The 72,089-nt window shown below is 45.3% G+C and overlaps 2 protein-coding genes across 2 annotated transcripts in view; both read right to left on the reverse strand.

Annotated features, from left to right (window-relative positions):
- Positions 1-11,411: 11,411 nt before the first annotated feature.
- LOC8053309 (ornithine decarboxylase) lies at positions 11,412-49,862 on the reverse strand. Its single transcript, XM_029992549.4, has 9 exons — positions 49,767-49,862; positions 49,517-49,613; positions 49,264-49,340; positions 24,740-24,906; positions 22,143-22,277; positions 18,879-19,044; positions 15,475-15,628; positions 12,434-12,537; positions 11,412-11,771 (listed from the first exon to the last, which is right to left on the reverse strand). The coding sequence occupies exons 1-9, from the start codon at positions 49,860-49,862 to the stop codon at positions 11,412-11,414; spliced, it is 1,356 nt and encodes a 451-aa protein (XP_029848409.2).
- Positions 49,863-68,408: 18,546 nt separating this feature from the next.
- The window catches only part of LOC8031476 (ornithine decarboxylase), a 21,164-nt gene continuing 17,483 nt past the window's right edge, over positions 68,409-72,089 (reverse strand). Inside the window, exons 6-9 of the mRNA XM_029992545.4 lie at positions 71,672-71,837; positions 70,751-70,904; positions 69,391-69,494; positions 68,409-68,771 (exon numbers count right to left, since the gene is read on the reverse strand). Of these exons, the coding sequence (XP_029848405.3) occupies positions 68,409-68,771; positions 69,391-69,494; positions 70,751-70,904; positions 71,672-71,837 (787 nt within the window). The remainder of the gene's footprint in view (positions 68,772-69,390; positions 69,495-70,750; positions 70,905-71,671; positions 71,838-72,089) is intronic.

The raw sequence follows: 72,089 nt of genomic DNA on the forward strand, positions 1-72,089 counted from the left end.
TATGGTATCGTGCAGATATATTGAAATACCTGGTAAAGGCCAAGGTTTCGTCGGTTGTGTCACGAACGAACAGGTCCCGTGTCCGGTTTGGCAAACTCTAGTTTTCTGCGCACTGGAAAAATTGGAATGAAACCGCACTTGTTAAAAAAAACGAAACCAAATTGCGAAAAAAAAAAAATGGAAAAAAAAGGTCATTCCAAAGCAGTTTTAAAACCAAGTTAGTTCATGCATATATCCTACATATGGTCTTGATAAGAAACATGTTTGAGGCTAATGTTCGATCAAAATCCAAATGTAGCTCTTGAACAAACAAACAAAATGGCGAGGAATTATTTTCTCGTGGAAATCGAGCGTGCTGGTTAATTTACGGTATTTGTGGAGAATAACACCGAGGACGAAAACCGGACGACACGCAACGTGTCGTCCGGTTTTTGTCCTCTGTGTTATTCTCCACAAACACCGTAATTATTCTTTATGTTTGATTTTTAGGACGATTTGAAGTTCGTTTACTGTTTTTTTACACGTGTTCAGTTTTCAGACCGGATGTCATTTTCTGACAAACATCAATGGTTGCTTTTCAGCCGGAAACATTCTATATCATCAGTTAAAACAACCTAATAGAAAAAAAAAGGGGGGGGGGGGCTGTCGGAAACACGTGTGCGCGTCTGCGCACATTTTTTGTTCGTCGTTTACAGATTCATGGGTGTTTATAAAAGAAAAATACGTCTCTCGTTTGTATTCACATATGTTTTTAGTTCGATCAACGTATAGATACGTGAAGACGTACCATACCGCATTTACTCGAGTAATAGCTGCACTATTAATGAGCAAGACCATTGCGTCTACTTTCCTGCAGAACACACACGTAGTCAATCACCGCGTTCTGCACGAAAGCCGTAGCGAATAACGAGGTCTAGAACGTGATTCTCCGCAGAAATGCAACATGGGCGGATAGCATTTCCGAGTACGGGCATCGTCGCTGTCCCGTAAATCGCTGGCAGCATTTTGCAGATTGCGGTGATTGGGTGTGATTGGCTATCTGCGTGCTCAGCACGAAAGCGAACCCAATGCTTATATTCATAAAGTGGTATTCACACGGGGCATGTTTTTCGGGAGGGACGACTCAGGCCAGAGCCTCTTACGGAGCACGCACCAACAGGAAGTGGCCGGGCAGGCCACTGATTTTCGTGTGGTGACGCTAGTGATCAGTATTGCGTAGATTAACTGTATAGGCTCTGCTTGCAAAGCCAGAGTATCGCGTTCCTTTTCCTTGCGCCGCCAACGCGGTATTGGCGAAGAAGCGGCCACGTACGCCGAACTGGATCCAACTTTCTTGGGGAAAAGCGACCCTGCAGGCGCCGAGTTTTAGGTGGAGCACGCTTCTCACTTTGCGTTTGCGAAAGATACATCTTACACTAAACTCGAACGAACTGGAAGGTTTCTTGATCCTTGAACATTACGTGTAGCCTATGTGTATAGTATAATCGCGTTGGTTTATAACGGGAGCGATCTCTTAAAACATGTTTCCAAAGGTCTAAGAAGCAGACGACACGGAGGACGATCGCGTTGCTGGCGTCTGCGGAGCTCGTGGAGTGATACACGACCGTCACATCCGCGCACTTCGGTCCAGACATCAACGCGCACCTACGGCTTTCAAAGGGACGACATTTTCGTCGGCTACTGTGTTCCGCATTCCGCATTTTCGCAACCCCGGAATGGAATGGGAAAGGAATGCCGGCAGCGCTGGCAGGAATAGAATGTGAATGGAAATGGATACCTTTTGCCCGGAATGCGAGCTGTGTCGGTTATCATCTAGGGCCCACGGGCTGATGGCGCAATTCGCTATCGCATGGTAAGTGGCACTTGAAACAGCATCATTGCGCTTGATTTGACTCACGGCTTGGTTGTTCTACTGGCGTATGCTCCTTCAAGGATGAAAAGGGCACGCCCTCAGTGAAGCAACCACAACTGAATCGTTGAAGACAGCCAAGGTATCGTTACTAGCACCGCAAGACGCGACAAAGAGGCCGTATTAATTAGGCGCGATTGGCACGTATCTTCTAAAAAATGTGTCGAACCGAACGTGAACCGAAAGCCGGAACAAAACCGTTGTTTTTAACTGAATTTGAACAAAACTGTAATCCATATCAAACATTTAATATTGAACCCGAACCGGAATGGTACCGTAATTTCATGCGGCGGGTACCACCTCATTGGAAACGGTTTGGTGTTATAGGATGTGAGCCGCGCTTTCTTGCGAGTGGCGACGCCAGGCCAATTAAATATTCACGACGGTGGCGCCAGCAGTTCAGTTTTGACTAATCAAACGGCAGCGGCGACATGGAGGCAGCTCAGAAACACGCCCAAGACACTTAAAACTGCTTACATGTGGGAATGCGAAAGCATTATAGTCCCGCGGATGAAATGTTTTCGAGCAATGTTTCTACACGTATTAAATTTGTTTCTGTCGGTATTGTATTTGGTGTGCCGCCGTAGATGTACACGCTCGTGCCGATGTCGAAGCCGTAGGTGTGGACGCAGTCGCCTCACAGTCCACCGCACGAAGCACACAACGAGCATAGATGAAGTTTGAAGCTCTACTGACGCGCCGGAGGCAGAGCACCAAGTATTTCTTTTGCACACGGCGCTCCGGCGGTGGCATTACAGTCCTTGACATATTAAAGAAGGCAGGGTGTGTCAAGTACCCAAAATCTCAATGATCGTTCCGTTACGAGTGACATTGCGGCATTAGTCGGCGAGGACGCAGAAGAACCAATCTCAGAATAACAAGACCGGCGTTTCAATCAGCTATCCGCAACTATGGTGCATCTATTCGGAATTTTCCCGCCAACAACTCGAAGGCCAATTGCTGCAGTCCACGCAGGGAGCTCGTCGAATGGCAAGACAGAAACTGTATGTTCGTCCTAAAAAATAAAAGGCGTTTACGAATCTCTGTACTGCGAAATTAGAGCGCAGCTCTCGAGGTATTTTGATTTTGCGATATACCATGCTAAAGAATTTGAGAAAGAAACATATACAAATGTGGCAGCCGGTGACGTTTCTAGGAGGAGGGGAGGGTATGGAGGAGGAGGAGGGGAGGGAACGGAGGAGGGGGAGTTGAGGGTACGGAGGAGTAGGAAGGGAGGATACGGAGAGGGAGGGCCCCACTGTACCCTCCTCATCCGAATCCTCCCCTCCTCCCCTCCTCCTCCATACCCTTCCCTCCTCCTCATCTATACTCACCGCTCATCCTCCTCCCCTTCTCCTCCTTCTCCGTACCCTCCCCTCCTCCTCCTCCGTACCCTCTTCTCCTTTTCGGTTACGCCGACGGCGACGCCAACCAACACCTCCTAGAAGACAAGGCCGTAGCGCTCTTCTCGTGACGTCGCAAAGGAAGGCCATCGGGGGCGCGCGTCGAAGCGAATGCAACGCGCGTAGATCGACCGTCGTAACGCGTTTTTAGTCACATACGCGTGTCATATTAGCTAAAATGAAAGCTGCACATAGCAACGGGTCTAGAAAACATTTTATTACACGAGCAAAATATTACACCGCTAAATGATCGGTACGAAATGGCACGAGGTATGCGTACAAGACGTCTATAGAAAAATGTGATTGTTTTAAGTCGAAAACATTGAGTCATGCAATTATTGTTGTAGGAATGCATTTTATACAGAAATACTTCGACAAAATGGCGAGACACGCAGTTATTTGGAAACAGCAAAACAGAACAGTTAATTAAAGTAGAATTTTGGGCTAGTTGGTATTTCATGACTAAAGATTAAAACAGCGCAAGGACACGGACAAGTCCAAGAAGGTAGACAAACAAGGCGCTGGCGCCTTGTTTGTCAGCGCTTTGTTTGTCTACCTTCTTGTCTTGTCCGTGTCCTTGCGCGGTTTTAATCTTTAATCAAGAACAGTTAAAAATCAGTAGACGTAGTCAACGCGGACAAGGCAAGACAAGTGTTTCTCACGATCATGTAAGCGACGTTATCGCGTGCAGTTACTGAATTCTTGCATCATAACCCCGGCCACATGGCAAAATTAATGCAATTTCGATCGAATGACATTATGGGGTCGACAAATCCGCTTGCGGCGCTCGTATAAGCACTCAAGACCGCGAGCTGATTAAAACCTATATCACTGAATGAAAATATATTAACTTTTTCGTGTGGCAGGGGTACTAAACTTACTACTTAGTCTACTAATTTACTTCTCCCTATGGGGGCTCGAGCTGCCTTAGAACAAAACATAACATATTTTGTATATAATAATATTATTACCTTAACACAGTTAAGATTCTAGTATAAACGCGGAAAAGGCAATAAAATAACTTTAGTATAAATAAACACAGAACCACGAACAACGCACTTTCAATAATCACACAAACTTGTTTTTCACCTTCCAGTGAAAACTAGATTAGCGCGCATATTTACAAATGTCGACGCAACTGCACACGAATCATGACAAAAAACAAAATTGCAATCTATCATGCGATTAAAAAAAAACGATTGCAGCATCTTACTTGCGTCCTACATGACTAAGAAAGCCCGTAAATAAGTTGTTTCTCACCTGTCGATTGTATCCATACGTCCCACAATATCCGTGACGTACACATTTGAACACGAACTCCAAGAAGCCTCTCTCTGTCGAGAGAGGTCTATCGATTAATCGACCAGTCTTCGTTGGCTACTTGTCACACATGTCACTCAAACCGAAGCAGGACTTGTTTCACGAATCCACGTAAATGCCGTAGTATCAAGCAAACACAAAAAAAAAACTACCCGAGACTACGGTGATGACAGAAATACGACGGGAAACAAGTCTCAAAAGTACCACACACGAGAGCAGCGGCGACGAAAGGCTTGACGTTGTCGACCGATCTCTTGCTCGTGTGCGCTCCCTGCGACAATGACTGGATTTCTTTTCGGTTTCCTTCCCTTCTGAGATGTCTCAGTGTTCCTTTTCAGGCAGTCAGCAGCTCACACACAACGTAAATGGACCTTTTCCGAGAAGCGTTCTGCGCATGCGCGAGCGCCCGATGCCAAGCGGTAGAAGTCGGCACGAAAAAATCGAGGAAATTCGGAATGAGGCTGTAGATCGACGAGTAGAACACGTAATTGCAGCATATATATAATTGTGTTACACAAAAAAAGAAAGTGGACGGAAAGAAAAACACGACGTTTGGGTGGACGCTACGGATTTCCTTCTTTAAAGTCGCGCTAGGCCTACCTCGTTGCGTTGGGCACGCGACGCTGCTCAGAGAGCGAAGCAACTGGTAACGTAGCTCCCATTATCGATGGTAGCGCAGGTAGGTCACTTCCTTGATTTTTAGTTCGTGCAGCCACCGCCTGGTGCCGTCGGTATTTGGAAAAGGTCCATTTACTAGAATCGGAGCCATGTGGCATCGGCAGCATCGCATCCGGTCCTTTTGAAAAGTGTGGGGTGCTGCGGAACTGCACGTAGTCCCGCGGTTACGGGGATACTCATAAATATAAATTTGGTACTCTCAACCTTGGTAACGCGTTGTATATTACGTTTATATTATATATATAATAAATTTTATAAGACTGCGCCTTTAAAACGTATATTAATGCCGGATAAACGCGCATGAACACCACCGCGCCAAGGTACATTTTTTTCACGTCGATAGCGTATTCTCACGTAGTTGCGCCATGGACCTCCTTCCTCCGCCATTGTGACGTAACCTCTCAGAGCGCTCTGGCCTTCTTCTCTAGGAGGTGTTGCGCCAACGCCGCAAAACACGGAAACGAACGCCCAAGAGCTGCGCTCTAAAGAATTACGTCTGCGATATGACACGACGTTTCATGTTCTCACGTCATCCTCAGTGGCACATCGCCAACAACGTCTGTACGTCTCTACTCCGTCTCATTCTACGATGGAGTAAAGGCCAATGGTTTGGTAGGCGGGTCCATTTACGAGTCTGTTAGAAACAACGTGCTATATTTGCTCTGTCGTACGTATCAGTGCGCCAAGAATCGTCATGCGGAGGCGACTTTTTTGTCTGCTTCTCGACCCCTCGCGGCAACTTCGTCTGCTTGCTACCACTGAAGACTACTGAAGAGATAAATACCGTCTGGAAGCAATGGGGCGAAGAGAACCCGCAATCAAAACTAGTGAAGATGAAGATGAGTCGTATAGTGTTCGACACGGAAGCGTATGTGCGCACCGCGTGCGGAAGGGAAATGCGGGTCCGGGTACGTTTTACGTATACAAAAGTTGGATTGGACTGGATTGTTATGGCTAAGGCTTGGATTTGGATTTAGTGGCGTCCCCTTTGTAACGGGTGGCCGCTCGCCGGAAAATCCGGCGATGGCCTGCCAAAAAATGGCTTGCTCAGCCTGGTTTCCAGCCAAGCATAGCCGAGTTCTTGTTCTGTTGGAACTTCGGTCGGGTCTACGGTGTGGGGCAGGTCGATTTGGGTGGGGCAGGTCAAGGAGGTTAGAAGTACTAGGAGGGGGCACGTTGCAGTATTGGTGAAGCCTAGTCATAAAAAGTTTAAACGATTTTGTGCCCAGCGTGAACGCAGATCTCTCTGGCGATTGGTGCGCGTGACATGTCACGGATGGTTGATTGTAGAAGGACTCCTTGCAGGCTTGCGCGCGCTCCGTCCGGTAGGTTTTATCAGGTCGAAGTCTAGACTGTGGTGTATTCTAGTACCCCACAGCAAGACGAAGTCTAGCTACGGTCACGTGATGTGGTCACGTTGGCATGGTAAGTGAGGAGAGTAAGGAGGAAAATGAGAAAGAGGCGAGGCGTCAAGGGAGCATGGCTTGTGGAGGCTACGCGGCCGACGTCATGCCCTCTCCTACCCTTCTATTCTCCATGGGGCAGGTCGAGTTGGGCGAAACCACTTTATACCAGTGTTGCCTGCTCTCCATCCAACTTCTCCAAACAGTTGACATGTTTACGAAATATGGCAAGAATGTTTATGAAACTAAATACCGCGTACCTTTATTTCACAAATATAAAATAGCGCGCTACCTTAACAGACAACCATATGCGTTAAATTAGTGCTCTTCGTGCTCTGCGTATCGGAATTTCTCTCGCGCACTCTTTCGCAGTGCGCATGCAAGTTTTTCTGAGAGAGTGCACCGCCCGCCAGCCTTCGGCTCCATCGTAGGGTGACACGGACTATAGGGGTATATCTTCGGCACGGCTCCCCTCTGTACATCGCAATGATTGGTTCCCCGAGCGCTATGCGGGAAGGTCGACGTACCGGCATTTATCCAATGCCCAACGCGAACCTGTTCATCGTTTTGGAATGCAAGATCTCCCTTTCCCAACGCCGACATTGAGAAATCATTGTGCCACATTAAAAAACAAACAAAAAAAGCAACAAAAAAAAAACTGTAAGCCATTTTTGTTGGGTACGCGCGCGACGGAACGAGTGGGACTGTAATGTATAGTTCTAATTATTTGTTTTGTCTTAGGATAAGTTTTGACGGCGCCGCGGGATTCGCCGCATGTGAAAGGACAAAGCGCTTTGCTGTCAAAAATAAATTGCAACAGAAGAGGGCCGAAAGGCATGCATTTTTCACGCTCACAAATAACGTGTTTACCGATGGACAGGACACGGACATACAATTATGGAAGTGTTAACATTCCAACAATATATCGTACGTACCACACGATGAAGCGTTATCCGAAAAGAATTTATTTGAGAAAGATCTCAAATAACACAGTCACAGCCGACGACAGTCACATCTTGACAATCGGACGGAATCCGAGATGACTTCGTTTTGGGGCACGTTTTGGGGAGAGCTTCCTTTTTTCACAACCGCACCAAGGCAAAGAAACAAACGCAACTGACTCGTTTCTCACCCCAACCCGGACAACTATTTTTGGAGATGACTGAGGATTCTCCGCGGATTATCTCTGGGAGGGGGGAGAACAATCTTCGCAAAATCGCGTTGAGGGTCGTTCGACGTCATTCACCTCCTTCGTTTCCCGTGAATGTCGAGCAGAAAAGCTTGAATGGCAGGCACTTACCAGCATTATTTCTCACAATGGAAGATAACACAAAAAGGCTACGCAGCACGCATAAAAAAAATTAAGTGGAAACTTTCAAGTGGGGCGAGAAAACGTCGAATGCAAAACCGTAAAAAACGTAGGTAGAGAACCGGGCTGAGCGGGTCTTCACAGTCCCAGAGAGTGGCAGAACATTTCTAGCTGATAGAGGGCGCGAGAGTCGCACCAGCCGCATCAGCATCAGCAACATGGCGGCGGCCTAGGAGCGTTTTTTGGAAAGGTGTATAAGTAGAGGGAAAAATGTTTCTCTAATTTTAGCGGTGAATTTTTTTCCCTAAATTTAGCGGGGAAATTTTTCCGCTAAATTTAGCGGGGAAATGTTACAACTATATTTAGCGAACGTTTTCTTCTAAATGGGAGGGGAGGAGGAGGGCAGAACACGGAGGGGAAGGGGCATACCCTCTTCTCCGTACCCTTGCTACCTCCTCCTCAAGAGCTGCGCTCTAACTCGGCATTGCAGAGAATACTTGGGTTGCACGTGACGTCATTCAAAGAGCGGTCCGATCTCCACCAGAAAAGAGGGGAAGAGGGAGCTCCCCTCTTATCAGGATCCTCTTTTATGCCTCCCGGATTTGCACAGGCGTCCCTATTCTCCTCCTCTTACCTGGTGGTCAGAAATATGTAATGTGACGTCAGTGCAACCCATGTATTGTAAACGTCCTTCATTTTTTTTAAATTTTTTTAATGTAAAACATTTATAGGCTAAGTTTTCAGATGATGTTAAGCCACAAAATGAGGCCACATAGCTTCATGTCACGTGACCTATGTACACATTTAGTTTCCCCGCTACATTTAGCGGAAAGACTGACGTCACGTGACATGGTCGCGTGACCTATACGCAAATTCAGATTCACCGCTAGATTTAGCAGGAAAATCGATGTCACGTGAACTCAACAACAATTCAGTTTTCCCACTAAATTTATAGGGGAAAGTAACGTCACATGACTTCCTGACACCTGACCTATATACAAAATCAGCTTCCCCACTAAATTTAGCAGAAAAATTGACGTCACGTGACCTCATACCTAATGTTTAGTTTTCCCGCTAAAGTAAGTGGGGAAAATTATGTCACACGGCTTCATGACACGCGGGATTGACGTCACGGAGCACCGGTGGCGCTGCGATTGCGCCGGAGCTGGGTGGTGTGGGTGAAAGGGCGCACGTCTGGCGTAGGCGTCATAACATTTCAGCTTGCCTCAAAGCTGTGAAGCCATTTATTGCACCGAAAGATTAAGGGAAAGCAGCGGAGAGAGTTTCCACAAGTTCCCGGCTGGCTCTGCAAGGCGTAGAAGGTGGATAATATCCGTGTATGGAAAAGAATGGTCGCCTCGCGCGGACGACCGTTTGTGCAGCAAGTACTTTATTGAAGGCAAGTGTGGCTTCCATTTCGATCTCCGTGCCAATGCTTGCTTATGTTCAGGGAAACCGTGGTCTGATTGAGACCACCCAGATTTCGTTCCCACGTTGTTCGCGCACGAAGCACTGGCCAAGCGCTCGTCGGAGGCTCGCTACGCCCGTGCTATCAAGCGGAAGGAGATTGGCGACAGAACAGACAAGGCGTTACCGTCTGTCGTGCCTATTTGTGGTCATGAGGGTAAGAAAATTATCACACCTTGACTTGAAGAGTCTGTGTATATTAAATAAATTAATAAATACACTGCATCAGACTTACAGTTTGACGATTCCGCCGGCAGCGCGAAAACCGGCTCGAAGTAATCGTAAGCCTCCAGAGACTTGTACGCCTGCAGCGTGTCGGCCGTGAACTGACTTGGCGAAAGAAACTAAATAAACGACGACGTGAGCAGTCGACGTCGGCGGCAGCTTCACGTCGGAAGTCCAGCAGGTCTTGTTTACGGCGTGCGAATCGTCGAAGGCAACGCCGTCCACGCACAGTTTGTTTCCATACGGCTACCATTCAGGCTCGGGTAGTGAGCTCAAATAGCCGGGCATAACGTACGACATGCGTTGACTGGAAATACGACGCGCAAATAAAGCTAGAAGTGTTTCTACAACAGCAACAACGAGCGCACGCCACAGAACGTAATGGCGAACCAATGACGAAATCACGAAGATCCTGACCGCTTCTGCCCAAGTAGCTTCTGCGCATGCGCGGCCTTCCGGACGTGTTGGTAAACAGAGCCGCGCCGCGCGTCGGTCTATAAACAAATTCAATTTCCCTACTAAATTTAGCAAAAAAATTGACATCACGTGACACGGTTACGTGACCCATACGCAAGTGCAGTCTCCCCTATAGATTTTGCGGGAAAGTTGAAGTCACGGACGATGCCAATTCAGTTTTCCCGCAAATTTTAGCATGAAAAATGTCGTCACATGATTTCCTGTCACGTGACCTATACCCAAATTCAGTTTCTCCGCTAGGCTTAGCAAGAAAATTGACGTCGCGTGACCTCAACACCAATTCGGTTTCCCCGCTAAATTTAACGGGGAAACCGAATATGTGATATCATGTCACGTGAAATGATATCAGATGACATCATGTCACGTGACCTATACACAAATTCAATTTCCCGCAAAATTTAGCGGAAAGGTTTACGATGTTACGTGGCATATACGTAAATTCAGTTTCTCCACTAAATTTAACGGAAAAAATGACATCACGGGGCTTGATGTTACGTGACCTCCACACAAATTCAGTTTCCCCGCTAAATTTAGCGGGAGAGTTGACATGTGACCGGCCTCAGCCCGTCATTCCCCATCATCTGTGGACACAAGCCGACCCGACGAAAAAGTCAATAGGTCACTGAGCCAATGAGTCAATGTGGTGTGGAATATAATAGCGCTAAACCAAGAACGTTTCACGTAGCCCGGCCATCGAGGGGCCGTGTTCGTAGCAACACAATTGCAACAAAATTTGCGATACAGCTTTTTTTTTTTTTTTTTTTTTTTGTAAGTGCTCTTTTTTTATGTTTAGTGGAAAACGGGCGTAATCACCGATCGTTACGATTGGCGAAATCTACTTCTCATGCTTTAGTTACAGTGTCAGGAAACACAGGCAATGGCGTTTTGCTCGGTCACGAACTGTTTAACATTTCTGGAAAACGGAAAGCCATACTTCGTGATTTTAGGTAAAGCTTTAAATTACTGGCAACCATGATTTGAGGCACCAAGATGGCTGGCGCAGCGTTACTTTGAAGCGTAGCTTATTTGAAAGCTCTAGCAGACGCCATACGTTACAATTTCGATGATAGCTGCTTCAAGATTCATTTTATTTGAAGTGTTACAAGCCGGAATGTTAGCACCTGTGCCAGAGCCTTTATTTAAAAATGGGTGCACGAGCAAGAGGCTTCGCGTAATATCTTTCGAAGCCGACTTTAAAACCCGCCACGAGAGTCTATTTGCTACTCCGCACACAAGAACATGCCTGGCGCAGCCGACAAGCGTTTGAGATGCTGATTTTCTACGCGTCTGTGCTTCACTAGTTGCTCCATGTGGCCGTACCCACTCCGGACGCTCATCGACTTGAGGACCTGGCAGACCGCGGTGACCCCGGCGGCGGACGCGACGTAGTGGACGGGCGGGAAGCCGAATCCGTTGAAGCCCGAGGCTCCGACCAAAGTGTAGGCGCCCATGTTATCCATGAGTAGCCATTCGTTGACGAACACCTCGAAGAGCGGCTGTTTGTCCAAGATGCAGTCCAGGGGGTTGCAGGTGGCGCCCCACACCGTGCTCAGGAAGTTGCAGGGGCGCTCGTAAGGCGGCTGCGCATGCCCAGATGCTCGATTAGTGCTCGTGAGATTGTATATGCGGTAAAACTGTGATGGCGTGGGCGAGCTGGTGTAAATATACCATTTTATTGAACCCCATGAGACAAGGTGGTGAACGAGAAGAACTAAAAGTAAAAGATAAAATAACAGAGTCACACGAGGCGACGTCTCGAACTCAGCTGACTTGTTTATACAGTAGTTTTATACAGTAGCATTTTCATTGTATGTAACATTCTCAAGATCAACAACCAAACACCACTCACACAATAAGTTTTTGTGTGGCAACCTCCCCTCCCCCCCCCCCCCCCCTGCTTTAATTACCTGCATATACGCATACTTATGATCCTAGCTGCTTGAATATCCTTATTATTATATTATAAGATGAGATCCCTGAGGAATCCCACGAGAACTACGCGCACATGAAGACAGGACGGAAGGAGATGCCTCCCCTCTCAGTACTTCCTAAACAGTAACGATTACAAGCATTACATTTTGGCGTCGCGACCGAAGTATCAGGTTATGTTTTATATAGCAAAGCATGAACCAGACATTATTGTCTTTGACAGTCTCGCATTTCGTCTTTGGGTCAGTTTGTTTTTCTCCTTTTTTTTTCAAGGAAAATAATATGGACGGAAACCAATTCTCTACGCGCTTACGTTAAGGGGCCGCATTCCGATGTCCATGAATCGAAACAGGTCTCGGTTGATACAGTTGCAGAGGCTCTCGTTGATAAAGATGTCCTTGTGGTTGAGAAGTTTACCTGCGATGCAAGGTATGAAAAGTTGCTTGAGAAAAATAGGCCAAGTGCACCATTAGCAGCTGAAGGTCATTAGGTACAAAGCAACCACTTCACTGGTGCAATTAATGCAAGCATTCTTGTGGCTCGTGGCGTCACTAAAGGGGAGGGGAAGGGGAGTGTCGCGGCGGGCCACCGTGCCGTTGACCCTAGTGACGTCACGGTTTGTGACCTTCACTATTTGTTGGGTGAAATAAAAAATAGTCCTCAATCGGCTCACCGCAACGTTACTAGAACACTCAGTTGGGAAACTCGCCGTCGAAACCTGGGCCGCTAGCGTCCACCGAGACCGAGCTATATACAACAACAGTGCCACTCTTTATCATTTGCCTGTACTGTGGTCGCATTGAGCTTTTAGAAAGCATGTTTTTGCCTAAAAACAAGCGGAAAAGACTCTTTTTGTATGAAATTTGTTGGAGTTTAGTACAAAATGAAGAGCGCGTGTAATTTTTATCATCTTTAGTTTGCAAGGTTTTGCGGAACAATTCATATTGTTTTTATACAACCACGCCTCAGCGGTCCTTTCAGGTAGCGCGTCCCGACCTAGGTGCATTTTAACTTCAGTAGTAAGTCGCGGCGCGTCCACTGGGGAGTCGGGGGTGGCACCCCTGTAGCCTCTTCCGCTGTATCTGTTTCGGCACCAAAATAGCCGATGAAAGCCAAAACAGAAGTTACATGCAGTTCCTGGAGTGGCCGCTGCGGGAGAAATGGCGGCGTTGTGTTCGCCATTAGCTCGGTTCTGGTGGACAGATTGGGGCTACTTTTTCAGAGCAGTCTCTATGGGAGTTTCCCAACCGAGTGGTTCTAGTAACGTTGGCTCACCGTAAACAATGTTGATTCTGAGGACGGAGCACCCTATTTATCTGGCGTAAGATTAAGTCACCCAAACTTTGTTCTTATGCCATTTATCGGACAGACATTTTATTCTTCGGTATGTAACCTTCAATTATTGCACGGGCCTAATCACACCCAACCTCTTGGAGTGTTGCAGAGGTAAGGCCAATGTTTGATAAGAGCGTCTTCAGGGCTGGAATGTTTAGCGAAACGTAGTGTACACCTTTCTCGGCTTTTCCGGCAGATTTCATCCCTCTTTTTTTATACGAGAGCCTCCTTTGCGTGTAGAAAGCCACTTTTGTACACGTTACTGCAAAAAAAAAAAGTAATAGATTGCAATTACAATCACCCTTGCTTAAACAGTCTTAGATAAAGTAACTGGATTACTCGAGAAAAATGTAATTGCCCGTTACTTAAGAAAAAGTAGCCGCTACCTCTCTGATTACTTCAGCTTCTCAAAAGGAATAATATATCTGCTAGTAAAGACGGATTTTTCGTACTGTTCATTACTGCTAAGGATCACCGAGTTTTTTCGCAGGTAGTCAGCGAGTTTTTCGCCGGAGTTCTACGTTCGATTGTGTCCTTATGCTTTGCGCAACAAAGAAAAAAAACCACGGAAGTCCGCCATCATACGGTGATTCTTTGTGTTTACGTGGCTCGTCAGCCTCAGTCTAGAGAACGCTGGTGCTCAAAAATGGGATTTTTTTTCTTCTTTATTATGCGTCATATTATACTAATGTGAGTGCCCTCAGTAACACATCACGTCACAGGCATTTCTAGCAACCTGTGCTTTCTGTAAGAACACTTTAGGGTGGAATTGGTCGAAACCTGCATGGAAAACTGGTCGTAAAAGAACAGCACGCTCGTTGAGGGAAGTTTAGAGTATCACTAACACCTAGGAGCCCTGATAATGCCAAGAAACAGCGGGAAGACATTGAGAAGTTAATGGGCAGCGCCACCCTGTTTGTTCTGACATTCTTCGCTCCTCCCACCTTGTTCCGGCTCTGCTTGGGGCGCACTGGTGGGGATTTCCCAAAGGAGGAGGGACTAAAATGCAGGCTGCGTTAAAGGGGTACTCCGCCGATTTTCGAGCTACCTCAACTAACTATACTTTCTGACTCCCAGGCCTTTACCCTTTCTGGTATGCTATTTAGTATCGTGAAATTCATAATAGTTATTGCGAAATCGGCAAATGAAAATGTTGCAAAAACAGAAATTCAAATATACCCGCCCTTTTCTGGGCCGTGACGTCAGTGGAAGTTCAGCTTGCCAGTCGGGCGAGCAGTCTAAAAAATAGAATATGCCAATCATCTGTTCCGTGCTGGAGCGCGGGGACTGGAGCGAGCTTCCAAGGCATTCATTTGACACCATGAAACTGCTTCGAATCAGTTGGAAACAAATTCTACAGTCCAAAGAGTGAACCACTGCACTTCCAATGACGTCACTTTTTCATTGTTGCCAGTAGAGACTTTCAGTTTGAAAAACACGGTGAGGACCAAAATTGTAAATTCAATAACTTCGTGAAAAAAAATTATTTTGACCTAATATTTGGGATACTATTCTGGCGATGTTGTTTGGCGAGTTTAGCAAAATTTCAAGCAAATCGGGGACCATGAAGAAATCGGCGGAGTACCCCTTTAAAGGCTACCAAATTTATTGTATAGTGGAAGTACCTGCTGTCCTGGTTGTTCCTTTTTTTTTCACTCGAGAGTGTTGTAGTGCAAGCTGAAAGATCTTTTAAAGTTAGCTGCGGTACTTGGGATACTTGGCTGGAGGGGGACACCGGTGGAATGGAAGGCACATTTATTGAAATTGTCACTTTTTTACAATTATATCTTGTGTTTGGGCCCGGCTATTGGCTATGCAAAGTTAATGTCATAGGTGAAGGTATCTACAACAAAAAAAATTAATAGTCAGTGCCGCCTATGGGGATAATTAATTTTGTGCAAGCGAGAACCTCAGTGTCAAATGAATGGACAGCTTTAGTTGTTTATAACGTATTTCATTTCACTCCATTTACTGTCAAGTCAAAGTGAGAAATTGGTTACCTTGTCAGTTAAAACTCACCGCTGATTTCGATGTCTTTCCTCCTCTCGGCGACCACTCTCGTGACCAGCGTGTATGCTGAGGTGACAAAAAACTGTCCCGGTTCAGCGATCACACGGACTCCGCTCGAGGCCGGAAAGTACTCGTCGACGGCCAGCCGAATGGTTTCGCAAAGCTGCGATGAAACGAGTACCATGTTGACTGCTCTTGAGAACAAGGCTAACCTTCCTGAAATGCCCTCTTATTTTCGACAATTATTTACTCGTTTGATGGGAATTCTTTAGAGGTGCTTTCAGTCCGAAGACCTTTAAAGAATCGGGTAACCCGCGCATGCCGAGGGGCAGGCGCAACATCAGAATAGCAAGTTCATTCACCGATTCTATCAAGCAACGGTCTTCAGACTCAAGGCATTTAAAATTACCCTGAAAAAATTATATCAAACCGTTATGTTCAGCATCAGTACTTTCAATATACCGCGTAAAAAGTCGGAGAGAAAAAGCGTGGCTCGGTAGGGGAGGTAATGAAAGTTTAGTTTCTGCGGCTTGCTGTAAGAGGTGTTAAAAAGATACGCGGCGGCACTTTCCCTATAAATCGGGACATTTCTCAAGTGAACTGCAATCTCGTCACACGAAACGCGCACAGCCTACTTCTACAGAAGTCCACAGAGGCCTCTAACTTGTAAATTGACTGACTTTGTCTTTCAAATGCCAAAGCATATACGAATTCAGGAGAAAACTGCTACATTCGGCATATTCGCCTCGTGCTAGGCAAAATGCCTTTGAAGAAACAGTCTCGCTGTAGTTTCGTAGCGTCCACATGAAATTATCTAAAGCAGGGGTCTTCAAACATTTTGGCTAAGGGGTGGGATCGAGGATCTGTCGCCGTCTCAAGAGCCGGAATATAAGTAAATAGTAATTAAAGACAAATGCTCCTAAAAAAGCATTTAAATACAAAATTAAATGTTGGAACAAACATGAAAGAAAAATCTAAGATGAATGAATATGTATCTTTTATTTTGAAATTAAATATATAGAGAATTACGACATTACAGGAATATTGAGACCCAGAGAGCTCACAAGGCATAAGTCATAGTGAGTAGGAACTTCGGCATGTTCACACTAGACTGCACTAGACGGAAGACTAATAAGAATGAAAAAAACTGATACTGAGAATATGAAAAATATACGACACTGGACACTAAGCACCGCACACAGGGGAACGCAAAGGAATTTTAATGTACAAAGTTAAACAGGTACGAAACAGAGGACTAACAATGGTGATGCTGGTGTCGCCAATGTCCAATGAATAATACTACAACGAGTGGTGTCCCCTCGTCATATTTTGACAATACGCAGTTTTCTGTAGTTTTTTTGTTTTCCCGGTATCTTCGTTTACGTGGTTGGAGCGAGTTGCAGCGCCGTTTCTTCAAGCGTGCTAATCTTTGCGCCGGTAGCAGCGGCCCTGCTCGAAGCGGGCCGCGGGCAGGCTTCATTGGAAGGACCGCGGCCAACCACGGGCCGTCTGGAAGACCTCTGTGGGCCGGATTTGACCCGTGGGCAGGAGTTTGGGGACCCCTGAATCTGAAGCGCCGTTTCCCAGGGGGAAAGCGAGATATTTCTATCGACCAGGGTGGAGAATGAAAATCAATATGATTTAAATTGTAATTTAAATCATGATTCAAATCGAACGTTGTTTGAATAAAACCAGTCACAATGATGATTTACATCAAACGTTTTCTGGAAAATAATCTCGAAAGTATTTTGTATTCACCGTTTATCTATCGTTTGATGCTTTCTTTGTGCATTTTGTAAAAAAAATATATATTGAAGAATTATTGAGCAAATAAGATTTATAAAATGCTGAACGCGAGAAAAAAAAAAAGGAGAAGGAAAGTCTTCTGAACAAAGCGGAGTGTTGAGCTTGGTTTTCTGCCTTCCACTTTGTTCATCAACTACGCAACGTCCTATTGCAAAAAAAAAAAAAAAAAAAAAAAAGAAAGAAAGAAACGAAAATTAGAAAAGGAACGCCGTATCGGATTCGTCAGAACTCGCAAGAAAAATCAAATAAAGCTTTTCAGCTAACAAAAAAAGACATGCAGTTTTTGTTTTACATTTTTGAGTTTCTTGGACATCAACGCCTTGCGAATGTCCAACAATTGCTGAAAAACAACAAACGTCGAAGTGTTCCCCCGGAATGTTTTAGATGACAATCGCAAATTATCAATAAGTAGTAATTAATATCTTGCACGAGCATAGTTTTGATACAAGAACTCTACAGCTTCTTTGCATTGAATGCTATAGGCCACATTAACAAAATTATAAATTTCTGCTTCTATTGATAAAAGGCTGCAATATTCCCGAGGGCTGTAATGGGCATGGGTACCATAGAACGCAACTCAATAAGGATTTTGATATTTCTTTGAAAACTCTTTATTCCACGGAATGTCCGAGAAAGTGGGCCGTATATGGCAGGAGTTACGTCAATACAAAGTTGTTCATTAAATCGTACTTTATGTTTTCAGTAATGCATTCTTCCGGGTGGTTATTAGTGATCAGACAAATGTAATAACCTGTCTTCTAGATTGAAAAATACATCTAGTGTTAAAGAATAAATTATCTAGGTACAGTGATTTAAAACAAACTATTCTGTTTTAAATGAGATAAATCTGATTCAAATAAAGTAATTTGATTTAAATCCAACAAATCTAATTCATTTATAAAAAATATTAATCTTTATTACCTTCCTCTAGACCACTAGTTCTCAAACGGAGGTCCGCGAACCCTTTGGGGTCCGCGAAGGAATTCTAAGGGTCCGCGAAGCCCTGCGTCATCAGTAAGGCCCGGCAATAAAAGTTGTATTTTTTTCAGATCGAGAAGAAATGTTTCAGTTTCCTGGCGAGCTTTCTCGTATGTATGTCAATAAGAGAAATATACTTCACACTAACCCTTAGTCACACCCATTTATTAAATCATTATTATATTTAACCCATATCTTTCCCCTTCCTTCACCACGAACGGGGTCCTCCGTCATCTCCGCCCATCCACAAGGGGTCCGCGAAACATCGATGGTTGAGAACCACTGCTCTAGACTCTAAAGGGTCAAACTTAACAACAACCACAAAAAAAAAAAAAAAAAAAATATATATATATATATATATTTATGTCGCTCACATCACAAGGTAGGAAGAAATCGTAAAAGAAAGCTATTGAGTTTGGGATTCTCCTCAAGAAATCGTACAAAGTTTGTTTCAATGTAGAGTGCACCCCAAACTTAACGCCGCCACTGGGTTCATAAGTGTACCCTTGTGCCATTTTGTAAAATGTCGTTTTCTGGGGGGAAAAAAAAGAGAAAAAGGTACTGCTCTCGATTTTAGGAAATCAAATTGAACATACAGTATTAGGAATATGGCCTCGTCTCAATCGCACCTTCAACAGCTTGTCGTGTGACCGAAGACCACCGGTAAATCCGCCTCCGATGTCGAGCACGGTCATTGGGTGCCCGATCCGGATGCCTTCGTCGAAGACGCTTCTTGCCTCCGCGATCGACCGAGCGAAGATATCGGGACATCGGTAGGCCGCTCCGACGTGGAACCTGAAGACCTCAGACCAAACTAAATAAATCGAAACTTGAAAAACAAAATGACTGCTCCTTGATGTTATTTATAAAGAGCAAGGCTCCTAAATTACCCAGTTTCACCCAGCTTGGACGATAGTTTTGCTAGGGTGCCTGGAACGCGCCTGCAACTCCCGTGTTCACAACGTCCTAGAAAGTGGTCCCGCGATTTGCGCCTGATGACGTCACTCAAGTGTGAGGTTGCAGAGCCATATATTGGAAGAGTTTGGCTAACGGGCGGAGCAAACGCCACCGCCAGCGTCAAAAATTTCCCCTGCGGTTAGAGCGTAAACTAAAAGTGCCACACAATGTCGACCGAACGGCAGACCTCAGCGTCACAATATTAGAAATGACATATAAAGCGTTAAATAAAAGCGTTCAATCTCGCAGCAGCAATGATTGCTACTACGCCCTTTACAAAGGGCATAGCCAATATCATCCATCCATCCTTCTATGACGGCCCAGGGAACCTACGACTAGGGGTGTCGCGACCCGATCGAGGTTCGAGCTCTACCAAGTTTGACTCTTTCGAAGTTCTTGCGAAAAGTTCGACAAAGGTTCGACTCAGGTTCGACTGCTATGCCGCAGCGACAGGCTGGTCAGTTGGCTTCGAATTGAATGGTGATGGCTAAGGGATGAATTAAGGGCAGCACTAATTGGTTATTTCAGTTAATACAGCTCAAAAAGAAATAAGTTATGAACTTCTTCAGTGATTATAATTAGTTTATTTTAATTTAAACTCTTCACAAAATTAAAATAACACTTTGCATAAAAAAAAATTGTTAAACCTAGACATGCTTGTATCAAGGTCTGACCACACTGTCTACAAAGTCGAACCGGTTGAATCTGGTTAAAAGGTCGAAGGTTCGTCAACCCGGTTTGAACCAGTCGAATTTTGAAAGTACGACCTAAAAATCCGGTTCGACAGAAGTTCGCGACAGCCCTAGCTACGACTACTGATCTCTACTGTTGTAGGCTGGATCGCGGATCACGAGCCCGTCGGTGGCACCACCGGTGGCCACTACTTGACACCAGGCAATACACGCAAGTCCATGGGAGAAACACACAAAAGTAGGAATAGTGAAACTTGCACTCGGTGCTTGAAGGCAAGTATTTTATGATGTACTGCGATCATTATATCGGATGTTTGGAGGTCGAATTAGTATTTGTCAAGCCTTCGAACGCCGATTAAAAAAATCAAACGTACCGGAGCACCCACGGCTGGGCTGGTAATTTTGCTCTTGTCGCGCAGTAAACAAAGGAACTTTCCGTCAATAAGACAGTCCTCGGGGAAGCCTAGTACCCAAGCAGCACAGAGCTGGCCAAGCATTGGCCAATGGGTGGCAGTGGTCCTTTGGCCAGTGGCCAGACAGTGGGCAGAGATTGGCCGATGACTGGCCTTTCCCTGGCCATTGGCCAGTGTCCACTGGTTATCAGCCATTGGCCAAGCATTGGCCAATGAATGGCCACTCTTTGGCCACTGGCCACAAGACCATCCCCTGCCATTGGCCATTGCCTGGCCAAATTCCGTGCTGCTTGGGTAGTTAATGAATGTCGAAAAAGTTCCATGTTGACAGCGGCTTTCCGGGGGTGAGCGAATTCCGTGTTGCAAAGCCTCCTCCAAGCTTGTCGTCTGCTCAACCCATTTCATAGAAACCACCACCGACTCCGCGGTAACTCTAGGTAACTCTCGTCTCATTGAGCTGCATTACACATTTCGCCAGCGGAGTCTCTCTCCACCGCAAAACATTTATTTATGAGAACTGCGAGTGCTGCCAGTTTTAATGTTCGTGCACAAGCCATTCCGCAGGCTTCCCAAGAAGCAGCCAAAAAGTTTCAGTGTCGACCACAGCTTAAGAACGAAGGAAACGGTACTTTTTCTCGTTTCTCCCGTAGAGTCCCATGCATTAGCTGGTGTCAAGTGATGGCTCCCGGTGGTGCCACTAGACCTTAGCTAGTCAAGCCTCGATCCATTCTACTACAATAGAGATCAGTGTGTGTGCATAGCTTTATTTTTTGTTCTTCGCTCGTACTTTTTGACGGGACTTCTAGCATCAGCTGCGAGGATTTCAACATTCGACAGCATGACACGACGGCCCCTGTGACGTCATTTGTTGCCACTTCGGGACAACTTTTGATCTAAAGGGCAGGATACGATGAAAAAGACACCTGTTCAAAGCACGCGCGTTTCAAGCGCCTAGTTCTTTGCACGGACTTCGGGGGTCAGAATGAGGTGGGAGTGCTGCGGCCTCCAAAGTTTTGAAAACCACAATGCTAATGAAATTGTGTATTAAAGCCCCTTGATTGAGAGGAGAGGCATCGCGAAGGGGCCGTGGAGAACACTGGAGGAGTTTGCCGGACGCTCAGATCTTCGACGTAGACGATAGTTTACAAGGATTATATTCCGGTGAAAACAAAGATGGGGCACGAAAGGTTCAGGTGCGAACCTGCGTTGGTACTTCGAATATCTCCAGAATATTGAGAAACCTTTAGTCTAATGCTTTTTTTTTTCATTTTCCAAATTTTTATTTACATGCTATTATAAGCCGCTTTTATTTTCGGCGAGAGGTGTGTGAGGCTGAGGACAAATCTGCGGGTGATTGTGTAAATGGCCGCTGAATGCTCAGAAAAAGGAGAAACGGCAAATTATTTTTAACGTGCTTACCACGTGTTAGGGGAGATATCAAGCAGTTAAAGAATCGAGTAATTTTAGTATGATATAAAAGTATAAGCATATTCACTTTTTACGCATACGAGGGACTATGCAAAAAAGACCAGTATAGAACGCATTTTCGTGGCGGCCGCCATGTTGATTTCCCACGTAGCTGAGTTGGGGTAGAACAGCAAATCACTTTACTTGCCAAATGGAACGCGCTAAAATTAAAGGGGTTCGTGCCAATAGTTCTACTTTCTTCTTCTCTATAATTTGCTTATTTTAGTTATGCTTAAACTATTTACTTTATAGTTTTTTGTCGTCCAACCCCTCCATGTCATATTTCAAACTGGCAACCGTACCACAAAAACGGTCTACTGCACGGAAGTTATGAAACAGGTGGTTTAGAGTCAGGCACACGTACGCAATGCCAACGACCTTGAAGCCCATAAAGGAAGCGATCTGCAGCAGGTTTCCGGCGTCCTCGAGGCGACAGCCGAACTTGTTGTTCATCGTGATGCCGCTGCCGGTTTCGTTGGATGCAATGCGAAGCAATAATCTGAAGAAAGAAATTGCGTATATTAAACGGAGTTTAGCAAATGAAGTATTAAGTACCATCGGCAACAATATGAGGGAAAACAGTTCCTATTTCTTCTTTCCAGCCTCACGGTTCCCACAGGCTTCCGGTTAAATCTCAACCTGTTGAATAGTATGTAGTTCGTGATATACATTTTCCGTACTAGCCGTCGTCAGGACGATTACATGTTCCAAAATTTGTACATACGTCAAAAAAGCGAGAAAGTGTGTTCGCGTTCATGTTCTTGCTTACAGTGCACTACAGCTCCATCAGCAACATAATGAATGCACAGAAGAAGCACGATTAAACGCACAAAGCTAGAGTATAGAAGCTATGAAACCAAGTTACTCTTACCCCCTCAGCTGTGCAGGTATCTCAGAGAGAGTGGAGAATAGAGAACTACCGCAAACTATAACTTAACATAAATGTGGCCGAATTCAGAAAACGAGTTTCCGCAAGATAATATGGGGCTACATCTTTTTTTTTTACCCCTTTAGGACTTTTGTTGCTGCGATAGTATCTCTTTCTCATGAAGCACTGATTGTAACATGCTTATATTTAGGACGTCGACCGGAAAATAGAGGCCACTTTCGGAATCGCTCCAAGTAACACTGATCTCAACAAAAAGATCATAGATCACTGGATAGAAAGGGTATGTAAAAAAATAAACTCCCCTTAAAAAAAAAAAAAGACATCTACCGCAATATTCACGTCGAGAGACTAATTATTACTTAAAAAGAATTCTGGAATATCTATGTATTTCAAGACGTCAACCCCAAAATAGAAGCATCTCGTAGAAAAATGCCTTATACGTAGCTGTTCTAAGAATCGGGAAAATGAGGCCCTATATGGCTATATGTATAATATATGGCTATATATAGGGTGTCTGAAGTCACCAGGCTCGGTGTAAAATGTACCGTAAAAATCGGCGCCTGAACGAAGGAATCTAAACTTTTCGTCAAAGGTGTATTTCACAGGCCGATTTTTTCTCGTAAAATTACAAGGCGTTTCTTCCTTTCTGCAGAAAATAGGGCCAAAATACTTAACAGGGTCAACGGTGGATGATCACGCAGACTACCGAGTCGAGTTGGGGGCGTGCGTATCGATAGATAGCGTAGGGAGCAGTCGAAAGGTGCATCCGATCACCGAAAGAAAGCCGACGACGCACAGACGAAATCCGTCGGCAGCAAGACCGCCGCCGTCATGGAACCGCGTTTTTATTTTTTGTTTCCTCTAAGTTTTGCCTTTATTGTCTGCATTTATTTGTTATCCAAAGGAACATGATAAAAACATTGTGTTCATTTTAATAAACCACGGTGGTCGCGAGCAGTCGCGATAAGGAGGCAATGCTATCTATCAATACGAGCGCCAAACGCGCCCCACCACTCGGCTTGATCGTCTGCGCCGCCTCCCGCCGTTGACCCTTGCAAGTTTCTTGGCCCTTATTTTTACAGAAAGGGAGCTACGCTTTCTAATTTTGCAAGAAGAAACCGACCCGTGAAATACACCTTAAACGAAAAATGTAGATTGCTACGTGCAGGCGCCGATTTTTAAGGCCCAAATTAGGTCGAGCCGGGTGATTTCAGTCATCCTCTATATGACATTACCTGCCCGACTTTCAATATGCCCATGTATGGGAATTCTGCACGGGAAGTTTGGGAATTGCTGAATGTTGCGCTATATTTGTTTCCTTCGAGAAACTTTATTTTTGTGGCATACCATGGTCCTCTCTAAACACTCGAAGGAAAAGTTTTTTTTTTTAAGTTTAGTGTTTCTCTAAGTGCGGTGCATGGAACGTGTCTCCGACTATACTCGGCGACAACTTTTCTTGGCAATGCAGTGGAGGGTACACGCACGTGTTTTCTATCCAATTTTGAGCGCTGGATAAGGCTGTGCGTGGGCTGTCGTCAACTTCCTTGCATTGCCAAGAAAAGTTGTCGCCGAGTATAGTGTGTTTATCGCGTCAAATAAAACAAAATCTTTACATTTCTGTTTTATGACATCATTGAAGTGTCGCGCTGCCGCCGGTTGCGATCCAGACGGTGTCCCAGCAGCGGTGGTGGATGCGTCAGACACCTGTTGTGCTGCAAGTCGCTCTCCAGTTTGACAGTCCACGGATGCTTCGGCGGCCAGGGGTTGGGACGCCGCGACGACAGCGACACTCGCGTCCACTCGTGTTTTTCGCCGGAACTTCTACGACGACCGACCACTAGGATCCCGATATCGGGCAGCATGACACCCCGGCTTAAGTGACGCCATTTTTTGACTCTTCGAGACCACTCTCGATCTATGGACAGGATAAGACGCTTAACGCACCAGTCGGACACGTGTTCCAGGCACCAGACAGTAACTGCAGGATGAAAGGCTTCAATACCTTTCGTACACTTGTTGAAACAAAGCAAAAAAAAAAAAATAAATAAAGAACCTGACAATGATCTCAGTACCGGGCGTTCTTGTCACTGATCTTGCCGAGTTCCTCCATGCAGTCAAAGGTCATGAGTGTGACGCCGTACTCGCTGGCGAAGTCGAGGTGGGACGAAGACTTGATCGTGTTGGCGTACACGATGCGGTCGGGACTGACGCCCATCTCCAGAACCATCTTAATCTCGCTCTTAGAGAGAGAGAACAATAAAGAAGATTGTTAACAATTTATGTATTTTTGGCGCCAGAACAAAAAACTAATTCAGAGGGATAGTTGAGCGCATTTGAACATTATTTTATATATTAATCGCACAAAAACTCAATCAGCGCTGTTTTAATTTTTCATTTAGCTGGTCAGAAATAGACGCTCTCTTTATTCCTTACAAACGGATAGATGTTGGACGAGGTAACTTTTTGTTTTTCTAGCTTTTGATGTCAGCAATAGCATTTGTCTACTAATGTTTCAATAAAGGTCCCCTGTACATAACTCCGCCTAAATTAATTACTGATCACGAAAAGCTGAAACTTCGTGAGAATGTGATTTGAAACTTCGTGAGAACTTCGCGATTGTGAAAAAAAGCGAAAGTTTGAGCACATGACATTACCTGGATCAAAAAAGAAAAAAAAAAATACAAAGTATTCACGATGAGCCTGTCCACCAAAATTTAATATTCATCAAATTGAAATTTGTGATTGTGGGCGCGTGTAACAACAATGTCAGTGAAAGAAGACTTGTAGGAGAGAAAGAAAACAATATTGACTTTCTAAATGACGGGTCGTTTCACTCGCATAAATGCTGCAGGTGCACTGCCTACACTCTCAACTATCGGTATAAAGAAAATTAGGCTTAGGTGGACGTTGGATCATTGAGACTTTTTCTTTTTCTTTTATGTCTTTTGATCCAGGTAATGTCACGCGCTACCGCCACCACTACCGTTACACCCTCCCCGAGCTTGAGCTTTCTGCAAAGAGTAGTTTATTTACGCGATCTCCCCCCATATAGACGTGATGTATGTTTGACATGATGGTATTCTACAGGTGTATATACACGCTGCTGCTCCAGCGCCACTCTGGAGCAGACTTTCTAAATATAGCCGCAAAACAACGTGAAGCGTACCATGATTGTTCTTTCTTTCTGTATCGTGTTTTTTTAGAGTGGAAAATTGTGCCTCTAAGTGGGCGTCTGGAGTTCCCGCTGCGTGGGGGCAGTTTGTCCAGTACAGTACGAATTTAAAGATCGTCACTCAGTTGCGATTGCACGACCGCAGACTACTGCAAGGCACGTTCATATCATAAACGACAGGGGTAAGAACTAAACACCGGTGGTCAGCATGAACTCTATATTATACGCCGTCACGGCACAGAAGAATCTATTTGCATATGTTAATCTTTCCGAAGACCATGACACCGAAATCTTCGCGTGAATACGCTGAGCGCGCACATTTGTCGTCCTCTTATGTTTAGCGGGAGAGACATAGTAATGTTTAGCTACTTTTCAAATAAAACAGCTAGGAAGCACTGTCGTTAATTTCTTTCACTGTGAAATAGCAGACGACCACAATTTCAGCCTGCATCCGATATCACTTTGCCGGGGCACTCGGTTGGTTGCAAACGATTCACTTTTTTTTTTTTTGTCTGCAGTCGGATTACGTTGTTGACATGACTAATTTTTGTTTGCGAATAACGCTTCTAAGAAGACAGATCCCACTTTCGTTAGAAAATGAAGAGCCTGCGGACGATATCTCAGCTCGCTCCGCGAGAGACAAATTATAGATATCGCTCCGACAAGCGGTGACTAAAGTCGGGCCTCAGCAAAAACCGCCTAAGCAAGACCGAAAAAGAAAATAGTAAGCATAGGCGGACCGTATACGTTCCTTGTTCAACCTATTGCGATCTGTCGCTAATGAAGTCACTCGTTATGCTTCTTCGCTGCTTCAACAGCAAAAAACGACGGCAATAACCAATCGTCCGGGTGTAAGCAAATTGAAAAAGTTCGGGATGCTGTTCATCGAGATGGCCGAACATGGCTTACCGGAAGGGGAAATGGAAAGGCGTTTCGTGAATCTGCACTACGTCATTGCTTGACACTGGTAGCACAAACACTCGTTTTTTGGTGTGTGTGTTTTTTTATTTAAAAGGTCGTCATTGAAACTTCTTGCGTTGTGTGAACTGCTCGTTTAGAAAACCAATATAAGCGGTAAGATGCGGTGCTTTTCAATAGCCTGTCTGAGTACATTGCCAAAAACTGAAATGTTATGTTCGCGCTAGCTGTGTCGCAGCAGTGTACACAATTTGTGTAAACGTATCAACGACACGAGTACACACACACAGACCACACAAGGCAAAAAAAAAAAAACAAAAAAAAAACAACGCGCCAGTTAAAGCAGAGGAAACTACGCGGGGTAGGGGCCTTCGCGAACAAGACATATCAGTTGTTTGCAATTGATAGCACGTGCAGCTCCTACGGATTGCCTTGCCATGCAAGAAAAAAGAAATGTAGTGAAGATAAAAGAAGAATTTGCGGTGGGCACCTGATCAAACAAACAAGACAAGGTTTGTTACACACTATATGTCCATTGATTCTGTGGAACGTTGAAGGCCCGGGGGACGGAAAAGGGGAGAGGAAGGGGGGAATCCCTGAAGCGTTAGTACGTCTGCTTCGTAAGAATATTACTCGTAGTCAACTATAGAATAGGAACGTTTTGCACGTAGTTATTTCATGCATTGAACGAATTTTTTTTTTTTTACAAGATTTGGTGTCCAGAGATGTTTTTAGTTTGTAGAGTGTATACCTTTCGGTCAAATCGCGAATAGTTGACCTTAAATGCCCATATACGAGTTTCTTAACTAACTACATAACAAAGGAAAAATAACAGAGCGACGGAAGAAGCTAAACCTAATTCACTACGGTTTTTGAAATAAAACAAAAAATCGAGGATAGTAGTTATACCATTCGAAAGAGACAAATGCCCAACAGTGTAACACTGGTCGCTTTCATGTCAGTTGTATACTCCTTCCTAACGAACATTTTGTTTTAATGCTGAATTGCTAGCTTACTGAAGCTAACTCGAATTGGGCCTTGAAAAGTGAAGCGAGTCACGGAGGTCTCGAGAGTTGCACTCACAGCGCTCGTACACCATATACACGAAAGATATATATGGTGCAGACATGATGACAGACTTATCTGAGTACACGCGCCTCACGCGCGTTTGAAGCATGTTTGCGCATGACACGTACGTATGCTTCGCTCATCTCTGCAGACAGTTATTTGATGACCAATGTGACCGTCGTACGAGGAAGAAACACGCCTCAGATAGTAGAGAGTTTTAGGGAACGGTTTTGGCACGCGTGGTACGATGGGCCCTCAGGTAGGAATTGAGCATGCGCTACCACAGAAGACTCGCGCATGCGCAGTTGGTATCGGAGGGCCTACCGTACCGCATGCATCGGATAAGCAAAAACGGTTCCATAAACCTCTATAATGTTTCCAGACTGTCTCTTTTGAATGATCGATGAGTAGCAGTGCGCTGATGGCGGCCACGGTTGATGGGAGTTTGCCGGCCGCAAGCATGTTAGATACATGTTCCAGCTTGTTACAAGCCTAGTCATAAAAAAACAAAATTAAACATTTGTAATAGCCATATGTGACCATGTTACATGCTATGTCGCACGCGAGTCGAGTGGCTGTCTGTAGCAAAAGCAAATTGTTGTGTGTATGTTATTACAGTCGGAAGTTAGTCTGCCTCAGTGGGCGTCTTCTGTCTCAGCTGTAGAGGAGCAATTTAGCCAGTGAGGTACAACCGCTAGCCTGGGGTCTTTAACGTGCACCACGAAGTAGTGATACACGACCGCACGCCGGTACGATGCTCATCCAGATAGAAAAGGTCAGGGGTAAGGATTGTATCCGGGATCTCTGGGTTCTGCAGCGCGAGCTTTCGCTCCGCTTGCTCCGAGCTGGTGTGCGTTAGCCCACTCGGCTGCCGATCTCCCTGCTGCCTGTAGAATCTGCTCATAATGTTCCGCTATAGCTCTCGTTCGGTGGGATTTACGAGAGCCAAGCGAAGGCCGTGGACAGAGGACAAACCACGACGAGCAGACGATCTGAGCGACAGCTGAACGGTTTGAGAAAACGAAAGTGTGCGTGGCGTTGCGCGTTTCCGAGACCGAGGGGTGAGCCTTTGCAGTGTAAGTGGCTCCAGAAATCATACCTCGTTATCCGTCCGTCAGGGTTTCGTTTCACCGGCCTGAGCCTCATAGATTAAGCGAACCATATGTGACCTCGCATGTGAGCCTCATAGATCACGCGAACGTCGCAGTCACGCGAACTACAGTGCTCTTAATTTTACGAGGGCCACCAAGCTACGCATACCATTAAATTTCGGCCCTTGGCCGCGTACGTGGCAAGTTAAGGGCCGCTGCTGTGGACAGGACCACCCCAAATTGGAGTCTCGTGCGCTAGGAATTTAAGTTCTTCGCGACAGGAGCGTACCAGATTGCAGTGGCGTAGCCAAGAACTTGTATCGGTGGCTTCAAGTGCCTAGGATGTCCATGACTTGGGGTGTAGGGGAGGGGGGGGGGGGGGGCTCAAAGTAATGCATGTGTGTAGTATAATTTACAAGGTCGACTGAATTTAAGGGGGGGAGGGCGGGCAATTCTTCATAAGCTCCCCCTCTGGTTACGCCACCGCCCCCCATTCCAGGTAAAATTGAGTTGGTTCAACGTTTGTCACGATAAATGATAATAAAATAATCCCGTGAACGAATGAAAGAGCTGTGTCTACCTTTGGGAAACGCTAACGCTCACCCTTTCACTTCTTTTTTTTTTTTTTTGCCTTCCATTTTTTTATCTTTTTGACCTCGTTATGGGGTCAATGTTTGCGTTTTTCAAATGGGGACGTGTGTGGCGTTTCCCAAGGGTCATGCTAATGGATTCCCCAAAAATTCACCAATAGATCGTCTTGTATTTTTTATTCACCCCTTTCTTTGTACTCTGCCTTTCAGAGTACGTCGACGCCCTTTAGATACGGTCATTTATACCACTCGCGGAAGGAACCGCATCTATATCACTCGTGGAGTGAACTGCATTCCTTGTTTTAACTATGCACACACATCACAGCCCACTCACCGCTACTATAGAAACCCAGAACGAAGAACAACCAGCGACAACGGAGCAGCAACTGAGCACGCCCGCATTCTACTGTGCCGTGGTGCAACACCTCCTAGATAACAAAGCCGTAGTGCTGAATGAGATGGCGTCATCAGGAAGGCCAACGCTGGGAACAGATCGGACACGACGATCGCGTCAATGTTCGGCTCAAACTTCACTCGAAGCCGAGCGCTGACGCAGCACACGTTTCCAATCTGTGTCATGCGTTGGCCTTTTCTGATTAAGTCATCTCGTTCAGCACAACGGCTTGGTAATCTAGGGGGCGTTACGAGGCGACGAAAACCCGGCGGTGTCTGTCAGTTTGTCAGCACCGGGGAGAGAGAGTGGGTGACGCGTGCTCACGTCAGCGCTTCGGACCAATGGGAGCCTCCCACGCGACAACTGACAAACGAAAGACAGAGTCTGGTTTTCGTAAAAACGAGCGTTCTAATGCTAATGTATTAAAAGTCAAACAAGACACGTGCGATGACTCCATGAAAGCCAATAACTTAAAGGCTCGCGCTCGGCGTCATTTGCCTTTTTCACCGATCGAGCACGTCGACGTTCTTAGTCCCTAGCTTAGTCCCTGGCAAGGCCGATCCTTCGAACTCGTCTGGATTTTTGTGTCGTTTCTCGTACCACCAACACATGCGGAAGCAAAAAAGAAAAAAAAAAATGCGTGAAAGGCAAGGTGTAGTTATATCTGTATAAACCTTTCGCAAACGAATTTTGCGTGGGCGTGCGCGAGACCAATCGTTGTCAAAATTCGTAGATATTACGTTGAACACGTTAGATCAACACTTTGCATTTCTTTGCATTTCAGTTGTGATATACTATGAATGAAATGGCCTGTTCCAAATTTCTATCGATGTAAACTCATTTGTCAAGCGATCGTCGGCAGTCTTGCTGCTGATACCCCACGTGAAGCGCTATCACTTGCGCGGTAGTAACAATCTACCATAAACAGATTTCATTGGCTTCATAGACTTCTTGCAGCAGCTCTGGATGGGCGCCACAATAACCGACCTTCAGTTTTTGTTTACACTTTTTTTAGATCACTTCACTCCATCATTACCACAGCAAGACAGGTTATTGCTTATTTAAATTTGACTGTGTCCTTGTCCCCGGAGTTGGCCTTTGTGGAGGCTGGTTAGAGCCCGTTCTTGTGGCTTAATATCGCGGTAAGACAAGAGAAGGTCAGCAATGGCGGCTGTAATCTGGCGCGTCTGCAAAGCGTCTATACTGGCAATGTTACAGAACGAAGAAAGAAAGCGGACGCACAGCCGTCTGACGACAATCTGGTTGCAGCGGTCTCTATGTGGGACGGGTTCCTTTGACGTTGATGTCTCGAATATGCTACGGTCAGACCCGAAGAAACTCTGGAGGGTCGTAAACCCACACCCTGAAAAAGTGCTTCCGTACTTGGGTTTGGTTGACACCTTACTTGGTGAATCTCGGTTGGCCGGCCATTTCAACGAGTTTTTCAGCAGTGTTTTCACTGATGGGGATGTTTTTTTTTAGATTCGACTATACTAGAAATGTCAGTTGAAGGCAACATGGAACATATTGTAATTTCTAGCTATGGGGTTAGATATCCCACTGACGAATTGCCCACTAACTGTAGTTTTAAGCCGGATGCCATCTCCACAAAGTTATTAAAGCAAACCAAATCAATTTCTGGCCCAAATTTGGGAAGCCTGCTCCACCAATCACTCTCCTTGGTTGAATTACCAGACAATTGGAAATGTGCCCATGTTGTTCCTATATTTAAGACGGGAAATAAAAATTTGATTTACAACTAATGACCCATCTGGCTCACCTCATGTAAACTTCTGGTACACATTATATTATCGCCATCCATGACCCACCTAACTACCAATCAACTTCTTTTTATTAGCTTTCAGAGTGGACGTTCATGTGAGACGCAGCTGTTTGAGTTGTTAAATGATCAACATTATTGTTTTAACCTGTACAGACACGTTGATACCATTTTTATTGACTTCGCGAACCACATAACCGGTTGATATATGAGCTGACTAAACTAAACTTGTCCACAGGTGTTGCTAAATGGATTAAAAACTTTTCATTAACAGACTCCAATTAATTGTGATCGGCAAACGCCTCTCTTCCCCTCTTCCCGTGACGTCAGGTGTTCCCGCAGGGGTCTCTACTGGGTCCTGTGCTTTTTCTTATGTGCATCAACGATCTTCAATCTAACATCAAATCTTGCGCTCCTCTTTTCGTGGATGATTGCGTGACCTACCATCCCAATATGGACCGTCACGGTAGTACAATTTTTTAAGATGACTTAGACACAGTTTCAAACTAGTGTGACACGTTGCTGATGAAAATAGACACACATAAAACAAAAGTTATGACCTTCACCTCGAAGCGACATCTCACACCTCACATGTAATTCATTGGTAGTGACGCCGCTGAAAATGTCTCATCCTTTAAATATCTCGGCGTTCATCTCTCATCGGACTTAACGTGGAACGTTCACATTGAACACATTGCTAACAAGGCGTCGTGGACTCTTGGCTTTCTCAAACGAACAGTTTCAAGCAAACCCAGATACAAGACTTTTTGCCTACGCTGCTTATGTCAGATCCCAACTCTAGTGCGCATCAATCATCTGGAACTTTCATCAAGCATATCTGTAAGAGGAAATTGAATCTCTTCAAAACAAAGCTGCTAGATTTATAGCTTGCGACTACTCACGATTCACAAGTGTAAGCAGTTTAAAACATCGACTTAACTTGTCACCTCTTCATACAAAAAGATACCTTCCACGCTTATCATTTATTTTTAAACATTATTATAGTCTCTCGCCTTTTAGGGACTCTTTCCTACTACCGGCTCACCATATATCGTCCCGCTTAGATCACCCTTTCAAAGTTAACGCATATTTGCACAAGCCAACATGTTTAAAAACTCTTCGCTGCTCCTCGCTATATCGGACTGGAACATCCTCTCCAGAGGAATTGCCACCATCAGTGACTATCAGTCCTTTGTCTCCGCACTTAATATGTTAGACCTTGACCAGTCTCGTATTCCTGCAATATTTGTTGTTGTCAGTGTCTTGCTTCTGATGTACATGTTTCTATTGTGCGCCATCTTATTTTATATGTTTTGTTTAAAGGCCGAAATCGCGACAAATGCTTTGTACCTACGATTTATGCCTTGTACTTCTTTTTAATATTTTGTCTCTTTTTGTTGCCACTGGGTTGAGTTGTACCAATCTTTGTACTACGTCCCCCTTATGTAAGGCCCGAAAGGGCCTTCAGGGTTAAAATCAATATATAAATAAAAATCAATAGAACCGTATAACGCACCAAAGTGTCATTCTCTGCTCACACACAACCATCATCCATTCGGGGCATGACGAGAAGTCCTGATTGACAGAAAATTTTAGAGAGGGAGACGGAGAAGAGGAGTGCTAATAGAGAAAGGGACTTGGGAAAGCTACGGGGCATGACGTCATGCTCCCTCCTTGTATTTTTAACACGAAAGCATTAACTGTCTCATGGAGCGAGCTGACGTCATCAGTTTGAAGCGCGAAAACGGCCCCTAGTTTCCGCGATCACATTCGGTTCCATTGGCTGGCGCTCGTCGACGGGGCTTCCATTGGGCGCTGCGCCATGGCCTCCGAGATCCCGAAGCGCGGGCACGCTAGAACGCAGCAGACGACAAAGAGAGCGGACGACCAGACGACAAAGGGAGCGAACGAGCGGCTTGCATGCTTTCGCATTCACAACTCCTAAGAAATGGCTTAGGTGTACCTCCAGCTTTTTAACCTCCTTGTTCTACGCCGCCAGCCACCATGAGCGAAAAGAGAGAAACGCACGGAAAATCTTGCAGGTGCTCGTTACCATCGAGAGAGCGCAAGATCTTGTGTGCTGTCAGGTGACTGCGGCGTCGGAAAATGCAGGTTGGTGTGACCTTTCCAACGCGGGACGTGGTCTCATCTGGGGGTAAACAAACGCACGAGGTGTTCAAGGAGCAGACGAATTAGCACGCCGTGTTGTAGAAATTTACTCACGGGAGTAAGTGCTTTGTTTGGGGGGTTTTGTTGTTCGTTTTATTTCACTGTATATTTTTTCTTCGTTCACACCTCTTCACTAATGCCACTCCTACATAATTTCGCCCCCCAAGGGGTTCAGAAATAGATTAAATGAGAGGAACACAGTTGCTTGACAAAGCGGTGCGCCCCATACCAGCCCCTGGTAAAACCGAAATGAACGCCCATCAAAGTTTCCTGAGCTCCCGAAAGTTTTTGACAAGTGTTCACAACGGTTGATTATTCACCGCGTTCCGTGCAACTTGATGTCACGAAGGCGCCACAGTATTTGGTGCCCCAGTAGACTTCTGCTAGTGTATTTTTTCTTGTTCTTCAGCAACGCACAATGACCGGGTAAGAAGATTTTTCATTGCAGAAGTACCTGTAATACGTTTGTAAGAAATACACTGATGTAGGGTGGTGATTTGGGCCAGTTGGCAACAGTTAAACATGATGAAAAAATGAAAGCCGTTTACAACTCCCTGTAACGCCGAATTGGAGGGCAGCTCTGGAGAAGGAGGAGGGAATGGTACTGAGAGGAGGGTATACCCCTCCTCCCTTGTGATACTAGGGGTCACGTAACCTGGAGGGGGGTCACGTGACCTTACGGTTACGCCGACGGCGACGGCGACGGCGCCGCCGACGCCGACGCCGCTCAAGCCGGAAACGGGCGCCTAAGAGCTGCGCTCTAAAACAGCCTCAGATAAACAGGGACGAAGAACCGGTAAAGATTACGAAAGGACAACGGCTGAAAATTTTCTAAGAACCTGCGCTCATTGTAGAACGTAGTAGAAGTAACAAAAAGGGTTTTAGACGAAATGAAAAGAAGTGGAAAACAGGAAGCGCGCAGGAGTCCGCCGATAGCGGGCTGCAGAGAGCTTGTTGGAAACAAACATCGGTAAATACGTAAGCACTTAGCCTCAATAGTTTTCGTTTCCCCTAAGTATCAGATTCGTTTAATAGATCCTATTTATGTGGCTTGTCAAATGTTCATTCTCAACTTATACCCTGGATCCAAAATTCCTTCAAGTTCACAGAGCATAAAAATAATCATGTAAAAATGTGTGATAAGGGTTCTAAACCTGGCGAGTCGTATCAAGTTTATTGTAATTCCGTTCCCTGCAAAATGTGGATCCGTTTATTTTTTTTTTTGTTAAACTTCATTCTTCTCAACGCACACGTTGTTGTACAACCACGGCACTTGTCTACTAGAAATTTCATAAGCTACAGTCAACAGCGTTTGTTAAGCGCGCGTGTTTTGCATATAGATAGATTTTGACCGCAAGACTAAATTCTACGCGCGCACACTTGAATAATTGTTTCTTAATTGACAGTAAAGCAGTCGGTGTTCTCTAAGCCCTCCAGCCGCATATGTTTCGTTGGCTGCTTTGGTCGAAAGGTTTTGTGTTACCGATCCTAACGAAAATTCGCGGGCCGACGCGGACGGTCCTTCAATCGCAGAAATTTGACTACTATAGTGTAATCACTTTCATGAGTGTGGTTTAATTGTGAATGACAACTTCCGACTTTCTGGCTTTATTAAACTATCTTCTTAAAACTTAAAACAATTATAACTGACTTCGCAAAAATCTTGATGACATACGTAGATAGCTATTGAAACAACTCACCTTTGTTGTACTTCCATACGTCTTTTCATTGAAATAATTTTAATGTAACCTAATAATAGCTACAGTTGTTTTCTTGAGCTGTACTTCGCTTAGTATTGCCTCCCCCCCCCCCCCTTTTTTTTTGTTGCGCCTGAACTGGGTACGCACGTTCAATATAAATCAAATAAATGAAGGGACACTAATAAACTTGGTGAAACAAAGATGAACAACGTGATCGCGAATGTAGGTCATGCGCGCTGTATAACATATCCTTGCATAATAGAGCAAGAAACGAACAATAGCTACAGCATGATCACGAAGGTAATTCACCCACTGTGTAATAAACCCCGACAAAATACAGCAAGAAACAGCCTAGTGAAGTGGAAGTAATTACGAGGTAAATGTGTTGCTTTATCGATGGTGATCAATTATCCTTTTTCTTTCACAGCCGTAAATGAATGCAATTAACTGCGTCGAGAGAGGTCACTGAACTTTTTATCAAACTTCGATACGAATTTACCGATGTAATTTCACTGTGCTCAGTTTACTCCTTCGCTGACATAGCTGTAACAGCTACACGCTCGCCGGACAAATCGACCGCCTCCTTTTCATTACCCGGCCCAATTCTCGGCACGCGGGTATGGGCGGGAGCGTGGTCACGTGAAGACAGACCCACGTATGACTGGTTCAACAGGCGTTTAGCTTCCACCGCAAACTCAGCCTAGGAGTGAACGAAGAATAGCTGCGCGACGTCGTTAATTAAATATTCGCACGACAATTTGTCCGCTACTATGTAAGCATTTCGCGGGTTACTTGGACGGTAGGTGTGTCGTAAATGCACGCCAAATAGCTAATAAACCCGTTTAAACAAAATGCGCCATTTTTTGTTTTCCTGTTGTGTTAGTTATTCGAGTCCGCCATTGTTCGGGGACTGTTACGATGGGACTTCGTCGTCTTCATTCAGCAAGTGCCAAGAAGCGCTCCCTCAGCTCGGGCCATGCCCCACGCATTCTCCCTGATCGAGCTAGCGACATGTTCGCAGGGCTCTCAGCTCACCACCAACTTCTTACAGTTTTTTTTTTTTTTTAAATAACATGTAAAGAGAGCACAAGATAGCATTGACCACGAGGTAAACACCTGAATGTTCAGCCAGGATGGCACAAGGTCGAATTCCATATTACACTCCTGGTACGAGTTGGACGTCCTGGAAGGAACGGCTCGAATTCTACTTCGAGGCCTACGACGTAAGAGAGCCGCCAAAAAAAAAAAAAACGAGCGCTACTCTTCAGCCTATGTAGGAAGAAAATCTGCGGCAAGGTTCGTGATTTACTTCATTATCAAGCGCCGTCTGGGGTCTCTTATGACGACGTTATCCAACGTTTATCAAGAAACTTCGAGTCTAGTCCATCGAAACTACTGGGAGATGGCGATTTCACAGACGTGATCAGGAGCCTCATGAAACCATCCCCGAATACGTCAATGCTCTGCGAGCTCTTCGGCACAACAACAGTCACGACCGTGGCATCTGTCACGATAACCGCACCAGCACCCGAGAGGTTCCACTACCCAACAATCGGCCACTGACGCCGGGAGCACCTTGTAGCAAGCATCGGTGGCACAGTAGATGTAGAACATCTACAGTTCTTCCACAGGAAGTTATGCTACACGACCTTCCATATGTGTGGCCTTCCAGACGCTTACCTCTCCGAAAGACCCGTTACTTTCCAGAAAGCGTTTGATTTGGCTAAGGCAATAGAATAAACAACCCATGAATCAAAAATGAAAGACGATGTCGACAAGGTCCATAAAAACTCCTCCAAACAACGCAATACAAAACAAAAAGCGAAGTTAAAAAAAAAGAAACGGACTTAGAAACGTTGATATTGGTGCAAAAACCATAATCATCGACCGGAGGACCGTCGTTATCGCAAAAGCACCCGCAATTACTACAAGAAAAATTGGTCATCTTGAGAAGCCTTACTTCCCAAAGAAGAAACAAGAACAAAGCAAGAAGACTTATTAAGTCAGTGAGTTGAGTGATGACCATGATACGGAACTTCACACCCTCTATAAAACGTACGAGGGATCACAAAGTCAACCAAATCTTCAGATTACACTCACCATCGACGGTAAAACCTTGCAAACGGAAGTCAACTCGGGAGCTGCGATCACGCTCATCAGTTAAGTAACCTTTCGCAGACTTTGGTCTAAAGGAACAGCGGAACAGCAGTCTGAGGAGAAGCAGCTGTACACCTGGTCAGGACAAAGGCTGCCAGTTGTCGGCAAAATTCAGGTAAACGTCCTAAAAACAAAGCCGCAAGAACGCAACCAGTCAAACTCACTTTGCGTGTCGTAAAAGGCCAAGGAGAAAGTCTCCTCGGCAGGAACTGGCTTGCACCATTGGACATTTCCTTCCCTGAAGTGAACGCCATGACCTCCACGTCACTGCAGAATGTCTTAGATAAATACCAAGATCTTTTCACCGAACTGCAGCACGGTCATAAGGGTCAACCATATCAATCCCAATGCCGCCGAACTCACCGCCCAAGTTCCTAAAATGCCGCCAGTTTCATTGGCTATGCGGGATTTCGTGCTGAATGAGCTGGATCGTTTGGAAGAACAAGAAATAATAGAGCCTGTCCTATCTTCTGAGTGGGAAATTCCAGTCCGTAGTGGTAGTGAGGAAGAAGTATTGATAATTAAGACCTTGCGATGAGTACCGCAGCACAGTCAACGCATCTGTCATACCTGGGACCTACCCATAACCCAGGGTTGGGCAGAAATACTTAAAAATGTATTTTGAAATACAAATACTGGGATACAGAAAAAATAGTAGCTAAAAAAGTGATACAAAAATATTTCTAAAAAATTGTCGCGATACGTATCGAAAATACATTTTAAAAAGAGACAAAAATTCTTTGGATATACAAATACAGGAATACATTTTAGGGAAGGCAGAAATACAAATACTGAAATACTGATACTGCAATACATTTTTTTCAAATTTGTTTGTGACGCCAACTGAGATGAAGCTTGAAGTTTGAAGTGGAAGTTTTTGATCCCAAAATTACTGTCCCGCAGGCTTGGCATTTCGCATCAAAGGTAGTGGTTCGGACGAAGAGGGGTCTTCAATGGACTCAAAAAACGTTCCATCAAGGATTGACCACGGTCCCTTCCCTGACATTCTGCCTGTCTAACGAGTGACGCGAAAAGACTTTGACCTCTAAGTAAATTCCATATCACCCTAAATCTTATCAAAACTTAACCACTCTCCTGTCCAATAAGGGCGTCCTTGTCAACAGTCATCCCATGACGTCACGATGGAATGAACTGGTATTCTTGCATCTGTAGATGTGGCCTTCAAGATGAAACTTTACCCACGCTGCTTTATAAAACGACAACACATACTTTAATTGTAAGTGACCTCGTTGAAGATCGTGCATGCGGTTGCATTTGGAATTTTCGAGAATAGTGGGCCACCTAAAGCATCCTGGAACACAAGTATTATCTTCTGTTACGGTTAAAAAACCGATACGGTGGCATCGCTGTGGTGACAGTCCTTCCGGCCAACGCTATGACGCATGGATGGCAGTCCTCAAGTTTCGTCTAGCGTCATCCAAACAGAGGCCCTCGTGGAGTGCGACCTGAGATTGCCGAAAGAGGTGTGAGCTCTCACAGAAATAGCGCGCTCGAGACGAGTCGCAGGTGTACGAAGTCTGAGCCGGCAGAGCGAGGCAACGTCTGGCCTCCTTTCTGGGTATCGGATCACCAGAGCAGCGGGTAACATTCACGTCTACTGATGACGTACCTTTCAGCCGTGCAATATTACGGGCACCGACGCATTTGGATATCTGTAGAACTTCACCGGGCGTCAGTCCTCATACTATTTCAAGTCAACCACCGCCAGGCTTGTGCTGCAACGGACTGTGACTTAATTGTGCAGGCTGGGTGTACTGTGTACGCTAAGGAAAGAGAAACCTTACTCAGGGACCTCCGGCGGTAGATGCTCCGACTCCACTCCTGGCACGCTACCTGGTTCCAATCCCCGACTGCTCAACACTTCTCAAAAGAAAGAAGAGGACGCTTAGAAAAATTGTTTGGAGAATCGGAAGGATAGTTGGTCAGCATAGTTGCAATGCCCCAGCACCTCCTTAACCATAAATCCCTCAAAAAAAAAAAAAAAGTTAGGATTTTTATTTGGTGGGGGGGGGGGGGGGTTTAAATAAATGTAACGAAATACATTTCATCCTGATTGTATAGCGATACAAATAAACATTCCAAATGTATTTTGATACAGCAATACAGATACTGGTGAAAAAATGTATAGGGATACAGAAATACAGATATGAAATGTTTTTTTTTTCGAAATACTATCGCGATACATTCGTATCGCAATACTGCCCAACCCTGCCACTACCGACGGTACCAGAGCTCCTAACCACAATAATAATATTAATAATAATACTAATGCTTTATTTGAATCATGCCCCAGAACGACCACTAGGTCATAGTGTGGTGGCCGATAAAATGGTAGTACATGACTTAACACAATGTCTTCCACTTGTAAAAAAGAACAGACTAACATGCAATCAGGTAATAAAAAGATAAAAATTTAGCTCCCTTCTAAACACTGATATATCTGAAAAGATATCAACATGAGAGGACAGTTCATTACCACAAATCTGCATCCTTACTATCGGTGACAATTCCGATTGAATGGAGGGGTAAAATATATTAAATCCTCTTACAACACGTGCCGGTACGTGAAATTTTAACGATATCACTAATTCATTATCTACACGACCGTGTACAACCTTATGTAAAAATAGAACGTCGCGAGCTATTCTTCTATTTAACAAGTTCTGCAACAATAAATCTTTAAGAATATATTCGTAGTCGTAGAAACATCTCCTTCCAAAGTACCTATCATCAACAATACGAATAAATCGTTTCTGCACTCTTTCAATTTGTTCCGCATCAGATGAATTCAGCGAGTTCCGCAATAAACAAAACTCGGACTACTTTCAATCTATCTGAGTCAAAAGCTGTCCAACTGTACGTAAGGTAGCAGTAGCACAAAACTACCAAACCGCAACCTGCCTCTCGATTTAAAACACGTTTCATTTATCTTTTTGGGAAAGTGCTCATGTGACGGGAAGGTAGGCGGAAGAGGGGGGGGGGGGGGGGGGGGGGCGGGGTCGTTTCGGGTGTCAAAAGACACGATCTGTGTTTTTTTTTTGTTTTTTTTTTACATGCTTACTGCCCTTTTGTCCGCGGACCGTTCTTCATGAAACTCTGGTCGTCGGCAGCGGTTAACTAAAAAGAGACAGGTTCGGGGAATTTCGGAATGGTTACCACGTGTCAAGTGGGGTTTGTTTTTGGTGTCATGTAGCATTCTTTTGTCGTTTATGCATTTGCCATACTTCCTTTTGGTTACTGACTTTTCATATACGTGCCTGGTCTTGTTATAGTGCCTTCGTACGTGCTTTGTTTTGTTGTAACTTATCTTTTGAACTTTGTTCGAAATGTGTTTTGTCTTGTGTATGCGCTTGTTTCTGTCGTGCTGATGTTTGCTTTGAGTTTTGAGCCTTTTGATTGGTCCTGAAGAAACCCCTCCTGATTTGTCCTTCGAAAACTTTCTGATTGCTGGACTGCAGGGCCCCAGAATGCAGCTAAACTCAATATAAGCGGCCACTGAAGGGCCGTAAGGGACTGGGCTTCTGGACACCATTTCCTGAACGTGGAGTCTTCCGCCCGCTAACTCGCAAACTTGGGACCCCTTACGGCTTTGGAGGAGTTCGGCTCACCCGCCTTTGCGTCCTCTGTCAAGTTTGGCTGTGGTCGGGACGCCCGCTGAATGTGTGTGTGGTCGAGGAGGACGGCAGGGAAAGTCGCCAGAGATAGTAGTATTTCTAAGTATTTCTCCCACAATATTAATTGACAAAATGTGAATATCTGTCGGGAAAGAGGTTATCACATATCCATTAAATAAACGGTTGTTTGTGAATATCTGCAGCTTCATTCATGGAGAAAAGGACACCTATTTTCTCCGCGACAGTATATTGCTGGAACATCCGTCACGATAGACACAAACCACAAGCTCCTTCTAGGCAACCTCAACTGAGAAAGGCAGATGCCACCGAGAATGCTACGCTGGTGCCTGTATTTGCAAAACTACGACTTAAGCTGGTTTACTGACCCGGTGCACTCCACCAAAATGCGGATGCCCTGAGTTGTCTTCCACCGCCCAGCGACGTGGACAAATGAAACGGTCTAGCCAACATTCTCATAATTGAGGCACTGGAGAAACCACCTCTTTCAGCAAAGAGCATAGCGCGTCTTACGATTAAGGACCTTCTCCTGGCGAAGGTCTACCAAGCCGTCCAATCCAGAGTCTCTAAACGCTTGACCGGAAAACAGCTCGCAACCTATGTGAGTCAATTTAACAAACTATCGACCTACAAGGGATATACCTTATGGGGATCACGTGTTGTTATTCAGAAAGATGCACAGCCAGCAGCCATGAACCTTCTCTACACAAACCACCCAGGAGTACAGTCATGAAGCGCTGTGAACGAAGTCACCTTTGGTGGCCGGACCTCGGCAAAGAAATCGAAACGTTCATTCATTACTGCTAAATGTGTCAGAAGCAAGTACGTGATCCTGTTGCAGCACCAAGTTTAACTTGGGAACGTCCTCAGGAGCCATGGAGTATACGTCACATGGACTTCGCCGGTCCTTTTGAAGGAAAAATGCTGCTGATAGTTGTTGACGTATATTCCAAATGAGGGGAAGTTCACGTCTGCTCGTTAGCAACTGCTGCCACTGCCATTGAACCAAAATACAAACGTGCGATTATCATTTACGGTTATTATCCGTCATGCTTGACTCATTTCCGAGCGAAATTTTAATATTTCAATTTTTTTTTTTCGTACCCCTTTAAAAAAACCAAATGCTTATTCTTGATCATATGGTGCATATGATCAAGAATAAGCATTTGGTTTTTTTGTCCAAGCGTTAGAGCACTCCGAGAAATCGCGCTCGGCCTTTTTTTCCGGACGTGATCAGGAACGTTAGCGTAATGACCGCAATACACACGCTTAAATTTTCGAAAACACGCGCGCGCCTCCATTCATCGTCACGCTAATATATATCCCAATTGATTGACCCTCCCGAAGATGCACCTCCACGTGCTATTTTTGTTTATTTATTGTTGATGCGAGCTTCGTTTCTGGAAGCACAGAGGGCGCCTGCGTCCTCTTTTTTTTTTTTGAATGGGAAAAGCGAGAAAGCGGTTACGCTGTTCCCGTGGCTCGCTGGCTCGCTCAGTCAGTTCCCGACAGGCTTTGTTTGTGGCTGGACTAGCTTGATTTTGATTGCGACTGGTGAGACTTAGCGGGAGACGGCACGTGATTTCGGGCACAGTGCACTATGTTTACAGCACTAGACGTGCGTGGAGTGCAGCGGGGTCGCTGCAAACACAACGAGTGCGAGTGCCCCGAATTTCTGCGCGAGACGAAGCTGATTGTTAGCCAAGGAAAGGGCTTCCCATTTGGCTGGTGTCCTTACTGCGGCCATTCGCCAGTTATTCATGGACGACTACAATATTTGGGTAAGGTCGAACCCTGTTTTCGTTTGGGTTATTTGTACAAACAAAACTACTTTTTTTTTTAATAAAGAGTTTACCCCCCAAGCAGGAATGTGTTTGCGTTTTTCTACTTAGTTCCTTTTGAACTGTTCCTTTTGGTAACTAGAGCCAAACGCAATCTGTCTCCTTTCGGATTTTAGACACTAAGAATAAATTTCCTCAAATCTTCACACAAGTTCCACAGTTATGAACAGCTCGCAGCTAGTTGACGCACTCTACCAGGCGTAACAGGCATTGTCTACACGACGCATCGGGATAATGTTTTTTTATTCACAACTGCCAATCGTATATGTGCGTAATTATACATGAAGCAGCACGTTGTGCTTCCTTGCAATACTCAATTCGCCTGGTGAAGTCACTAGAGAGATTTAGTAAATCAATTTTGAGTTCCGATAACAATATCGAATAACGATATGATGCATGGGCGCCCTAGTATTTATACGCTTATTACTGCGTACGTATTCTCCACGCTCTGACGATGACGCCTTCTAGGCGTGTGAAATGCGCGTCGCAGTTGAAACTTCTAGCCGCGGGCATTGGGCTTTCTCGCATTTAGTATATCGCCCCAGTAACTAGGATCGTCCCACTGCCAGGGATGCACTTTTCACACGCCTAGAAGTCGTCATTATTTGAGCGTAGAGAAAATGCACATTGCAATAAGCGTTTAAACACGAGGGCCCCCTCACGCCTGCCAAGCGTTAAAGAACGGCGTAGTTCAATCTTAGGAAGCGTGTATTCGAAATGCTGAAAAACACCACGTTCAAAACAAGAGTGTAAAAATCGCTTTGCGTCACGCTTGCTCTGCTTGAAATTTTTAGAGTCTACGTCCCCTGCTTTTGAGCGCGCCGCGCGCCTCGAACGCGCGGCGCCGTTATTCGCCGAATTTAGTCACGTAGTCACGCGAAGAGCAGGAACAACATACCATGCAGGAAATATGGGGCTACGGGGATGAACGCGCTAGGGTGCCTCGATGTGCGTCTGTCATAGGGTGAAGACACCCATTGTCGCATCGGAAACTGCCTGCGCTTGCCGAATGGTCCTTAAAATGGCGCCAAAGCACCGGGCAGAGCTAAGCGCTCGCTGCGAACGAGATCGAAGCGCGTGCATTCTGGATATAGAAATGGCCGAGATGCCGCCACCCCAAAGCGTGTTTCACATGCAGCGGTTTTGGCCCTAGAAAGGCGCGATTTCTGCCGTCGCGGCGCTCGTGCCGCAGAATTGCTGGTGCTGGCCAGAGCGCCGCGACGGCAGAAATCGCGCCGCTCTAGGGCCAAAACCGCTGCATGTGAACTAGGCTTAAGACGGACGTGGCGAAAGTGTATGAAGGCTCCCTAGAACGTGCAAATTTGACTCCCGTAGGGAGCCTATACAGGAACTCCAACTATTCCCCCGCATTGCGCGCCCGTGTTACAGCTATCGCTATCGTTTCTTTGCACGTTGCAGGCGAAAAATACGCTTTTTTTAGCATCCGTAGGCAAATAAAGAAATAAAAACCGGTATAGCAACACGATGCCAATGTGTTCTGACGGGCGGAAACACAGTAAGCTGTCTTTCATTCGTAGTTCTCGGACAACTCCCCAGACGGCGCCCGCTACTCGACAAAGATGAAGTCCGTATATACTTTCTTGTACAGGTAATGACAACCGACACGCACGTCGAAGCTTATTGGATTGGAACAAAATGGTGTCTTCCAGTTCATTCTGCTGTTTTGCGCCACTAGTCGCTTCCTAAATCCAGCACCATCATGCAGTCAGCGCTTTGAAGAATGGCTTTACTTATAATAAACACGAAATCAGCTTTTATCGAGGAACTTTAGAGAAGGTCTATTGCTATGCTTTTGCCAATCGAACAGCGTCAGAAGCCCAACGTCAAGGTGTCCGTCACGGCTCTGCGTATATTCTATCATCACAAAACCAAATATGGGCAAGGAAGACCCGGTGACTTGCGCTTTTAGCGTGTTTGTCGTGTTCTATGTGCCTTCGACTGCGGTCGGATATACGATGGAATAAAGTATAGAAAATAATGCGATACAAAAATTCGGCAGCGACACTTAAGACTGATTACGCGTAGGAATTCGAAAGCATTTTTACACTCAGCGCATGCCTACAAGCAGCGCGCCACGCTTTCCTTTTTCACACGGCGCTCTGGCGGTGACATCCCGCTCTCCCACTGCGCAGGCGCGGCGATTCCGCCGGCTCCACGGCTTCCGTGACGATGCATCTGCGTTGCTGTGCTTTCCTTTGCGTTTTATTCCTGAAGGGCGTCCGCTTTGACCTTGAGCGGCCCCGCTGGCTTGCGTGACGAAGCATCTGATACGACGCGTCGCAGCCAATGGGAATTTAGGTTCCGTTTTCGCTGGACAGATGACGCCGGCTTCGCTCCATGGGACACTTATAACGCTCTCGCATGAATAGAAGGTACGCGCCTTGCAAGTGGGCGCATTTTGGTTTTCTGCGTATGGAAAAGGAGGTGTGAACGTGGGAGAGGAGGTTATACTAAGCTCCGCCTCCTCGGGGAGGGGGGGTCGCGGATGTAAACATCTAGGCTTCGGCAATGGCGGACGTGCTGTAACAGCTGTGGCTTTAGCCGTGAGTCCCTCGCGTGGTGGCTGGTTAAAAAAAAAAAGAAAAAAAGGAAAAGAACGTTCCGCTTTTGTTCTGTGTGGTTAAGAGGACGGCTCCGATCAGGCGCTGTCCAAGGGGCAGTGTTACCAGGAGATATGAAAACGTTCTGCGTCTTCGGATGTAATGGGCGCATTCACGACGGTGTGTCTCATTTTAAATTTCTGGGACGATTGACAGATCGACAGCTTTTTCTTGATTTGGTGGATAGTGGTGCATGTCCTTTCTTCGTTGTCGGAGCGATTTGTCTGGTTAATTCCGATAACGAACGAGACTCCAGCCTATTAAATAGGTGCGTGGTTCTCTGCACCTTGCACCCTCCTTAGAGGGACAAGCGGCTCCTAGCCGCACGAAACAGAGCAATAACAGGTCTGTGATGCCCTTAGATGTCCGGGGCCGCACGCGCGCTCCACTGAAGAAAACAGCGTGTTTTTATCCCTGTCTGTTAAAACGGTAAGCTTAGAAAAAAGTGACTTGAGCAAATACAGAGGGCTAATTGAAGTCCATCGGATTATCCCCAAGCAAGTGTTCGTCTGTTTAAATAACAGGGAATAGAAAAATAAGTTTCCATAAAATTTCGCCAAAAATAAAAACAATAATGACTTCTTGGTGTCAACGAGTCTACGACATAACTTCGGCGATACGCTCGACGCCGCACACGAAAGAGGGGAACTTGCGGACGCTAACCACCCTCGTTCTCGGTCGTTAGCAAACAAACCTCAGCGCGTCGGCCACCCCACCCGTGAGTCCTTTGGCTTCGCTCCTTGATACGTGTCTGCTAGTCGTTAGACAAAAACACATCGTACCGCTCGAGTTATTTCGTCGGTCCACTCTGAAAGGCGAAGCCGAGCTCGCTCGTATAAGTAAGACAGCTGTTGAATAGCGGACGATGTTGCAAAGGAACAGACGACGCTCAAATAGAGGGTCTCGTCGACCCACTATCTTTCCACTCGAGCCAATCAGAGCTCGGCGTTCTGACGTCACCGCAACCCCTGCGCAAGAAGCAGATGAACTCGCCCTCCGCATAGACCTGTTCTACGTGGCAGTCACCAGATTCAACGACGAAACTTCCGATATGCGGGACAAACATTATTTGGTTCCCGTCACGTCACCTGAAGGTTCTCATTCCTGTTTTGTCTCTTCTATACTTTTCTTTTACGTCTCCCAACTCGTAATATCTTGCTTTCCTTTTTTTTCGTTTTTCGCTGCTCACCTAATATGTTAGTTGCGGGGCTGGTAACGAGGGTATATGGACGGGGTACATAAAATACATGGTAAAAGAGTAGCGCATAAAAGACGGGACACACAAGATACAAACCGCAGGACAGACGCTAACTTGCAGCTAAAAGGTTTACTGAACAATCCACCGCACGATGGAACATCTATCTTAATGAATAAAGACGCTACAGCTTTAATACGAAGTTAATTTCATGATTAAAGGCGGCAGTGGAAGCAATGTTGTCAAGATCCATGCATGTACTCCACACAGCGGATTGACATAACAGGGAGAGCGCATAAAGTGCATTAAAAACAATCCGCAATAAGGAAACTGCTTGTACTCTACGCAAACCAAGAAACACAAAAAGCCTAAACCAAACTGATAAAATCGTAGTCTTTTTTCATTAAAGGAACAAAAGCGATTCTAACACTCGAGACTTGATTGCAGTTGTGTATCAGAGCCGCCTCTATAGCATCTCCCTTTCCAACCTTCATTTTCTACGCCCCGCCACTTGCACACCGTTCAATGTAGGTGAACAACCACAAGCTTTGCAGCGCAGTGGCAGGTGTGGACCAAAAACCGCGTGTTCTCGCTGCATGTCCTCGCCGTATGGTTTGATAATATTTGCACGGGACTGTTTTTGTTTTTTGTAAGAATTTAGATTTTAGTCGGGGTTTGTCCCGTTCGCATTTTTACGCCTTGTCCCCGGCGATTTTACACTCTCTGCATATTTTATCAGTATCAGTGTGTGTGCGGATTAGTAACTTCACTTAGAGACAAATATCACTAATAAAAAATAACACCTTACTCATACTCGTGATGCGTATCACTGACAAATTTGAAAAAAAAAATTATTATCAACCAAAATATTATTTGGTGGCCAACCAGTGTTGACGGAATACGTTACAAGCAACCGCGTTATCGGTAACGCGTTGCTTTTTCGGTAACGTCGTAAAATACTTTGAGAACAGTAACGGATAGCTTACTGATGTCACTTATTTCGAGTAACGGGTACCTAGTTACGTTACACGCTACACCTTCTCCCCAAGACATGAAACATTGCACTTCAATTTCTTTTCGTTCTTCTAGGCACCAAGTCATTCTTGCGCAGATTTCACATACATTTACAATTATACCTCTTTTCACCAAGCAAACGCAAATATGACGCTTATGCATACTTGTAACATTAAGACACTAAAACGTTTTTATTCATAAATAGAGAGTAACGTAAAAGTAATGTGATTTACTTTTTTATGAGTAACCGTAGCGGTAACGCGTTCCTTTTGTTTCGAATTTACGTAGGTCGATTACGCGTTCCTTTTATTTGCAAGTAACGGGTGAGATATTTCGTAACTTTATTTTCCGCAACGCCTACAACACTGTAGCGACCGATACGATTTTTTTAAGCGCCTTCCAACGGCCAGTTAAAGCAGTCGAAGCTCTTAGTCCGCAAACTGCACGTCACAAAAACTGAAGGGTCGGCGCAAATTTCAAAAAAATTCATAAACGATGGTTTGCGATGGAGGTGTAGTAAATAGCCAACAGATGGGTGCACAAACGCGTGGACGCGGCCGAAACGCACTACTCTTTGTTGATTCTCGCTGAAGATTATATGTATATAGATAGATATGTATGTATGTATGTATGCATGTATGTATGTATGTATGTATGTATGTATGTATGCATATATGTATGTATGTATGTATGTATGTATGTATGTATATATGTATGCATGTATGTGTATGTATGTAGGTGTGTGTGTGTGTGTGTGTATGTATGTATGTGTGTGCGCGCGCGTGTCTGTGTGTGTTTTAGTCCCCCACTTCCTTTCAATTCGATGCGTAGGGCAAAACTTCCCACCTCCCTAAAGTTTTTTGAAACTTGTGTTATGAAGCGTCGCAGCATTCTTATATCCCTTGTATTTGAAAAGTGTCCGTATGATTACATCAGGATTTTGTTAATTATCTATTAAACTGAACGATCGCTTGGAGCATGTTGAAAAGCAAAGCATAAAATTAATAAGGCTCCAACTGCTTTGTCTCTGTGGTGCCACAGCGTCCTAGATGTGCTGGCATGAACAAGCTCACAGGGTCCACCAAGTGAGAGTTACCGGGAGTCAGGTGACGATCAAGGAACGGCTTTGTGTGTGTTAAGACTGAAATCATCAATATCTCGGGTTTCTATATTAAAATAATGAAAACTGCCTGAATAATATAAGCTTGACATAAAATTCGAAGTCTGACTCACCATGTTTGAACAGTCAAAATTGACTCCATACGAATTGAGGGTCTGTAGTACCACAGGATCAGTGCAACATTTCACGGCTGAAAAATTAATCGAACACAACACGTGAGGTTACCCCGAAAGGGAAATAACAAAGAAATGAATTTAAATTTTGTCTTTTTTAAAGAATGCTGTTGACATTTAATTACACGCTACACGCTTAACTTCACCACAGATACATATGAAAAGTAATTCTCGATATTTTGAAGAACCATACCATAGAACGGAGTGATTTCAGGCAGTTGTTGGTGCCATAACTTCACTTTGTAGTCCAAGTCTCTCACATCGCAAACAAAAAACGCGCCATCCGTTGTCTGCGAAGAAAGAACCACTCTTTAGAACACCTTTTTTATCTTATAATTGTTAGTCTAGTATCTTTTACTGACCGTTAAATGTGTGTAACAGTTCCACTAAAATATTTGGCTAGTGGGCCTCGTTTCTCCAGATACACAAGCTTTACACTCTACCTGTTGCTTGATAACTTTCCGAGCCACAGCTGCAATTTTTTCATCCACATAGACGAGCGGTTGATTGTCGATCTCCATCTTGCACGAGTCCTTCATGTTCTATGAAACAACGTTCCCGCAAGCCCCACCAGCGTTGTTAGAACAGCATAACATTCATAAACTCATAATGTATTCAATTGCGCTGTCCCACTCGCACGCGAACTTCAAAAAAAAAAAAAATACTACGTGCAACTAACTTTTATATGGAGATAAAAAAATTATTTCCCATTATAAAAAAAAAATCATTGAGGCTTTGAGGGGGGAATTCTCTTACCATCAAGAAAATTTCAGTTATATCAAAATTTAAATTATAATTTTACAGACGTGGCAGTCGTTAACTTCATTGCCCCCCGTGAGCGGAACGCATGTGCTGTCATTGTATTTCTTCCTGCCTTTTTGAGAACTACTGTCTTTGACGAATAAGAGTGTATAGCTCTATAAGACACGCAAGGGGTGCATGGCTAAACATCTAGTGATCGACCAAGTGCACAAAAGAAATTATTAAAGGACACGACATCATGAAATTTTGCAAATTAAATCGTATTGAAAAAAAATTATGTGCACATGCGTGCCGTTTTAGATATGAGCATAATGCAGACTAAATAACTGACTGCCACATTTTAGTTCAGAGCAGCGGGATTTTTTTCAGGCTCGCGATCACTAAAATATCCGAACTCCGTCCAACGCCCCCCCCCCCCCCCCCCCCCCCCCGCCCCCTTCCCCCTCCGTCATCCTTCCGATTGTAATTAAAAAGGACGCGGCTTCAGCTAATTTCGCTATGTATTTCCGAGACGTAATGACCGATCTTTATATTTACATAGGACAACCGCCTGTTCTTGGAGCCGGATTTTACAGAAATTACAGCGAGAAATCGAATATCGCTAGCATATCCTCACCTCGTTACCAGGAAAAGCTGGCTGTTGTTTTTTGTGAGCTGCGAAGCCAATGTTTACCACTTGTCTGGGCAGGCAGTGCTCAGAGCATAGCTGACACACCCGTCACTGCACCAATAAAGAAATATAGGGAAAGAGGGAAGGAAAGAAAGAGAGAAAAAGAAAGAAAACATAATTAATGGCCTTTGTAAAATTGGAGCTAGCATGAAACCATTTGTTCATACCCGCTATTTTCTGTTTATATATCTTTTTTTATGTGTGATATAGAGACATGTCGTTTTTTTCCTCTTTCTGTTTGCATAATGACTTTTAAACTTCACACCCCTACACAATGTCACGCGCTCTGCCGTCGACCAATGTATCTCATATCTATGCTCAGAGCACGTGCTGTGCCTAGGATATTGCTGGAGTTTGGCAATTTTTTTTCACACCGTAGTCTTTAGTTCCGAATCGTACAAAGCGTATCAACTATAAGCTCGCGGCTACCTGATTACCCGCCTAAGATTATTACTATTTTTATTTTATGAACTACGACCTTATGAAGTCTCGCGAACGCCGTTAAGCCGCGTACACACTACACATACATCGAGCAAAACACGCGGGCTTCGGTGCTGACACGACGTCGTAAGAAAGAAAGAAATGCGACGCAGAAGATTGTCTTTTGCACGATGTACTGCAGCAGTGCGAGCGCGACTTTAGCGCGTTTATTGGCGACGCCGTTCATCGTTAATATAAGGGTCGAGCCTGACCGATTAGTCGGAGGCCCATTAGGGAGTTTTAGAATAACGCACGCCATTTTAGCGCACGCTACTCTAGATTTGGTGCTTGCGTTAGCGCACGCTACGCAATTCAGTTTTAGAATAGCATTTCTCCGCCGCGACGCAAAAGCCCAAGCACCTCGCGCTATGGCAACGCCACCAAGATAATCACAATTTTTATTTCACAAACGAAATGCTGTAACCTGTAAAAAAAAAACAAGTTTTTTTTTGGTCCAAAGTAACGCTTTATATTTGTTTAAACTTGAGCATGCGATGTGGGCGATCCACCGGTCGTGTCCGCCTGCGTCGCCTCGGCAAGGGAGGTCTCTTGTACTGACCTTCGCACACCGTACCTTCGCCGAGAAATGTTCAAGAGTCGCAAGCATCAATTTTCCGGTGATCGTGGCCCACCTGGTTTTCCAAACCAAGTGAAATGTCGTCCCGTATTAAAAATTTGCACTCACGAGGATGTCACCGACGTCGCGCTCACGACGTCGCCAAAGCGGCCACAGCCATGGGTCTGGGAGCCACCGTTTTTTAACTCTACTCGTCTAGGCTTTAGCCATCGTCTCATTACGAATCCAACTTGGAGAAGCGCAAAGACTCTTTGCGTACGCACGCAATTTCTGAGAAATAGCGTACGCTAAAATAGAGCACGCAAAGCGCAAAACGTGGTTAGCGTTCGGCGCATGCGCAGTGGCAACGACGTTATTTGCGTGTGCAAAGTTTTAGCGTGCACTATTCTAAAACTTTGTTTGGCAATGTATTTTAATTACTCTTGGAAAGGATGCAGGACAGTTGGTAGGACGCTAGTGTGCGCATTCTTGTCACCGTCCTGCAAAGGGAAGGGAAAGGGGTAAAAAAGAGATAGTATAGTAGAGGATGTGAGAGGTCAAAAAAAAATTTCAGAAGTGCAATGTCCATACGTAATAAAACAATAGAACCGCCAACACTTCAACGTCAAGCCGCTGGAAAGGTGGTATGATAGTGATTTATCTTCATCCTAGAGGAAGAGGTCAGCTGTGCCGATGCCGTGGCGTGTGCCCTCTAGGTGTCCTGTGGCAACGCAGTTTTCTGGAGGTTCGGAAATCCGGCAGGAGGGTGCGACAATGACTTCGTGTGCTGAGAATCTTGTGTTTATATGGTGCTGCGCTTTCGTTTTTGTTCGGCCTTTCATCTCACTACAGGAGGTTTAGTAGCACTACAGGAGGTTTAGTAAGCCAGTGACCCCTAAGAAAGTAATAAAGTGCCTCAGAGCCCTCTCGTTGTTTGCTCTGGGTCCTCTTGGCCGTAGCATTTCTTCCTCAGTGTTGCAAGGTAATCCGAGGGCGGTGTACCTTGCACGGAGCTCTGTTCTTTGGTCATCCAGCCTCGTGCAGTGCGCCAGGAGGTGTGCTGCGTCCGCCGGTACACTGCATTCTTCACAGTTGGGGTCGATGTGACTCCTGAGGCGGTGCAGCCAAACCGGGGTGAATGCGCTTCCCGTCCTGAGACGGTGCAGCACGGCGACCGTCGCCCTGTCTAAGCCACATGGGATCCTGGTTGGGCGTTCCCCCGACGCGATGCCTGGGTCTGGGTGCAAGCTGGTTATCTTCCTCCGTATAAGGAGCTTGGCGTCTGCAAAGCGAGTAACCGCGGATGTCGGGCATGTGAGGTCCTTGTGTGCTTCTGATGCAAGCTGGTCGGCAATTTCGTTTCCAGAGATGCCGCAGTGACTAGGTAGCCACTGGAATGCCAGAGTATGTCCTAGTTGTTTGAGTCTTATGGCATTATTCGCCACGACCAGCGCAAGTGGAGGAGCACGATGAAGGCTCCCGAGCAGCGCAAGTGCAGCCTGGGAGTCGCTGAGGATGACCCACCTTCTTGTTGCGGTGTTCTTTGCGATAATGCCGCGCACAGCCAGGCCAATCGCGGCTAGCTCAGCGGTCGTCGATGAGGCGTGAAACAAGAGTTTCTCCGTGAGCCAGGTCGCTTCTGTTTGGAAGTACGCGGCCGCGGTGGCCGTCTTGTCGGTAGGGTCTACAGAGCCATCGGTGAAGATGCGCGTCCAGCCGTCGTAATGCCGCTCAAGGTGGTATTCGGCGAGCTGCCGTGCAGTGGTAGTCGCTGCAGTTTTCTTGCTTCGCAGGTCCTCGATGTAGAGATCGACGAGGAGCGGGTCAGGTTCTTCGTGTCCTGTTGGGAGCTTGGGGATGATAGGCGGTGGGCCCGCGATGTCCACAAGTGTGGCTGCTTGTCTGCCAATTTCCGAATCTTCCCGTGCCGCGATTCTTCTCGCCAATGCGGTGGTCGAGAAGCAGTTGTTCATCCGTACTAGATGTGTCAAGGCTTGTTGCTGTAGTGCATTGGCGACGGTGTTGATGTTGGCCTCTACTAGTGTACGTTGCGATGACGCGCTGCGGGGGACACCCAAGCATACACGAAGTGCCACCCGTTGCACTCTTTCAATGTTTTCGAGTTGGGTGTGGCGGAGTGTAACAAAGGGCAATGCGTAGAGAGGCCGTGCAAGAATTAGTCCTCTACACATCTGGAGCATCATTGCCTGTGACGTGCCCCAGGTGTTGCCTCCTAGTGATCGGAGGATGTTTGTGTGTTTTTTCATTGCTAGGATGACATCTTGCACTGCTGGCCCCCAGGTGAGCCTTTGGTCAATTTTCAGCCCGAGATGCGTTGCTGTTGTTTCGATATTGATCTGCTTCGTGCCAATGAATAGCTTTGGCCTGAACTTGTTGATTATTCTTGGGGCATAACAGATAGCGACCGATTTTTCGCCAGATGTGTTAAGCCCAAGTTGTGCAAGTCTGTAGATGGTGTTCGTGATTGCGCGCTGCACTTCCCGCACCATTGTCTGTCTTCAGTGACTTGAGGACGTCGCCCATAGCGCAACATCATCCGCGTATACCGCCATGTTGATTGGGTAGTTGGGTTTTTCGCCTACTTTGGCTGCTGTGGGTAGGGAGGATATGGCTAGAGAGAAGAGCAAAGGACTTATAACACTGCCCTGTGGGACTCCCCTGACGATCATTCTAAAACTCCCAATTGACAGAGGTATGTAAGCTGTGTCTTGGCTGGGCATTTTTCGCCTGGATGATAAGCGCTGGAAAGGTGGATACTTGTAAGACGAAGCGTGAATCTTATCCAGGAACTTCAATATGCCTTTACCGAGGTTTCACAAGCGTAGTTGCAGCAAACAAGGCCAACCACGATTGCTTTTTTTTTTTTTCTGATATACCTGAATGTGTTGGCAGTCAGGAAGAGCGTGTCACCAGGAATGATTCCGCGTTTCAATTGTATTTGAAACACGCCGTAATTTTGTACAGCCTTCGTTTGCAAAAACATTGCAGGCAGAACAGAATAGAACCTGTTCGAAAATCACGTGTCGATTATTAGAAGGTCGCAACCACTGCACGATGGGCGGAACAACTGATATCGTAAAATGAATGTGAATGTTAAAGTAATTCCATACGATAGCGAACATCGGAGCGCGGGTTACAAAGGGAGCCGACGGGTCATTCGAACTTTGTCGAAAGTGCAACGTCACTGCGGTCATCATCTTTTTTTTTTTGTGGGCGTGTTTTTGCCTTCTAATAGAACCGAGTGCATAACGTAAGCCGTGACGTTGCGGTTTCATCCGCTATCATGCAACGATTCCGCAGCTGCCGACAGAGGGCAGTCTTTCAAAAGGAATCTATAGAGAGTTTAACGTTTTTAGAAGGCCATCAGAAACACTTGATGCTTTGACGATAGATGGCGCCGAACAATTGTTAAGAAGGCCTTTTGACTATTGTAGGTCTCTTCTTTTTAATCGTTTTTCAGCAGGGTCACTTAAAGTGGGCGATTACAATATAAAAGGAACGGCTACTAAACATGAGCTCTCGTTTCGGCCTTCTCTGACACATTGAGGACACACCGTGTTTTCAGATTTTATACTTTGATTGCGCTACGGACGATAACAAATAAACGACACTGGGGCTACGCTTTGTTTTGCCTCAAAAGGAGCACTCAAATGAATTAAAAGATTGTCTGTTTATGGTGATAAGTCAATCTACGGGATAAACATCCTTAAAAATCTTAAATTACACTCGTGAGTGGCGGATCTTCCTATTAAAATCGAATAAAAAATCGTGACACGCCCCTCTTTCTGCGCCTTGGACCGGACACGTCTCCTGCGCCAAGGATTTGACGTTTTTATCAAAATATAATGCACAATGCACCTAGAAAGAGCAATCTTATTAACGTTCGGAATCTCCACGCAACTAATTATTTTCATGGAGAAGATTGTCTGGAAATCATGGGACCCGATGCACTCCCCCCCTTTACCCGCTAGATAAAATAGTGCCCTTGTATATCTATTGCTGTATATTTACTAGGACATCTTGCCACCGAGAAATGCGCTTTTTTATTGACTAAAGCCCGACAAGCAATCAAGAACAAGCTTCTTCAGGGTGCGGCCAGGAGGTCTGACACATTTGGCAAGCGTTGCAAACTACAAATTCAAAACGTACATACCTGATATCGGGCACGCACGCGTCGTTTCGCCAGAGTTTTATGTATGTATTTTTAGCTAAAATCTGTGGTAGTGAAATATACATATATATATTAAAAAAAGAAGCAAAAAAGGGAGGCTGCGTATTTTCTACGTCCTATCGACCTTTGCTATATTCTCCTCCTGCGCGCTGCCACCTTTGTCTGCTGGGCTGTGGAACGCCTTCTGAACATGCGCTGTAGATCTGCTGTGCGGTATATCAGACGCTGCGCATGCGTCCACAGCTCAGTGACTCAGCATTTTAGGCCCGGGTGATAAGCGATGCAAAGATCTATAAGAGCCTGTCTCTCGTCTGCGCACTGGTTTCTGATCTCGCTTTCGGGCGATCTGCCGAGCGCAAAAACGCTAAAAAGAAATGGCAGAGGGTGGCGACGAGCAAAGTAATCGCAATAGTTATTTCTGTAAACGAAATACATGAACAATGACAACCTGGGAGCAAGCTCACAAACCAGTCTGCTGACGACGAACGTCCGGCATAAAGCATAAAAACTGCTCAACCGCCATTTCTTTGTTTTATTTTTAATATTTTACAACTTCCGACTCAACTCCGAAAATAACATTTTTTTTTTAATTCATATAAAACTTTATGCAAAACTAACGAACAAAAAGTTAAGGCGCAAACGAGCTCGTGAACGGTTAACATAACATTGTACGAAACTAAGACCGTGTGCCCAATGTCATGTACCTACCTACGTTCGGAATTCGAATCTTGCAAAGCCTGCCAGACGTGTCAGTACATATGCGGTCATACATTGTACAAAAAGCACTCGCGCGCCCCTTCAAGTCCAGACGCATCCGACGGCGATGCCCTGTGTATTTAATCAATCAGCGTCAAAAGTGCATTTGATGTCGTAAATTGTGAAAGCAGTCGTTAAATCATGTTTCTGTGTTTTAAACTTCCCTCCCATTTTCTTCTTTACCTCGCATTTTCCCTCGCATTCTGGGATCCGGTGTTGTATGGAAGAAAGAAAAATTGAACAGTCATTAATTGCGTTTGTGTACGACGGGGCGTTCTCCTTGTCCCAGTGTCATTCTCCTTTTTAATCATTCGCAGCGCAGTTCAATCACAACATAAAAGACAACCGGAAAAAAAAAAAAGACTGACCGTAAATAAAGCTACGCCCCGATCGAACCAATAAAGCAGTTCCAAAAGTACATCGTCACGGCGTTTGCTATATCACAATCTAGACCAAGCAGGCACAGTGAATGCGCCGTCCGTAATCCTGTTTTTTTTTTCTCTCCTGAATCGTAATCAAAATATAGCCCAATCCAGAACGCAATGCTTTTTCTTTTTTAGAATGGTGCACTGGCATTGGGTTTCCCGTGTTACTAGCTTTTACTGTGCACATTTATACTAAAAGTGTAACGAAATGTACGTAAAAATCAGCTTCTACAGAATGGCTCTCAACTCAAGGGCAGTTTATTTTCTATTTCGGAGGACTTTTGTGAATAGCAATTTTTGTCTTTCACGTTTCGACTCGATAATAATCACATTGGCCTTAAGACATTGATATATGATGCCTAGACGAAAGCCGTAAAAGAAATGCTGCGATAGGCGGAGGTGAGGAGTGCTTTTACTGATAACGCGGGTTCACAAAGTTTAACCAGCGTTTTGCATGCAAAGTCTCGTAGCATAATACCTAAACGTAATGAACTGTCGTCGTTTATTACTTCGTGTGATGCTGATATTGTTTTGCTATCGAAAACGTGGCTTCAATCTGATGTCGATGATAGTGAAATGTTTTCGGACCATCCCCATTTCGATATTTATCGACGTGACAGAGAAAACCGACGCGGTGGCGAGGTCCTCGTCGCGGTGGCGAGGTCCTCGTCGCTGCTAACACAAGTATCGTGAGTCAGAAGGTTTTGTTTCACTGTGCTCCCGAGATTGTTTGGGTGTCCTTAAGTTGCTGTTTTGGATCCTTTTTGGCTGGGACATGTTACCGTCCTCCCGATGCTCACCCGATTATAGTGACTTGCTTAGTGACGACCTTTGTTGTCAGTGGGACATCCTAATAGGCCTATTTTTTTCTTTTGGTGATTTTGATGTTCCCGGTTTGGAGTGGGATACTAAGACTGTGTTGTTGGCTGTTATTGACACACAGCGCTCCCGGTAGCCTCCTGTCTAAACGCCATGTTTATTCTATATATCAAAAAAAAAAAACGTCGTTCTCATCTTCTTCAGCAAAGCCTAATAGCACATATCCCCCTTTAAAACTGAAGTCTATTTATAGGTTTTACAACTCTTCCACTTCGTGTCGTGTACTCAGTCGATCCGATGTCTGGTGCTGCACTTTTATCGGTGTCTTCACTCCCAGGCACCGGTGTAAGAGCAGTCGATCCGATGTCTGGTGCTGCACTTTTATCGGTGTCTTCAATCCCAGGCATCGGTGTAAGATGAAAGCTGTTTCGGCGAAGAGTATCTGAATCGGTGTCCACTAAGTATGACCTTGGGTATTCCGTTGCAGATTGCACTGTTCCTCTTTTTCGCTGATCGGTAATCCAGACCACTTCTCCTCTTCTCAATGGTTTGCGTTGTCTTACACCCCGTCGTGTGTCATAGTTGGCCTTTTGTTGGTTTGTTCTTTTTTTTCCCCACCGTTGGAGTTCTTTGGTATTCACAAGCCTAGGTTCCAAAGAAGAGGAAACAGATGGAAGGGACGTTCTCAGCTTGCGACCCATGAGTAATTTGGCGGGACTATATCCATTTTAGTAAAACATATAAAATAGCGCAACAGAAACAAGGACAAGAAGTAAACAGGACAGGCGTTTTACTAAGATGAACCAACTAGCCCAACAACGTACCTTACTAAACTATATCCATTTCCTTCTCTTTTCTCATAAACGTATTGATATGTCACCTAAAATTTTACTTCATTCGACACCGTGTAATAATTGTACTTGTAAACCTTTGCCATACGATAATTGTGTAAAATATCTAGGATTATACGTCGACGAACATTTATCATGGAATCAACATGTGGAATTTGTGACTAAAAGACTACGTGCCGTTTCAGCATATCTGTACAGAATAAGAAGCTTGTGCAGCGTAAAAATAAGACTACTGGTGTACAGGTCGTTAGCTGAATCAATTCTACGATATGGAATCACTTTATATGGTCACTGTTCTCCATACAAGACAAATGCAATAAACAGAATTTTAAAACATATGGTTAAAAACATCACATACGGAACTACATACGGAACATTAGATATGGAAGATAAAGCAAAGAAGCTCCAAATTTTATTCTTTAAAAATTTTCATAGATACGTTACGTTTATAAATTATTGCTACGATGCAACGTTCAAGGTTCCAGTGGACAAGCCTAGGGACCTAAGGCGCAAAGAAAGGTTTATAATCCCCAGAATTTACACGCGATACGGAAAAAGATGCAGAGCTCACTTTATTCCCACCTTATTTAATGAGCTCGCTGAGCCTTTAATGAAAATAAATTCGATAAAAGTACTAAAAAAAGAAATAAAAAACTGGTGCCTCTCATTACCTCCATAAACACTGCTTTACTCCCATCACTGTATACTTGCCTCTTGATGATTTCGATAGTTGTGTTCATTTTGTTTTGTGCCGAATTGCTGCTTTGTTTTGTATTAATGTTGGTATCAATGGCCACATTGCACTCGTTCGATTTTTTTTTTCTTTTTTATTGCACTCGTTTGATTTTTTTTTTTTATCATGATGTATTAATATGTATTTCGCTGGATTGTCTGGTCCTACGCACAAGCAGAATACTGCTTTTGTAGGCCAGCATTATTTGTATGTATTTGTAAAGGGAATAAAACACATTATTATTATTATTATTATTATTATTATTAATGGTGTTGCACGGTAGGATTGCAGTGCGATGTAGCTGTCAGATGTCTTCTTGAGGCTTCTCTTAATAATTCTAACAGCAACTTCAACAAATCCATTGCTCTGTGGATATCTTGGACTGGACGTCCTGTGTCCAAACCCCATTCCTGGGCAAACTGCTGAAATGCACTTCCAATGATTCGCTGGAACTGTGGTCCATTGTCACTGAACACAACTTCAGGCGTCCCATGTCTTGCAAAAATTGACTTTAGGTGCATTATTACACCGTTTGATGTCCTAGTATTCAGAAGGGCAATTTCTGGATATCTCGAGTAATAGTCAGTAACTAGAAGATAGTTCTTTCCTGACAGGTAGGACAGATCCATTGCTACTTTCTGCCATGGACGCTCTGGAAAGTTGGATGGCATCAAAGGTTCATGGCGGTTGGACGCTTCTTTGATGCATTCTGGACATCTGCGTATCATAGTTTCGATGACTGTTGAAAGTCCTGGCCACCAGACAGAGTCTTTGGCTCGAGCTCTGCACTTGGTGATTCCTTGATGACCCTGGTGGATCTTCTGCAAAATATCAGGACGCATGGACAGCGGTATGATGAGTCTTGATCCTCTCATGAGCAGTCCATCTTGAACGGCGATCTCTGATTGATGTTGCCAATACTCTTTGCAGCTGTTAGGGACTTCTTTTCGGATGGGCCACCCTGTTTCGCTGTACGATGCCAACTGTTTGCATGTAGAGTCCGTGGCCTGCTTATCTTTGATTTCTTGTAGCCTCTTTTCAGTCGCGGGAAGGTCAGCTGTCACCCCCTTGACATATGCAGCCACCTCTTGCTCCAGATCTCTGTCACCAGTTTCGCTTAGAGGCTGTCGGGACAATGTGTCCGCCGGAATTAAAGACTTTCCTGGAATGTGTTTCATCACATAGGAGAATCTCATCATCCGCATCTTCATTGTTTGAAGTCTAGGTGTGATGTCAGCTAGATTTTTAGACATTAAGATTGGCACAAGCGGCTTGTGGTCGGTTTCAATTTCAATGTGAAGGCCCGTGATGAAATCTTGAAACCTTTCACATGCCCAAACTACCGCTAGACCTTCCTTCTCCACCTGTGCGTACCTTTTTTCCGTCTCTGTGAGTGTCCGTGATGCGTACGCCACAGGTTTGTAGGACCCGTCTTCTTGAATTTGCCGAAGCACAGCCCCCAAGCCATATGATGAAGCATCGACTGAAATCACTGTCTTCTTTTTTTGGGTCGAACAGCGTCAGTACGGGACTCGTGGTGAGTGCGTGCTTGAGGTGATCGAAGCTTCTATGCTGTTCTGTAGCCCAAACCCATTGGTTCTTTGAGCTCAGAAGAGAATTGAGTGGGTAGGCGATATGCGACATGTTCGGTATGAACTTTGTCAAATAATTGACCATGCCCAGAAAACTTCTCAGTTCATGAACACTTGAGGGAGGCTTCATGTCAACGATAGCCTCGATTTTGGCGCTGTCTGGGCGAATTCCTTCGCGGTCGATGATGTGACCCAGGAACTTCACTCTTTGTATGTTAAATTCGCACTTGTCCGGATTCAAAGTCATTCCTTTCGCCTGGAGACGTTCCAGAACCAGACGGAGTCTGTCATCATGCTCTTGTTGGGAGCTGGCATAAATGAGAACGTCGTCCATGTTGCATACAACACCTTAAGAGACCGTTCAGAAACTGCAACATCTTCTTTTGGAAAAATTCTGTAGCCGATGATATTCCAAACGGTAGTCTCTTGAAGGGTGTGATGAAAGTCGTTCATCACACCCTTCCGAAGGGTGTGATGAAAATCGTTAGAGCTTGGGACTCCTCAGTAAGCTCAAATTGCCAAAACCCAGAATTGGCGTCGATCTTTGAAAAATAGCGTGCTCCGGTGAGCTGCCCGAAAACGTGTTCTCCTATAGGTAGTGGGTGTACTTCCCTTTCGACGAACTTGTTGAGGTCCGTTAGATCTACGCGAATTCGGACCTCTCCGTTGGGTTTTCTCACGATCACCATTCCAGAGCACCATTCAGTTGGTTCCTCGATTGGCTCGATTATTCCCATCTTTACCATTTCTTCGAGCTTCGTCTTGGTCTTGCCGAGAAGAGGAATGGCCACTCTTCGAGGTGTCATCATTGCGAAAAGTACAGCGTCAGGTCTCAGTTTGATCTTGTACAGAATCTTGACGTGACCCAACCCAGAAAATAACTTCGGATATTCTCTTTTTGGGTCGGCTGTGCAGCTTCGCACGCCCCCAACTTGATCAAGGCGCTGTACGACGCCTAATCGTTCACTTGCATCTCTTGAGAGAAGTGGCTGTTCCAGGAATTCTACGATGTAGATGTCGGTCATGAATGTTTTGCCCCTGTAGTAAAGGGTCTCGTTCATGACACCAAGAACTGTTAAGGATTTCTTACATGAACCCTTGAGGACTTTCTTGGGATTCTGTAGAGAGACATCATTGAAGAGTTTTTTGTACATCTTCTCAGGAATCACGGCGACGTCGGCCCCCGTGTCGACTTTGAATGTTATGGTGACTTGTCGGACGTCAACTTTGACTATCCATCGGTGTCCCTCTGACGTGAACACGGTGCCAAGAAATGCCGTCTCAGACGTTGTTACTTCCCTCAGGGTGGTAGAGCTTCTGCAAACCCGTGCGTAGTGACCCTGTCTTCTGTATTTGTTGCATGTTGCTTTTATCGCAGGGCACTTGTTCGTTTTATGTCGTTCATTGCCACATCTTGAACAGACTTTCTCGGATGTTGGTAAACTCGATCGAGAAGTTTTCTTTTCTCCATTTCTTTCCTTTCCTCCCTGTTGACTTGCATATTTTCTGGAGATTCTGTCAACATTTTCTTCTGGGGACTTATGGAGAGCAACTTGCTGTTTCTGGACAGCTTCTGACTGTCGAGCCAGATTTGTAGCCTTCTCGAGTGTCAATTCCGGATCTAGTTGCATTTTCTCCGACAGTTCTTGGTTGAAGACCCCGACGACAATGCGATCTCGAATCATCTCCTCGTGTAGGACGCTGAAGTCGCAAGTCTTGGCGAGGCTATGAAGTTCTGTTATAAATTCTTCCACGCCCTCGCCTTCCCGCTGACTTCTTTTGTGGAACTTTGCTCTCTCGTAGATGACGTTTCGTCGGACTACGAAGTGTCGCTCGAAAGCTGAAAGGACTTCTTCGTACTTCTCCATTTTTGCTGGAGGCAGGTTCAACGAGAGATGGATATCGTCTGCTTTGTCGCCCATAAAGTAGATAAGACCGTTGACCTGCTCAGGCTCAGGTTTTTCTGATAGTCCACTGATGACGCGGAAACGTTCGAATCGCCGCTTCCAATGAGGCCATTCATCGGGGCTGGTCAAATCGAATTCCGCGGGAGTTTGGCATGGAATGAGTTTGCGTTTGCCATTGCTCACCGTTCCTCTCGGGTCCCGGGTCCTTGAACTTCTGACACCATGTGTTGTTGGCTGTTATTGACACAGAGCGCTCCCGGTAGCCTCCTGTCTAAACGCCATGTTTATTATATATATCAAAAAAACCCCGTCGTTCTCCTCTTCTTCAGCAAAGCCTAACAGCACACAGACTGCAAGTTTTTTTTGGTAGGCTCAAGTGTAGTCCGCGATTTTATAGACTTGTGTTTTTCTTTTAACCTCACCCACTTGGTTTCTTCCCCTGCAAGGATCACTCAAAATAGTTAAAATATTATTAATTTGGCACCTGTCACTGATCTTTTTTCTAGTTAAACACTTATTCCTTCTGAATGGCATTAGCGACCACAAGTCACTTCATTGTTTTCTTGATATTTAACCGACAAGGTTGACCTGTATTTCTAAAAAGATAGGTTTGTACCGCAAGGGCATCCATAACATGATTAACTCCAAGCTCTCTGATTATTTTGCTTATTTCAAAGAAACCTTCAATACCTTTCTAAAAAAAAATTGACAATCCTTGAAGACAACATTATATGTACATATTGAACACCACTTACCGTGCGCAGCAATTCGAACTACTGTGTCTAAACCGTGGTTTAATAATTCACTTCGTTTATTTAATACAAAAAAAGCATTTTCAGGAGCGCTAAACAAAAAATCGCAAGCTTGGTCTAAGCATGCATCTTGCTCTTATGAATGTAAAAGTATAAGGAAGGGGTGTAAGCGCACATTTTTTCAACAAACTCTACCTAATATGATACTAAACTACCCTCCCAAATTTTGGAGCTTTGTTAATGAAAAACCCATATTCGGAGTGAGTTTTTTCTTTACTGCTTTACGATTGACGACCTCGCTTCAATTTTGAATCCGGCTATTTTAAATGATAGTGTAGGACAAGTAAGAGTTTATGGTGGCTCAATTGGAGAGTGAGTCTGGACGAAATTAGATGAAATGACGTCCTCATGAGCTCAGATAGCCTTCGCAAAACTTGACACACGCAGAAAGAATGGTCTCAGTGTGTTCTCAACATATTTGTAGAATTTTTTTAGAACTCGTCTTTGTGATTGTTTCTGACAGAGTGCCTGAATCCTGGAAGGTTTACGCTACTGTGGTGTGGTATTGCCATTTTTTGATATAGGAATATCGGCTTTTGTGCTTTTTGTTTTTTTTTGCTTTTTATTGATCGAGTTTGTGGCAGACCGATTGCCAGCGATGCTATCCGCGTTTGGAAAGATGTCGACCAACCTCTTTCTGGGCTCTGCGCGCGCTGGGAAGGTCTTCAAAATATTTTATCCGGCGATATTTCCGTTATGCATGACTTCGAATAGCCCGTAGTCGTTCGAAAGCAGCGTCAACACTGAAAAGTTTTTTTTTTTTCTGTTACCATTTTTGCCGCAATTATTGAGCGACCCTTATACGCGGGCAGGATAATATTGGGGACCTTTAGCATACCGCTGCCGCGTTCCGAGTACCGCACTACCGGAACCTTTAAAGCATGCTTCTAAGGGCGTGCACCGCGGCCACGATATCACCCGGGCGCTCGCTCCAAAGCATGTTTCAAAGGCTCCGGTAGTGCGGTACTCGGAACACGGCAGCGGTTTGCTAAAATTGCCTATTATCAGCCAGATATCATTGAAAACTGATAAAAAATCAAGCGAGTACACGACACCTCATGATTCTTACTCGAACTGAAGAACCATCATGAATTGTTTGGGACGATCGTCACCTGCTCAAACTTCCGTGGTTTTCTACTACGGTGAAACAATGTAATAAAAAGGAATCTGTCCAAATAAAATAAAAAACACACAAATTTACAATTTCGTTTAAACACCTGAGACCTTCCTGATGCCGAACTTCTGTCGTTAAGCCTAGTTCACATGCAGCGGTTTTGGCCCTAGAGCGGCGCGATTTCTGCCGTCGCGGCGCTCTGGCCAGCATCAGCAATTCAGTGGCACGAGCGCCGCGACGGCAGAAATCGCGCCGCTTAAAGGGCCGCCCACACTAGCGAGAAAACGCGCGTGGCACGCCGATCGCGGCAAGTAACAAAATGTCGCCGAAGCACAGTCAGCGCCACGAGCGCGTGCAGAGACACGCCCTTTATCTTGCCGCTTAACCGATTTATCGGCGCGCCGGGCGCGTTTTCTCGCTAGTGTGGGTGGCCCTTTAAGGGCCACCCACACTAGCGAGAAAACGCGCTCGGCGCGCCGATCGCGGCAAGTAACAAAATGTCGCCGAAGCACAGTCGGCGCCACGAGCGCGTGCAGAGACGCGCCCTTTATCTTGCCGCTTAACCGATTTATCGGCGCGCCGGGCGCGTTTTCTCGCTAGTGTGGGTGGCCCTTTAGGGCCAAAATCGCTGCATGTGAAACACGCTTTCAGGGTACTATAGAGCTTCACGTTCTGCAGCAGCTTCACCTTGGTTATGTATTCATGTGCTTCCCAAGAGGCTAGAGCTGGTGCTCAGCGAAGATTTATAGAAAAGAAAACGAAAAAATCTCACGCGCGCTACGCATGTCGACCCAACGCAGTATAGCTCACAGTCCTATTAAGCAAGTCAAGATAACTCAATAACGAAAGAAAAAGATAAGCCAAACTGGCTGAGCCAAAGACTGATTGGTTAACTTGTTAAATATTAATGTGTGAACAAACTCTCTAATGCAAAAGATCTAGAGCTCTTGAGGAACATTTTATCGTGTCGCTTTTAAATGTGCGTGTGTGTGTAAAACGTTTAATAAGAAAAAAAAATGAACCGGTCGCACTTGCGCGTGAGGTAGTCTTTAAGTGCATAGTGTGTTCTTTTTGTTTTGTGTTTACTTAAAATTTACGCACGTGTTTAAAGATAAAAGCGACGTTCTCGTTGTGGAGAACATAGCGGAGGATAAAAATGTATCTAAGCGAACAGATGTCCCACGTTAGTTTGCACGTAACATCCAGCAACCAAAATGGTTTGTTCCCTCGAAGAAATACAGTAGCCCGTATCTCCATATGATGCTAACCGTGTTTATAAAAAAGGCAATAGGGGCACGTCACTTACCTTGGTCATCATTCGATGCCGCTCGGCATGTTTGAAGCAGGACGATAAATAATGCGATACAAGCTTAACCCAAGATAGAAACGGGGTTTGTTCTCATCACGCATAAAAAGACAACAATGATTATTTTGGTTATTTTTTACAGTACAGAGAGCTGTTAAGGGCTAGTTTCTTCAGTTTCGTGTCCATGGACAAATAAATCTTGACACAACGCTCTGGACACCTACCGCCATCTATGAGCGACGGCGGCAACCAGACAATCGACTTGCCGGTTGTCTCGTTGCCGCCGTCGCTCATAGATGGCGGCACATAGAACAGCTCCGCTGCTCTTCCTTCTTCACTAGAATGGAAAAGCTAAAAGGTTTTTATTAATAGAAGAAGACAATAAAATAGAAAGGCGACATCGGTTATCGGTATAGCGGCTGTCGTTTGCATTGCATTTTTTGTTGCATTCATTTAGTATTTTATTGATGACTGTCCGACGTCCCGGCGTAGCTGAGAAATTGGAGGATATTGTTGCATAAACTTGGAAGTCAAAGAAGTTTTTCGATGACTTTATCGCTATTTAGTATTCTTGTTAAAGGTAATAATAACTAGAAGCTTGTTGAAGGCAATAATAATTTAAAAAAGCTTCTTAAAGGTAATAATTATTAAAAGCGTGTCAAAGGTAATTATAATTATAAGCATATAAAAATAATACTTACAAGCTTGTTAAACGTAATTATTATCAAAACCGTGATAATAATCATGAAAAGCACACACTTATAATAAAAGAAATTAGCGCGATACTTTTACTCCAAATGACCTTCAGAAGAAACCGTGTGTGAGAAAAGAAAACAAAATGCATTTAATATGAGATTACAGTTGAAACTCCAACGTCGAGAAACGAAATTTAGACGCAGCGAGATTTCATTTTTTATTGACCTCCACCTCATATTCAAATCCCTTTCCAATTAGAGAACTTATGTCTTTAGAACAGAGGACTTATGCCTTTAGAACAGAGGAGCGTGATAATTTGGCGTCTGAGCGGCAATGATATTCGCTAGACCCATAGCCTCCTCATTCGCCAATCTTTGCGATTGTCACAAAATCACAGGTAGCTCGACAAAGTAGAGTCCGTGTCCAGAAAGGAATACAAAACCAACTATTGCCAACAGATTCCTGGTATAACATGAAAGGTGGCGTCCGCCATTACGTGCGAGACGGGAACAGCGCTCCATTAACGTGTGCTCACGTATCCAATCGCACACTGCTTCTCTTCCCCTCTCACTGCCCGTCTCACTTTGTGAGCAAGCTAAAATTGGTGCACAAACACAAGGCTTGGCTTTATAGAGTGATTTCACCAAGCGTTCGGCGCAAACGTGACTCCGCCATAACCTTCCTCGCACAGCAGGCAGGTTGATGTGCACGAGACGGCTTATGCCCTCCATTGCAGAAAGACTATGCTTGCCGTCAACCATTAAGGAGTTTTCGAATAAAGTGTCCTACGTTTTCGGTGCCCCAGCAGTTTGGAGCTGCGCAGTGCTACGCGCCAAGCTGTTCCGGTGGCCCAAAGCTTTGGGGCCTCCTATTCTAAAACTCTCAAAGAGAAAGAGAGAGAGAGAAATAGAAATTAAATAAATTATGATTTTGGAGATATTAATACTTTCTGTTTTGTGGTACACCGTCAAGGCAAGCGCAGCTTCCAAAGTGCTGCAGCCCCGCGCTGCTGCAAGAGAGCCTGGCTTCGTCTTGCGTCTAATTCGCATGCGCTCGCGCAACTATAGCTTTGACGGAGTTGGAGTACTGCGGAATCTAGAACGTAGCACAAAAAATTGGTCGAAGGGTAAAAAGCTTTCTGAACACATCGCAGCAGCGGTGGCTAAAGCCCCCAACAGGAGAGCGACGAAAACGGGCGCTACACACCGGTTTCCCTAGCAACCACCGAGGACGCTGTGTCGTCGCGGCACGGCATAGGTCCACGTCATAGCGTCCGCGGCGGTTTCTATGGTTAACGCACCGCGACGTCCGTTTCCGCCGCTCATGTGTTGCGTGCTGCAGCCACACTGGCTGGAGAGATCGGTTGACTACTTTCTAACTGGAGTTTAAAAGCCGCCGCGTGCGGGTTCCTTGGCTAATCTGCGCACACAAACATGTCCGGCGTAGCCGAGAATCGTCGTAAATGATGGTGGCTCTGCGGGCGTCTGGGCTTCACGAGTTGCTCCATGTGACCGTAGCCGCTCCGGACGTTCATCGACTTGAGGACCTGGCGGACCGCGGTGGCCGAGGCGGCGGACGCGACGTAGTGGACGGGCGGGAAACCGAATCCGTTGAAGCCCGAGGCCCCGACAAGGGTGTAGGCGCCCATGTTATCCATGAGCAGCCATTCGTTGACGCACACCTCGAAGAGCGGCTGTTTGTCCAGGATGCAGTCCAGGGGGTTGCAGGTGGCGCCCCACACCGTGCTCAGGACGTTGCAGGGGCGCTCATGCGGCGGCTGCGCATGCCCAGATGCTCGGTTAGGGCTCTGTGAGATTTTATACACGCTTTGCGGCCGCTGCGATTCGGCAAAACCCTAACCGACCTTAACTTTTCGTTTCGTCTTACTCCGGTCGCTCAACACTGTGGTAACGAGGCAGGGTGTTGATATCTTAGACACAGTAGTGTCCTTATCTTAAATCAGGTTTTTGTGCATGCCCATCAACCCCCGCTTCAGTAGCTGTATATCTCAGTGAGACACGAGAAGGTCGGCAAGGGCAGTCCTCATCTAGCACGTGTGTAAGGCGTCTATATTCGGTGCCTGGCACGCGTCTCTGTCTGGTGCGTTTACCGCGTCCCAAAAAGTGATGCTTCGATTTGTGCCTTATGACGACACCGAAATGTTAAGCTAAAACGCCTACATTTCAAACAGTTTCCAATTTGTCGATCGGGATCACGTGGCTCAAGGGCCGCTTGTGCGATAGGAGCTGCAAGGAGGTGCCAAAAGCGTTGATCGTCTGCAAACGCCTCCGCCTTTCTACCTGCTTTTCGCCTCGCCAGATAAACTAACGTATACCCGTACGTCTCTACCCGGACAAAAATATTCTGCAACAAAAACCAGCTGCCTACGCGCTCACATTGAGGGGCCGTATTCCAATGTCCATGAATCGAAACAGGTCCCTGTTGATGCAGTTGCATAGGCTCTCGTTGATAAAGATGTCCTTGTGGCTGAGAATCTCACCTGCAATGCACCACGTTAAAAAAAAAAAAAATTCTTAGGAGCAATAAGCGCTTAAGGTACCGTTGGTGGCTGTGAAACTCGCCGCTCCCGGTCAATTAAGACTATTTACAAAGAAGTACAAGCTAAGAATCTGTTAGGAGCCCCGCCTCCAGCACGCGCTCCCTTCCTTCCTTCGCGCTTTGGCTGGGTGTGCTCAAGAGACCTCAAAAGTGTCACATAATGTAGAAAGTCCGTCCTGGAGGCGGAGCTTCAATGCAATTCTTAACTTGTATCTGACCATAGCATTCCTGTGGAGCACGAAAATTTGTCGCGTTAAATTACAAACACCGGCGACTGGCTGCACTGCCAAGAAGTTTTATCTTGAAAAGCGAGCAACCTATTTCTCAGGGCTAATTTAGCTCATGGTCGCTGAAATTTAAAGCACGTACAGCGTGTTGAGTCTGGAGCTTGTTATTATCGGTTAATAGCCAATGATATAACAACATTCGCCTCTAAGAGCGCCTAAGATGGCATCATAATGCGACGAGCGCGACCATTATTAGCCCCATCACGCATTTCTCTTGCTCTGCAGTGTACAGATGTGGACGAAGCCAATAACATCACTTGCGCGTGCGACTTCGGTCTACGCGTAGCCAGATGCTGATAGTCGTTAATGTCGGAATCAGCCCACACTCCGGAGAAGTGGTTCCTCGCGCTGCCGCCACGACGCACTACGGCAGCAGCGAGGGGAACCACTTCTCCGGAGTGTCGACCTCTTCCGAGATTAACGACGATCAGCATCCGGCTTTTGACCTTGCGATTCTTTACAGCGATGTCCTCAGCTGTGCTGCTGATTGCCGGATGCTGTGGCCGGATGCCGTTATGACGCGTGCGTGCAGTATATGCGAGGACACGCGCGGTTGTTGGATTAATTCGAGGCTGTACCTGACAGACGTTTCGTTGGTCTGTACGCAACATTCGAAAATTGCACACGTTTCTACTCCTCAAACAGATACCTTTTGGAGAGCTACAAAATGATCACAGCCAAAGTTTTGCTACTTGATTCTTACTAGCTGGGCTCTTTAGGGAAACGTGGTATATAAAGTTCTGCAGTGGTTTTTATCCTGAGTTTATTTATACCGGATTCTGCCAGTTTCCTTCACGGTTTATACGTATCTTAAGCTGTAAAGGCGATGCACGCATGCAGTGCCCAAGGAAGTGAGAGTCATTACCGCATACAGTATATTTAACTTCATTGTATTTTTGTCCAAACTCACCGTTGATTTCGATGTCTTTCCTCCTCTCGGCGACCACTCTCGTGGCCAGTGTGTATGCTGAGGTTACGAAGAACTGTCCCGGCTCAGCGATCACCCGCACTCCGCTCGAGGCCGGAAAGTACTCGTCGACGGCCACCCGGATCGTTTCACAGAGCTGAGAGGAAACGAGTGCCAAGTTGACAGAACTTGAAGACAAGAACCAACTTCATAAACTGCCCTCCTTGTTTCTACAATGGTTTACCTGTTTACGGTACTTCTTGACAAGCGTTTTCAATCCAAAGACCTTTATAAAATCGGTGATCCTGCTTAAGCCGAGGATCATGTGCAGTCAGAACCGACATCTGATTGGACGATTCGATAAAATCCTAAAGTCTGAAGGACTTTGAAGTGAACGTGAAACAGGGGAATAGGAATGGCATGCTCATGGAAGAAGTACCTACGTCATGTTGCGTGAAAAATCTGGGAGACAAAGAGTTCCGCGATGCAGGAGGTAACGAGAGATTAATTTATGGGACTTGTAAGAGTTGTAGCGTCAGCACACAGCCTATTCGAATTCAGGCCTTTCCAAATGAAGTGCTGACCCGCCACTAAAATACCACTTCATATCTCCGCAGAAGTATAGCAAGATCTCCAACTTTGAGAAAATGGCCATGTCGTTCACGTTACAGAACAGAAACGAATCCTTAAAAAAGAAAAGCTGCTCTGTTTGACATACTAGTCTCACAGTATGCGAACTGCCTTTCAAGAAATTGCCTTTCGTAGTACGTTTCATTAAACCTACGAATATATGCAATTTTGAAAAAAACAAAAACACAAAAGACATTTGTTTTCCCAGGGGAAATCAAGATATTGCTCTCGACCATACCGGCTAACATTTAACAAAATGAAATAAATAAAAATGGGGCCACGCCTGAGTCTCACCTTCAACAGCCTGTCGTGTGACCGAAGACCGCCGGTAAATCCGCCTCCGATGTCTAGCACGGTCATCGGGTGCCCGATCCTGATGCCGACGTTGAAGACGCTCCTCGCCTCCGCGATCGACCGAGCAAAAATGTCGGGACACCGGTAGGCCGCTCCGACGTGGAACCTGGAGACCACAGACAGTGATGGAGTAAGACTACGGGAAACTAAGTTGATTTTTGGTGTTTCTTTTAGCTGGAGGACACTTCAATGAGCCTGTTTCCCCCAGTTGAAATGATTTATGAGCATCAGCCTTGGAAGTCGGAATGCTGTGGCTCCTCTAAAGGTTCGTTCACACACTTGGGACAGATTATAAACGATTCCCTCAAGACCTCCTGTGATCTCTTACGACGGGGAGAACAGATTGGCGCCATATATC

The sequence above is a fragment of the Ixodes scapularis genome, unplaced genomic scaffold (assembly GCF_016920785.2).
Source record: "Ixodes scapularis isolate PalLabHiFi unplaced genomic scaffold, ASM1692078v2 PGA_scaffold3__209_contigs__length_174095766, whole genome shotgun sequence".
Lineage (NCBI taxonomy): Eukaryota > Metazoa > Arthropoda > Arachnida > Ixodida > Ixodidae > Ixodes > Ixodes scapularis.

What these genes read in the sequence shown, in the direction of transcription:
- LOC8053309 (XM_029992549.4), bottom strand. Translation starts at nt 49,862, where the DNA reads ATGAAGGACTCGTGCAAGATGGAGATCGACAATCAACCGCTCGTCTAT. An exon ending in GGAAAGTTATCAAGCAACAG is followed by an intron (nt 49,614 to 49,766) that starts GTAGAGTGTAAA and finishes CTTTCTTCGCAG; the next exon opens with ACAACGGATGGCGCGTTTTT. An exon ending in CACACGACAAGCTGTTGAAG is followed by an intron (nt 15,629 to 18,878) that starts GTGCGATTGAGA and finishes GTTTCATCGCAG; the next exon opens with CTTTGCGAAACCATTCGGCT.